Source organism: Rhyacophila brunnea, unplaced genomic scaffold (genome assembly GCF_057557595.1).
Source record: "Rhyacophila brunnea isolate RB1 unplaced genomic scaffold, BYU_Rbru_1.0 scaffold_19, whole genome shotgun sequence".
Classification (NCBI taxonomy): domain Eukaryota; kingdom Metazoa; phylum Arthropoda; class Insecta; order Trichoptera; family Rhyacophilidae; genus Rhyacophila; species Rhyacophila brunnea.
The window spans coordinates 20,170,776-20,231,723 of NW_028232848.1; the positions used below are offsets into that span (position 1 = coordinate 20,170,776).

Here is a 60,948-nt window from a genome sequence, read left to right on the forward strand (position 1 = left end):
AAACAAGGAATCCCTGGACGCTATATAAATATTTTCAATAATATATACAGTAGCGCAACAGCATCTGTAAATCTCCATAAACCATCGCGCAGATTTCCTATCAGCAAAGGAGTCCGACAAGGTGATACAATCTCACCTAAACTATTTACAGCTACCCTTGAAGACTTATTCAGGCAACTTGACTGGAATGACAAAGGGATCCCCATAAATGGAGAATACCTGAGTCATCTGCGCTTTGCCGATGACATAGTAATTTTCTCGCAAGACTCAGAAGACCTCCAAAGCAGAATGCAGGAACTCGCTGAAGTAAGCAACAAAATAGGTTTGAAAATAAATGTAACAAAGACGAAAGTCATGTTCAACTGCTTTGCAGGCCAAAAAGAGATCCTCATCAATGGCACTCAGCTCGAACAGGTGAAAAGCTACATCTATCTGGGACAACAAGTATCTATAGATGGATGTATATTTGATGAAATTGTTCGCAGAGTAAAGCTAGGCTGGAGTGCTTTTGGCCGCCTGAATAATGTCTTCAAAAGTGACCTTCCACTGTGCCTAAAGCGCAAAGTGTTCAACCAGTGTGTGCTTCCCGTGATGACATATGCGTGTGAAACATGGACCCTAAGTAAAAGAGAGATCCAGAAACTTAGAGTAGCACAACGTGGTATGGAGAGGTGCATGCTGGGCATAACGCGAAAGGACAAAAAGAGGAATGAGTGGATAAGGAAGCAGACAAGGGTTTGCGATGTAATAGAGTTTATTAAAAGCCTTAAATGGAGATGGGCTGGACACATAGCTCGAAGAAGAGACAATCGTTGGACAAATCTAGTCATCCAGTGGTATCCAAGAAGTACAAAACGTCCACAAGGTAGACCTAGAGGCCGCTGGATCGATGAAATGATAAAGTTCTGCGGAAGTACGTGGCAACGCAATGCACAGGACCGAGAGAAGTGGAAGCAACTTGAAGAGGCCTTCATCCAGCAGTGGATAGATTCAGGCTGATGATGATGATGATATTTATTTTATTGTGAAGAATTTTTTTATTAACCAGGATTTCCTATTTAATAACAACAAAGAATCTGATTCTATCAAATAGTTTGAACTATAACTAGAAACATATTTTATATTACATCACTTGACAGCAATCTCAGAACGCTTTTTTTGTGATTCAGGGATTGAATTGGTAGCTATAGAACGATTAATAATCTTAACCTTGGCGCTTTGAAGCCTGGCGGTCTGTTCTTTTATTATTTGCTATTTTTATTATTGTTAATTTAAATATTTTTAACTAGGGTAGGTTCTTGTACATACACCTTTTAAACGCTACTACTAATTAACTAAATAATTAACGCTAAATACTAATTGAAAACATTTTTTTCTCAGTGCAGCCTTGGAAAATCTTGTGTACTTCATATTTGTTGCGTTCGCCTAACGCACAGAACAGATAATAAATAGAATACCGATAGGCAATATTCAATACGCCGCATGGTGAAGCAGGCTTTTGCATGTGTGTGTCCTACGAAAATGAAGCACGCATTATGCACGTGCAATAGTGTGTGTAATACACCAACATTAAATGAGCGTAAATGCATAAACGGAGAGCAGTTTTTAGTATTCGACGTAAAACGTATTCTTAACACGTGTGTAAGTTTAACCCGGATTCTTCCTTACTCGAGTCGGTTACCTGCTATCTCCTTACCCGTTGTGTATTTCAGTTCCTATTATTTCTGAGTTCCCTGGCCTAACGTTTACATACTTATATACAATTTTTGCGATGTTACCTGATTTATTATCTCAATAATAACGGTTCTCCATTCATTCATAACAAATTAACGTATCAAAATTTATCTTGACAATATAAACACATAATTTTCTGGAATTGACTAATTCTGTGAATCTAAAATTATGTTGAAATACTCGAGAGTTTCGACAGATGCGAACGATAATAATGTGAATTTTAATAAAATGATGCTGTAACTCGAAATGACGTACACTTACAATGTGTTTTGATGTTATCATCTTAGTAGCCCCTTTTAGGTAAATTTTCATAATAAGTTAATTGTCCGTTTATTTATTTAGACATAGAGTTAGTGTTTTATCATTTCTTGCTAATTAGAAACTATATTTCCATGTCACAGTAGGTCGTATTAAAACTTCTTTATAGATTTGATCTGTGGTATGTTGCTTAAGTTTTAAAAATTTTTTTGAAGTTATACTTATTTTGGCGTGTTTGGGAAATCAGATCAGAGTGTATTTTTGGCGTGTGACATGTAACACATGATTTATTTTTCCACACGAACCACCGATTGTTCGGTTATCAGCCGACCGCACTACCTTTACGCCACAGTATGATATTGCAATCGTGACGATTATATATAATATTATAGCTTAGAATTGTTCCGTTGCCTAGGCAGCGAATTTATTATTATCGGCCATTTGCAATTCCTTGCATAAACAAACGATTAAACGTCAGAGTGTACAACAGTTGGTACCTACTTTAAAAATAAAAACAACGAGAAACCATTATATAATTTAGTAATATAAGTTAAAGTGTATATAAATAAATCAACGGCGTTCCAATAAGCGGTCCTTTTTCTTGAGTGTGCAATTTAACAAGATAGCTCCAAAGAATCTAGTTTATCACAAGTTTTGTGTTTGTTTTGTTACGCCAAAGAAGTATAACTTCTAACGCGCGTACATAAGTACACACACCGATTTTTTTAAATGTATAATTACGCTTAATTTAACTATATGGCTACATTGTGTACCCTTAGATGATTGTACCGCATTTAAAATATAACAATTTTCATGGTTAAAACTCATCGCTCAGTGGAAGGATGACAACGCTATCAGATATCACGCCTGCCCGCGTAAATTGACACTACTGTACGTTGTACGTCTTCTGACAGGGTGTACGTTAAGGTTCTAGTGGCTGCAAGGCTGTGGGGGTGAAACGAGGGTCGCCTCGGGCGCCGGCCAATACGACGTCGGGACGCCGGCGCCCTGACCTCTGACCCAACCCCCACGAACACTTTCACAATTTTCCCTAACGCACACTTATAACGCGTAAGTAGATATATGGAAGTGACTGGAGACGACAGATTTAAATTATATATTATATTTTACTCCCTGTCTGAATTAAATATGTTTTATTTGTGAACAAGTAAGTTAAAATAGTGAAGTTTGCAAAAAATTAATTGGCAATTCAAAATTAATTGTAGTGAATTTAAACAGACTAGCCCATTTTCCTATATTTTTACACTTTACATTGACATTTAATATACTTAGGCGAATATATTAGTTGCAACTTATTTATGGAAAAGCCCAACTGATATTATTGTATTATTTTAATCTGCACGGTACAATTTATAATGAGAATTGTAAACATCATATTTATAATATTATTATTAAACATTATCACATTTGGCATTATTTGCAATCGTTGCAAAATTATTATTTTGTGCCTAATCAACAGGCTTACGCAATACTATTTATACAGACTATTTAAAAAGAAATTGGTCGGTGTACTTACTTTTCTCGTTTGCCAAATACATTATTAGAAAATTGAATTTGAATATTATATACCTAACAGAAGAATTCTGAATTACTATAAAGTATATAGGTAGGTACTCGTTATTATCAACTGTAATTATTATAACACATTTGATATAAATTAATGTTAAATTATCTATTTAAATTTAATTAGTAAATCACTCACTCTCAAGAAAATAACCTTTGTATCATAAAATATAATATATAATAAATTTTGGACTCGCTGGCATTCGGAGAGAGAACGTCAAGCTGGGAACACGTCAATTTGTTTCGTGATAGCGACGGGGGTATTAATTCTTAAATCGTATAAAAATGACTAAAAATGTTACCCATTTACTTGAAAAAGAAACCATGTCAATGAATATATTATCATTATTACTAATAGAACAATAAACAGAACATTAAATGGACGCATGTTGGATTTATATGACATATTATATTTCGTTCGGCATGCGTCATTTGCACCCGCGACCCGCGACCCGCAATCCGCGCATCGCCTAGTCACGATTTTTTTAGACCATGCCTCAACTGAGGTAATTGGAAAACCTTGTATGGTTGTTACATATTTCTAGCTAAACCACTAGGTATATTAGCTATGGTTTTCTTTCTTCACCCATGTATAAAAAAAAATACCGAATGAATGGTTAATAATCGTTCTTTACAATCGGAAATTATTATAATATAAATAATCATAGTTTTGTGATTAATCTGAAAAGATGCAATATGTTTTGGAAATTCCTGTTTTTATCTACTATGCAAGCCTGTTTATAACTAATAATTTATTGTAAACATAAATATTATTACGAGATTTAAAAAATAATCTAATGAATGTCTACACTTTCCATGAAAGTTTATTTATGTAGTCATTATTACTGATCTACTTACAAAGTTGATAGTTTCATACCTAATAATTATTATTCATATACATTATAATGACTATGAATGTGTTTGTATGATGTAGAATAGACCCTCGTTGAATCAAGACTTTTGCCATGTCTAGTATTAACCATAATATTAGGTATTCAGTGGGTTTTGAGGTTCGAATACATTATCATCACATTACGTACTGCCATGTGCTATCACGTGCCGTTACAGTAAGCTGCCGCTACGAGGGGAAACTGTGTTAATGTCGTTTTTCTTGGTATTTAAAATGTTATCAGACTGTTGCTCCCATCCCGTAGCACATTTTGAACTTTTAAACGATCATTGTCAGTTAGCAAAATCTGCCGAAATGGCCAGAGCAACAATGTGGTCACCTCACACGTATCACGCTACATCGCCAACCGGATGACCCAATGAATGTTTTTTTTATGTTCTGTATGCCTACACATTTTCGACTCACGTCGTGTTCTTTGTTTTTTTTCCTCTATGTATTTTCTATTCAAATTATTATCGTCTGGTGTTTACATCTATTATCTATGGTCTGCTGGTTGGGTTCTGTTCAAAATATTATCTATAGATTCAATATCGTAAGTAATTTTAACGTACACACACGTAGAAACTGTTGAAATTACCATTCATAATGAATAATAATTCAAAATACTAAATTAGAGTTGGCACTTTCCATAATTGACTTTATAGAGATAGCGATCATTCAAAATATTCTGCAGAATGCCGAAACCATAGACATAATTAGTCGCCGTACCAGCACATGACAGCTTGTGACGTGATCATAATGTATTTTTTTTCCGACCATGTTCGATCCTAATAGGATCATATGGGCCTCCACAGGGTAGAGGTTTGTATTAACAGATTTTGTTTTTTACGAGAAATGGATGTCAGCCACTTGCTCAACCTATTAGGTCCATACCCTGACTCACACAAATTGTAAAACAATATGTGTACTTGCCAGACCCAGGATTCGAACCTGAGACCCACGGCGTGATAGTCCAACGCTTAAGCCGCACCGAACCTTCGCGGCGCTGATTTAAACTGTATTAAGGGGGGACATGCTCGTCGAAGGTCAAAATTGAGTTTTTATTGTATTTTCAAACCATGATCCTGGACACTCCTTAAACGTTGTAGATAATCTATTTATATAATTTTGAAGCCTTATTATCCTTTATAGTTATTTTAAACATTTGATGACTGCATAAAGTATTTTTGTTACATAAAATAGTATTCTTTTAAACCTCTCGCTCTAATGTTTTAGAATATAGTCATATTTCGGTACATAACTGTGCAGTGGTGTTAAGATTTTTTACATTTATTAATTTTTAAACGCATTTATAAAACCATTAGTATAATTTATTACGAGATAATTTTTGTAAAATATTCACGATAAAAAATTATATTGATAATCTCTGTGATCCCAAATTTGACAAGAATTAGGCATTTTATTATTCAAAAAATCGGCAAGATTAACACATTTGAAGATGATTCTAAAGATACTTATTATAAGCTATGTCTTTGACCATTCAAGTGTGATAAAGATCTTATGAATAATGATTGCTTTATAATAATTATTGGCCTAAGAATAAGGTAGTGTTTTTTTGAAATACGCCATTTCTTTTGGCATTCCCCAGTAGTTAAGCTACAACATACGGCCGTAGCCATAAATTGACAAACTATAATTGAAATAGGGAGGAAAATGATATTGACGCGCGTGTTTGAACATGTACCGTTTAAAAAAAAAAAAAAAAAATTCGGTTAGGTACATGTTCAAACACGCGCGTTAATATAATTTTACTCCCTACTTTAATTGAGGTTTGTCAATTTATGGCTACGGCCGTATGTTGTAGCTTAACTACTGGGGAATGCCAAAAGAAATGGCGTATTTCAAAAAAACACTAACCTATTCTTAGGTCAATAATTATTATAAAGCAATCATTATTCATAAGGTGTTTATCACACTTAAATGGTCAAAGACAAAGCTTATAATAAGTATCTTTAGAATCATCTTCAAATGTGTTAATCTTGCCGATTTTTTGAATAATAAAATGCCTAATTCTTATCAAATTTGGGATCACAGAGATTATCAATATAATTTTTTATCGTGAATATTTTACAAAAATTATTTCATAATAAATTATACTAATAGTTTTATAAATGCGTTTAAAAATTAATAAATGTAAAAAATCTTAACACCACTGCACAGTTATGTACCGAAATATGTCTATATTCTAAAACATTAGAGCGAGAGGTTTAAAAGAATACTATTTTATGTAACAAAAATACTTTATGCAGTCATCAAATGTTTAAAATAAATATAAAGGATAATAAGGCTTCAAAATTATATAAATAGATTATCTACAACGTTTAAGGAGTGTCCAGGATTATGGTTTGAAAATAAAATAAAAACTCAATTTTGACCTTCGACGAGCATGTCCCCCCTTAATATAAATTCATTTTATTTTTATTTTCTATAAAATAAATTTAATTCTATTGCACTGAAATCGTTTGAGCAAACGCATTTCATTACCATTTGCATAATAAGAAAACGGGCATACCTACATTTATTATGTTGCCAGTCCGTAGGTACATACATAGATTTTAACTAATAACTGGTAAGTATTAACTAGTAACTAATGTTATTTTTTATATATTGTTATATCAATATAAAGTTTTTATAATTATTATTTATTACAAGAAATTTCAATAGTAAAATAATACTAAGTAGGTACGTATTAATAAATGGCAATGTTAATATTTTCCGCATAATTATTATAATAATAAATAATTAATGGAATTGATAATAATACAATTGAATAAAAGTATAAGAAAAAAATGTAAGTACCTCATAATTTTTCATTAGCAAAAAAAACTTTGAAAAGACAGTATTATCTCTATGACGTTTTTTTTTTATCATAAGTGGGTAGGTACCGCATTTTATTTGTGGAATATATTATTTTTTAATCACTTTTATGGCACTTAGAAGAAACTGAATAATACTTTTTCTTTAAACTTCCACTATCATCCTTATCATGAGAGCACATTATGTTCACGTGCATGTTTTAAAAAATAAATAATTTGATAATATCATAATAATATTATTGTAATATGGATGAAAAAACAATCACATATTATGACCTTCAACTAAAAGTACTGACACATATGACAAGTATGTAAAGTTGTTTAAAACTGGTATGGTGTGACGTCACATATTTTAACCCGGGCTATAACCGGATTCACCCTTTTAGATAGCATTATTGTAGGTATTAAGGCGGTTGTTGAAGTAGATATATTAAATACTTGGTGCCAACTGATTAAAACAATAAGGCAATCCAGAATCGAATTAAAACATCATGATTTTTCAACCAATATGTAATCAAAATTGAAAAAAAGTGAAACAATCACAAACACCCAGGCTTTAAGAAAATCACATAAATATATTGTGACCTAATTGGGACTCGAACCCAGATCCCCCGCATGAAAGGCCAGAACCTTACGCACTGGACTACGAGGGACGCTTATACCTAAAGACTGGGGTATCGGGTTTGAATTCCGGGTCTGGACCCAGAACATGGATCTAATAGGTTGACCAAATGGCTAACAACAATTTGTCGTATAAACAAAAATCTATTAGAAAACCCTTTCGTGATGCAGCCAAGATCGACATCGGATAACTATTTCCTGCCACGGCTAACGAACGAGTAGGTACTAAGGTACCTAATGGTTTCATTAAAAATTTGCGTACTTATTCAGTTTTGAAAAATATTTCAATAACTCCAATGTTGCTTAACAGTGTTGTCCACTATCTAAAATCAAACTGAGAACGGATTAGAATAGAATCTCTGGATGCAGCTAAGTTTTTAACCGAGTACCTACTTACCTGTGCTTAGACCAGTTTTCAAGTTCGAAAGCCAATAAGTTTCACTACGCAAGATACCGAACCGCATTTGTCATAATTCTCTGTGTATTGCGGTAAGTTGCAGCAACTGAGAATCATGTGGAAAATGTTGGCAATTTGCATTATCCGCTGTCTTACAGACAAGAACCGTGTTTTATTTAGACATGAATTTTATCTCAGCATTATACCACCCAAAGAGGTTGGACGGTCTTTAAGGCTATACTTCAGCTGAGGCATGGTCTAAAAAGATCGTGAATAGGCGATGCGCGGATTGTGAAAATGACGCGAGCCAAACAATTTGTCATAAAAATTCAACATGCGTCCATTTAATGTTATGTTTATTGTTATATTATTAATAATAATAGTATATTCATTGACATGTTTTCTTTTTAAGTACGTGTAACGTTTTTTAGTATTTTTTACACGATTTAAAAATATATTCCTCCGATGCCATCACAAAACAAATTGACGTGCTCACACCTTGACTGTTGGTCTCCGATTGGCGACGAGTGCAAAATTTCGTCCCACCTACTGTTCAAAATTATTTGCCGTTTCACTTATATGTATGCTCTTAATATACGACCGTAATATATTTCCGATTCAACATTTCACGGTGAAGTGTGATACGGCGAACTGCATATGTACAAATTTCCGGACACGCTGCAACCCACCTCGATTTTCACCAAATATTTCTATAAATTATTATAACGTAGCTACCTACCTCGATAGGTATGCAAAATTCAATTAGCCAGGCAAAATAGTTTGCTATCTGTCAAAAACAATACAATATTTTTTAATGAATTTATTATCGAGAATTCGTAAATAAGTATGTTATGTTTTAATAACTTTTTTGACCTTAAGAGTGTTAATATGTCTATTATTTTAAGGATCAAATAATATTAATTATTATGGTTAATCGATTCGATTGCAAAATAATAATTAAACTTCATCTTTGTATGTCATTAACTTTAAATTATCTTATTTCACACGCTCCCAAGATGCCATCTTCATAAACAGGGGCGGTTCAGGCATTTGGGTAGCGACATTTTCTTGTGACAATTATTTCGCTACATTAATAATGTATGTTAGATGGTATAAAGGTACATAAATGACATTTTAACAAAACTAGTAGGTATTATTGTGTTAATATGTATATCATTGACTATACTCTTAGATTATAGAAAAATAACTATACTAAACGCTTCAAAATCAATCTCTATGCTTTATTCTAATAATCTAATCTGATATAAAAATTTAACAATTTAGCAGATTACCCATTCGTCCAATTTTGTTTCAGAAGATGAAATGAGGATGCAATGAACGTCAGAGACACCATCCAATAGATTCAAACGCAAGCTGATGTTATTTTGTTGATAAGTTTGAAGACCTTTTCTGGAATTAACATTTTTTACAGAATTTTCTTAAAATTAGGTATGTTTGAAATTTGTACAATCAATATCATAATGATAAATATTATCTTGTTGTGAGGGGACAGTTACTTTATTGAATTGTCATCAGTTCTGCGTAGTTTTGGTTTCGCTTACGTCGACGTACCTACTTATAACATCGCTTAGGTATATTTACATTCAATCTTTAAACTAACACACATTTAGCTACAAGAAGTTAGAAGTATTGTGATGATATAATATATCCATTTACATACCTATTTCCAGAGTTAATGTTTAACCATGGTAAACTGATATCACACCCACGGTGGCCGCGCGGCTTAAGCGTTGGACTATCACGCCGTGGGTCTCAGGTTTGAATCCTGGGTCTGGCAAGTACACATATTGTTTGTTGTGCATACAATTTGTGTGTGAGTCAGGGTATGGACTAATAGGTTGAGCAAGTGGTTGACATCCATTTTTCGTTAATACAAACCTCTACTCTGTGGAGGTCCATATTATGATCCTATTAGGATCGGACATGGTCGAACAAAAAAAAACTGATGTTATCATTTCTAAATATAGTACATTTTTAAATAAGTACTTATGTAGGTAGGTATCTATAGGTATGTAATTTGATTCACTTATATCTTACTCATACAATCAATGTGGTTACGGGCTAGATCTAAATATCCCCATAAAAACTCGCGTTGGGCAGTAAATCAAAGATGTGTTTATTGTCTTTACTATATTTTTTTACTCACTGTTGGTATGGCGCCCGTCTTCGAAGCCGCAAAAACCTCTGTTAATACGAACTTAATAGTTTGTAGGTCCATATGCTCCGTTTAGGAGTGAAAACGGGTTTCTACAATAACAATTATAAATGAAATTTAACAAGACGTGCTTGGATTGCATACTTCCTGAATGTCGTATTTATTATTTATAGGACAGATTTGAATTATCTTAAAACTTAAATGTAAACCATACTTTATATTATTACATAGGATACAGTAGTATATTTTAATTTTATCTACACATTTTACTAAAATAATACCTACATACTTAATAAAAATGGTCAATTCATATCCTCGATTCGCCCCTGCGCTTAGGGATCAGAAAAAGGCCGCGATTCAATCTTTTGACCCGCAGGGGTGCTACGAGTCAATCTTGGGTTCGAAATAGTTGTTGTAAAATGATTTATTAATTTATTCCTGGGTGCAGTTGTAAATGTTATAAGTGTATCAGTGCTGTTAACCCATTAAATTGCTGCCGTTGAAAGGCCAGGACTTGATTGTGGTTTACATCCGACCCGACAATACGGAAAACATTATTACGATAATAGACTTTAACTCAGTTCCAGTAAATATTTATTTACTTTTACTACATAATAACACTTTTTATAAAATAGATAATACAATGTAACCATTTTTTTATTTTTTTTATTAAGGCTTTGACTGCTACCCGCTGTCACGTTGTCTCTTCTCTGAGCGAGGATCTGTTGTTCAGTTCCTCTCTCCAATCGATTTTACGGAGTTCTTCCGTTCTCCCCAATCCCAGGGCACATTTCAGTTGCTCTACGTTCTCAAAAACACAAGCTGTGTGTTGCTCAAATATTGGGCATTGCACCGCTATTTATACAATGTTCTCCTGAATATCGCAGAGTTACGAATCGCTTCTCCCCACGAGGACATCAAATCGTTTACTTTTTGATATTATGTATTACATTGTGTCAGTTCTTCGTTGTTAAGTCCCGAATTGATATTGAAACCATGGTTAATCATTCTACCACCCCTTCGTGCGCAATATGTAGTGAACTTTCACTAAATAAACTGGCTTCTGACAGTCTTATAACAAAGACTTTATTCCAATTTCCGAGATTACCTGTTAGGAAAAACTGTTCTGCCGATTAGCCGTTTCTGAGAAGACCACACGGCACCTCCGCCACAACGGCTTCAGGTAAAGGAGAAATCCATCAACGCGCGAAAAGGGTGAAGAGATTTTTATTTGTAGGTCTAACACTCTAATAAGTCTAATTCATTATTAATAAATTCATTTTTATTTCTAGTGTACAATAAAATTAATTAACGCCCGTAATGGACGAAAACGCCCACGGTGGCCGCGCGGCTCAAGCGTTGGACAATCATACCGTGGGTCCCAGGTTCAAATCCTGGGTCTGGCAAGTACACATATTGTTTTTCAATTTGTGTGTGAGTCAGGGTATGGACCTAATAGGTTGAGTAAATGGCTGACATCCATTTCTCGTAAATACAAAATCTGTTAATACAAACCTCTACTCTGTGGAGGCCCATATGATCCTATTAGGATCGAACATGGTCGGAAAAAATGGACGAAAAGTGGTTTCCGGCGTATCTTGAGTTCGAATCCTGGGTCTGACAATGCACATGTCGTTTTTCAATGTATGTTTTGGACTTAAAGCATGGACCTAATAGGTTAATTAAGTTGTTAACATCAGTCTCTCATAAAAAAAACTGTAAAGAGACCTCTTCAAGGCTGTAAAGATCCACATTGGATTTAAAGTAGGTATCTACAGCCAATGAAATAATAATATATTATACAATTAAAACAAAATGATTTTATCTTACAGCCATTTAATAGTCACCTAGTGTTATCTAACTCATTTTTTGATAACACAGGATGTTTCTGTCAGCAACAACTTATTATCTTTATTAGTTAGTAGGTAGGTATATTGTATCTAAGTTTGTCACAATATAATTATAATATTAAGACTTTGAACTCTAAATACGTTAATGCTTAATAACTAAGAGATAGCTAAGGGTGAGGTATAAAGCGTCAATTACATTGAGCTTCTTTACAAGCTGTTTGTTGGCGTATTTATAATCTGCCTGTAAAGTCACCCAGTGTAATCATCGAACAAGCTAACATGTTCGATGATTACACTGGGCGACTTTACAGGCAGATTATGAATTCTCCAACAAACAACTCGTAAAGAAGCTCAATGTAATTGAAGCTTAAGAATGTAAAACGTTAGCTTCTAAACTCCTATAATCCTCTTTATTTTACGCCCCACTATGGAAACAGCCTCAGCGAAGTATGTAGTGCCAAATTATCCACCTCTGAAGCTGTGGGTGCGGGGTCCAATCTCGCGTCTGGAAAAATCCTTGCTCATTCATTGCTCGAAATGGAAAATTTTATGAACCGGAGCATTCGATAAATTTCCGAAAATATTAACATATTTATCTAATTTTATGCATATTTTATAAAATTAAGTGTTTGATTTTGTGTAATCGAGTAGAATCACTTGGTATATACATAAATAGCCAGCGCTCGAAATGGAAAAGTTTACGAACCGGAGCGCTCGACAGTTTTCTGAAGATATTTACATAGCAAAGTTATCAAATTTCATGTGTATTTTAAAAAAAAATGTGTTAGATTTTCTATTATTTGGCCTATCTAGCTCATATGGTCAAATTATTTTTTCCACGAGACGAAGCGATAATTTTACCGATTTCACGAACAGGAACGGCGCTCCGGTGCGTTTCTGTCCATTTCGAGCCCTGGAAATAGCGACCTATACTTAGTAATAACGAAAATATCTTTCCATTAAAAAATTCAGCTCACTGGTTGGAAACAAAATGTCTTAGACTATAGATACGTATTATCTAATTAACATAAAATGTCGAGTTCGCGATGTCTAGTTAACTTCCGATTCCCTTCGACGTCTATGGTGACCAGAAACGGCACGTGCACGGATGATATAAAATATTGTATAAAAAATGGGATGTCATTTTGGCGCTGCCAGGGGCGGCATTTTTTCTAGGGACGTTACTGATTTAATGGACCGGAACTGCGCTCCGGTCTATTTCGAGCCCTACTAATGATCTATGCCCAGATTGTTGTTGAATTTGTCTATCTAAGATGGCTCTAAGTGTAGAGTCAATAATCATGAAATTAAATCAAAACGTACCTTGTCGTTTAATAAATATTATATTCAAGCATTGAGCTGTTGCATAAATGGTGTCAATTTTTGTATGTTGTGTGGTGTCCTAAATACTATGTATTTCTATTATAGGTTTTTAGTTTATGTAAGTAATAATTTATAAACATAATACTATTAATAATTCGTAATATTTATTTAACTGCAGTCATCTTCTGTTACACTGCGTGCATGCATGAACAATCATCTTCGTCTACCATGTTGAAATTTTGCTGATAACGTAAATTGAGAACGGAATTCTAAAGAAAAATAAACCACTGAGAGATTAAGATAACCTCTGTGACCTATGTTGTCAATATTTATGAATATTTTGCTTGTCCCATAAATTCTATCTCTCAATCTACATACTGTCAAGATGTTGGCTGCAATCTTACTTCATAATGAATGCTGGCTGTGTCACTCAGCTGTTTTGAATGAATCGGTTGTTAAAACATGAACCTGTAAGCGTACTGGTAGTTAACATGGATTAGTTAAGGGTATATTATTATACTGAATAGCAATAAGATATATTTGTAAAAATGCCTTGAAATGAACGCTGGGATTGAGTGTATTTTGGAGGTATAAATAAAATTCTCAAGAGTGACCTCTCACTATCCCTGGACCACAAAGTGTTTGACCAATGTGTTTTTCCAGTGCAAAACATGCACCCTAATTTCAAAGAGGTTCAAACCTAAAGTAAACTTTACATGTTCAATAATATTACTGAAAGTAAGTGGTATTCATTGAAATGACATCCATGTTTTTACACAATCAGTGTTATAGGTACTGAGATATCCTGGGTCCTGTAGCTAGCTCGGGATGTTGGTAGGACCCAGGATTCACAAAAATTAATTAAATTGCTATCTGTTTCATGGTAGGATTAAATGAAACTCGTTTTATTTTGGTCGATTTATATTCTTAGATTACTCATGTTAGTTACACTTCCAAACGTTTTATGCTCGTCATTTTAGTTTCGTTATTAATAATTATCATCGTTCGCAACTTTTTTTTTAAATTTTTAATTTATGACCTTTCACTCCGTATCCCATTTTTCACTTCCATGCTCAATTATGTATTTTTTTCCTCCCGAGTCGTGAGGGCCGATGTTCACTCTTTAAATGGCGACCCTAGACCAGTGTTGCCAAGTCAAAATTTGAAATTTCAGTAGAATGTGGAAAAAAAATTCAGTAGATTCGACAAAATATCAGTAGATTTCTGTTTTAGGAAAAAAATTTTGCCGCGGGCCGCAGGTTCCCAAATTTTCAAAGACAACTCGTTTTTTTCCCGGATGGTGGATTGTGGAATGAAGAAATATCAGTAGATTTCATAAAATATCAGTAGATTCAGTATATTGCCAAAAATATCAAAAAATATCAGTAGATCTACTGAAATTTCAGTAGACATGGCAACACTGCCCTAGACTGACTTTTTTATATCGAGCAGTGTTGCCATCCTTACCTTACATACTCCTTATTATTTTTATTATTAAATTCCTTTGGCTTTCGTCTTTTTTATTATTATAATTAGATACAATTCTTACGTGGTAAGTACATGTTGAACATTTTGACAGTTAATCAAGAAATTTTGGACGTATTTACGCCCATTGTTGACTAGGTCAGGTGACATGGTTGCACCTAATAATTGCATACGACTATCGGGAGAGGCCCAATAATCATGGGTGTAACAGTACCTACTGACATATTAGAAAAAAGCATGGTTTTAACATGTTTTTCTAAATTACAATTATTGTAAGATTACAACGATATATTATAATGTGTTGTAAAGGTTACTCATCCAATTTTAATCATATATTTTTCAATTTTACTGATATTTTGTTATAATGTATTCATTCATTTCATCCGGTAGCAGTGTGTAGCACCATGACAGCTCTATAGTTCAAATTGGCTCTAATTTTAGCACTATCTATTTAAAATAGACTAATAATAAACCGTAGAAAGTCGACAAAAAACATTTTATTTCATATTATCTATGGTAAGTAATACCATTTTTTTATGACCATGTCCGATCCTAAAAAGATCATATGGGCCTCCACAGAGTGGAGTTTTGTATTGACCAAAGATATATCGTTCAACCTCATTGGTATTAACAGATCTCTGTATTTATTACAAGAGATAGATATTAGCCACTTGCTAAACCTATTAGGATCATACTTGGACTCCAAACACACATTGAAAATCAATATAAATGTATTTGCCAGGATTCGAACCTTGGACCCACAACATTATAAGTTGACATTATATAATAAAAAACGTAAATGGATATAGAGGCAGGTGTTTACACCCGTGATTATACGGCCTCTCCCGATAGTCTAAATTACTGTCACAGTCCACATCGCTGGACTGGATAATATTGACGATGAATAAGTACAGAAGCGTGCTATGGAAAAAAAACCAAGAAAAAAAGTCCTGGGTTACCCAGACCCACTACATCACTCAATATTTTACAGATGTGCATTTCCAATTATGATGTTGACAAATTGCCCAGTCTAAAGGCCTATTACACCAGCAGACTCGCAAACCCAACCGGAACGAATTGTCCACTTCAAATAGCAATTACGCAGAACGATTCACCTGCAAACTTAATCGTGTTGGTGCTTAATTTGATTGGTTCATAATATACACTCAGTTGCTAGTGTGAACAATTTTATTACAAGTAAAGCCACAAATGAAATTTAGACAAAAGTAGTAATGAGTTGCTGATTGTATTTATCTACTAGGGTATTATTATTGTTTTAATGAATCAAGTCAGGCAACCTTTATGTAAACTTCAAATTTGTGTTGTTATGTCAAAGGCAAGACAGGACACGCTCGTGCGGCCACTCATGGAAGCTCAAGTTTAATTAACACATTTGCAGACATGACGTCTATAAACGTCGTATTTTGTGAGATGTGATATGACAGGATGTCCATTAACGTCCTGTATCTACTGTGGAACGGCATACGACATGACGTTTATAGAAGTCGTATTTTGGATGAAAACAATATGTTCCCTGCTAATCAGTTATTGTAAAATTAGAATGACAACACTATTGCACACTCATGATGTAAGAAAATCTTGCTTATAAAGAAAGTCAACTTACTTTAGATGATAGTATTTGAGGTTCATTTCAATGTTTCTTTCGTAATATCAATCTTGAAACCCTGATTTATATTAAATATTTTGAATTATTTACTATCGCCATCGTGAAACTAAACTATTTCTCATAGTTACCATATTTGATTCATAATTTTATCAATTGAAGTTTTTCTATTTATCTATTTCATAACAAATGCTTGTTTTCACTTCGATGTCTTGGAAAAACTAAACGTATTGAGTAATTTATTTATCTGCAATTCACAATTATAAATATTGATCGGAAAAATAACATGCGACTTTGAGACCCATTATTTGCGGGATTCAAATTCATAAACCACATAACATAAAGTGAGCTTAATCCTCTACTCCAAATTGGCTAGTATAGTATTATGATTGTTAACCAATTGCAATTAATAACAAAACAATATTTAATAAGTTAACATTTTACTTTTTAGTTTTACCTTTCAAACCAATGTTTAGATCCAACAGAGAAACTTTGACTGGACACAGAATGCCATTTGACAATAAAAGGTATTAGACGTGTTGACAGAATATAGGGTGGAGCATCTTAACCGGCGAGTGTAAGTGTAGTAGGGTTAGGTGGACTGCTTCGTATCAAAGTCAAATTTAATGAGAAGAATTTGAGGTGATGTCCACTGCGGTGTTTTGAAGAGAAGCAATACGATTTCAGACACGCTAAGTAATCAAGTACCAGAGCGGCCTCGTAGACTCTGGCTTCTCATCTGACTTCGGGTTCGATTCCCATTGAGGTCACAATACATTAATTATGTGATTTTTTTAATGTCCGGTTGCCTCATTACTTTTATACTAATATCATTGGCTCCCGTGGGCCTGTTTTAATGCTAAAAAAAGGTACCTTCAAAACGATGTATTCAGAAAATTGGTGATTGTAATATAGAAATGATGTTATTTAGTAAAATTAATTACAATGTTACTTAAAGTTTCTATTTTTTTTTAGCATTTTATTATGTCATGTAGTCGTTACACAATCATAACACTCATAAATTATTCAAGAATGATTGTTATTTTGAATAATGGCCAGTATAAAAATATATAATACAAGTTAAAAATATTTCTTAGATCCAACGAAGAGAATTTATAATTATCACTTCTAACAAATGGAAAGGTTATCTGTCAAACGACCTTACAGTTGATACCGCATAATGTTATGTACGTTTTGTTGAAGATGTTTTGTATTCTTAAAATACGTATTATAATAATATAATATGTAAATGTATTTAAAAGAAAAAATATATTCAGATAAGATATGAAATAATAATAATTATAATATGTATTACAAACATTAATTTAAATACAGTAAAGTATTTGGTGCTCCAAATATTGTTTAAAAAGGAACTAAATTCTCAATCTTTCAATCATGCTAAACAATGTCAGTCAAACGTATTTGTTTTCATTGAACTACGTGTAGATAGTATCTGTTAGTTTTTAAAATTCAGTTAAACCCTGCCTGATTCAAGCCATAGTAGATAATAGTCAAAAAATATTCGTTTATAGATAAAATATTTTTCACCGATTATGGTTTGGCATAGGCAGATATATTATGTATTCTTAATTCAATGAAAACAAATAAGTATGACAGAAAAGGTGTGCATTATTTTGTCCATAAATATAACAGACGTATATAATAATATATACGTATATAATATATTATATAGATTCGTAAGTTCCATACAAGAGGATGCCCCTTATAATTGGCGCCATCTATTGATGTGACTATGAATTTTGACTATGTGAGCCAGAACCCAAAAAAGTATTCATTTATTATAAAAACGAAATTGTGACGAAAATAAATAAAAGTCGACATTTCAAGTCAGATACAATTTATTGAAATGATAATATTATTGACATTATGAATATGTAACATCATAAATTCAGTGACGTCCCTAGACAAAATGCCGCCACTAAGCAGCGCCAAAATACCACTAAATCTAATTTAAATGCCATACCTACTTCAACAGACAATATTACGTGTCCATGGTTTCAGATACATTTAAATATACACCTGACAACTTTCAAAACTCGCGAATGACTGGCAAACATATTTGGATAAATTAATTAGGTCAGTATGTACATACCTATAATTCAAATATAATTCGCAAATATGTACGTGTCATTGCCAGTCATCAACAATGTGACGTTCAAGGACAACGGAAGTAAACTAGACATCGCGAACCCGATAAAAAAATCAGGCCTGTTAAACCTTTTATGTTAATTAATAAATTTTGTTTCCAATCAGTGAGCTCAATCTTTTAATAGAAAGATATTTTCGTTATTACTAAGTTAAGATACCTATTTCTATATACACCTAATGATTCTCCTCGATTTGCCGCCCTTCGAGTAATTGCCGCACCCAAGCGATGCTTAATCTGCCTACCCCCACGGGACGTCACTGCATAAATTTATGGGGACATAATCGTAACGCACTCCCTCGATTGGTGGTAATTATTTGTCAGCACTTCCTGTCAGATTGATGACTTTATTAATTTCCTATGTGTAGCCTGAAGATTTCATTATACATTTTCATCGCTTGCTGTTATTCTGCGCAGCCAAAAACCCAACAATCGACATCATAATATTAATGTAGATTCTGAAACAATAATTTAAACATGTAATGTCAAAAAATAAAATGGCAATGGTCGCCACTTTCACTTTTGTAAGAATGCGCAAATATAATAAGTATAGCCACTTTATATATGTAATTTACTAAAACGTAAACTTCTTTGTACATTTATGTTTGCGTTAATAGATTTTCAAATGTGAAAATTACAATACGTACTATCGTTATTTCGATGCCACGACTGCAAAGAATTTTAAAGGGACAAGCGTATATAAACATATAATAAAAGTAGACTTACCCATTATTTATTTTATTATTATCAGCTGTACGAATTGCAAAACCTTTTTATCAGTATGGTTTAAAAACGCCGAAGATCAATATTATTCTGATGTTATTACATAATATTTTATTTTATTTTCATCAATGTCAACTCGAAAAATATTGCATTGTTGTTTTGTTTTGAAAATATCATGTAGAATTGACATTAAATTTGAAAATAATATCATGACATCAGTGACAAATAGTATCGCAGCTCGAGTGTTGATTGGCTGGACCATGGGTGAGCTCTGATTGGTCATTGAACTGGCCTTGTACGATACTGTCATCTATTATCATGACTGAGTATTTCTGATGTATTAAGTGGTCACGATCACTGTATGGAAGATACATCCCCCTGATTTTGTCAGATCGCCCATAGCATACATAAATTATTATGGTTTAGTTAGGCAGGGTTTAATAGAATTTTAAAAACTAACCAGCACCATATACAAATTGTATTCTTAGTTCAATGAAGACGAATAAGTATGACTGAGAAATTTTAGTGTGCATTATTTATGTCGAATCTTAACAATCTACCTCCACCCCTCACCACTGCAATTGATATTAGAGTCGTTTTTTGCGATCCATCCAAAGAAGATGATGATAAAAATTAGTAAAACTGCAGAGCTTATGGGTGATGGTATGGAAAACAAAAGACCACTGAATATAAAATATATTTTAATAGATTTAAATGACACATTCTTATTATAAGGAGGTATGTATGTAGGATTTTTTCCAACTTTTAATTATTTTTCACATTACAGAAAATGTTTAATAATATGTATTTTATTTTCATACCCTGGTTTATTTTTCAAATAACATTATGGTAAGTAATTACACAATATTAAAATAAACAAAATATACTTATATCACAACAGACTTGTTTGTTTATACTGTTTCTGCTTATTAACAGCCGATTAAGATCATAATATTTTGAAATGAATGGGAATAATTCATCAATCAACAATATCATCATTTATCCTGTCACACTGCTGCATATTTGTGCTCCAAGAAATCAAATACGGATTTGATAGCGCTATGTGATGTCATTTCATGTTTCGCAACACCTGAAAAAGAAGTTATTCAACCATTAAAATATAATGTGGATAAGTAAAACGAATTCACATACACAAACATAAAAGTTATATTATATCGTTAAATCATATAATTTTGACTTGACTAGCTTAAACGATCAAAAAAATTTGTACTTGATAGAAATAATACTGAAATTTCATGAAATCATTTTTGAAATTTCATTTCAAAAAAAATAAAATGAATTCAATAATTCTACTTAAAAAATGCATTAGCATCGTGTTCTGATATATCCTAAAAGTTTCAAATGTCTAGATAGTCGGGAAGTTAGTTAAAAATCGATTGCAAGATTTGTACTGGATAAACAACCACCGGACAAATAAGAATACGAGCTAATAAAAACGTTGTAAAAATTGTGAGTAAGTAATTTTTTATTAATTCCAAATAAAATACGTATAGAAGGGACATCTGTTGACTCCATTGGAAAGTTACTACATAATATATACTCCATTCCAAAAATGCATTACAACAGATTTACTAAATTTATGAGACACTGAAGCTATGGTATAAAAATAATTATCTCACCGGCTGATACTCTTGGGATTTCGTATTCTGGAGATTTTTGTGGCGCATCCAAAGGATCATGGCTGGAAACCCAATTTTGGCCAACCTTAAATTGGAAAAAAAACCAATATTAAATATATATTTACCAATTATGTGGTTTATGAATTTGAAATGAACACAACATAAACTGCACTGGGTTTAAAATTTGAGCTATTAAAAAATGCAAATGTTTAATTATCGTAAGATAATAATATTCGCCACACCCATTAATATAGAATTTAACATTGGTCCATATCAGAGGCCGTTGGTCAAAATAATATAATACACTGACAGCAGAGCCCTTTAAACTGCAGACAAAATATGGAGAAGTAAAAATTCCAGATCAATAAATATTTATATAAAATGCACTCTCTTTAGCTTCGATAATAAATACGAATAATAATAAATATGAATCAGTGGCGAAGACTCCATACTAGGAGATTATTTAAAGCCTACCTTCTTAAAAAAATTAATTGCATATTGACCGTGTTCAAATAATAACTTGATTATTTTATATTCCATAAAATACTTTAATTTGCCAATGACATCTGTCATATATGTAGGAATATATTAAAAATATATACAAATTACAGAACCATCTGTCAAAGGTTTAAAAAAAATATGCCACAGCACGCCACCTGTCTTTAACGTATTTATTGGATTATTCGGCGAGGAATGCTGATATTTTTTTTTTTTTGTATGACCTCAGCATGTCTACCACAATGTATGTCCGATGGCGAAGCCTGAAACCTTTGGGAATAATATTATTGTTTCTGACTACTGTTTTGTCCAAAATAATTAGTAAGATAGTTTAAAAAAATTATTTCTACAGCATTCAATCACATATCGTCTATTCAATTCTTAACTATCCTAAATGCCAAACCATAAAATGTTCAGGAAAGCGAAATTTAGAAATTACGAACCTATGCTTAATTTGATTTTAATTCTGTAATATTGAAATATTAAAAAAACATTTTTTGTGTTTCAAATTACAATTAATTTTGGTGAATTTTTTCGAATGTCAAATTTATGAAAAATTCAATACATTGGCATATAATGTCACTTAGGATACTTAAGAAGTGGCATGAAAATAATTGTTTCTTAAATTCAATATAATCCTATGCATTTAGGTTTATACAGAATTGTTGGAAATTTCATAGTGAATCGATTGATGTAAAAAAACGCATTTCGAAAAATTGGCGTTTAGGATAGTTTAGAATTGAATAGACGATATTATAAATACACTTTAAAAATACAGTAGCAGTAATATCGTAATATCTTCTTATTTTTCGTCAGTATACATGACTCTTTTTCTCTGATCTCCAAAGCCTACCTCTTTCCAAAGTCACCCCTTAGCCCCTGATACGAATTTATATTTAAATATTGGGGTACATAATATGCATAATCTGACAAAGTAAACGCAACAAAATAAATGTTATTATGAATATTCTAATGGATAATTCCAGCATAGGTATATAATAAACAACATAATATACATTTGGGTCCTATCGATGAAATCAGTCGTCTTAAACCAAACCCGTGTATCTGAGCCTTTCGCTTATTGTGCAAGACTTTAGTTCAAGTGTCAGATTCATTCTCTGACGTGCAGTCATTATTAACAACAATTACAAATTCAGTTACATTGCAAATTCTAATAACAAGCTATATGTAGTGACATGAAAGGGTTTATGTATGAGGGTTAGTTTTAACTTTAATTAAAACCACGGATTCAGGGCAATTATTGTCTATTAGGTATATTTTCCTTTTCACACGAGAATATAGGACTAATGTTGATTGAAATAACAAAAACCTAGGTGAAAATTTATGCAATAATAATTGTCAATGTCATTATTAAGGATGAAACAGTTTTACAGTTTATGCACTGGTTAATATTAATTAAAGCCTACATTTGGATTACAAATTATCAATAAAATTAGGCTGGTAGATACATGCACTTTGGCATGAAAGGTGGCATATTTTCGTTTAAAGGCAGTTTCTTAGAATTTTTTATTTTGTTGTTATACCTGTGAGTGTCTCTTTTCAAAGTTATAAATATTATTACAAGTTAAATATTTATCTCCCTAACTCTGTCGATTATAGGATTTTTTACGGGGGGTTTAGGCATTTATAAAGTTTAGGCATTGGTTGCCAGTAGTTACTCTAATCAGTTGACATGTACCAAAGTGAGTTTACACTTAACACAACACATGCATTATCAATAATTGTTTTGTGTGATTTATTTGTTAAAAGTTCGAATATTTCATTGCAAATTTGATTGATCATTTTAAATGTGGGATAATTAAATTTTGTGTGACTCTTAATTTCCTAAAGACGGAAAATGGATTGAATGGATAAGCAAACAAGAGTATGCAACGTAATATTAAGTATGCTAAAACCCTTAAATGGAGATGGACCAGACATATAGCTCGTAGACAGAGTGGTCACCGGACAAATACGATATTCCGAGAGATGTAAGATGACTGAAAAGTCTCTCCGAGGTATACTGGATTGCCGAAACATTAAGGCTCAGCGGAATTATGTGGCAGCAGAGAATTAGAAACTGAGAAGAATGGAGAGAGTTAGCGGAGACCTTCGTCCAGCAGTGGATTGAAACAGGCTGATGATGAATTAAATTTTAGTTATGTGCAATATATTTACAAAATGTAAAAACTATTTTTACTTACTTATGTGGGTTTCGACACTAATGATGTTATCTGTCAATTTTTGGTGGAAAAACATTATAAAAATAAATATCGTATAATACTGATTCAACTAGGAATTATTGGGAGGAATAGGCATCAGTTGACAATTGGAAATATGCTGTTTTATGACAAGTCGTAACTCATAAAAAGTATACTTCCGGTTGTTTTACAGAAGTAAAACATTAATATACTTGATTACCAATACATACTAACTACGTCTTTTAATCCTATTACCAGATATTTTCTTCTTTGCATTACGATATGAGAATTTTTCAAACTTTCATTTTGCTCTCCTGAAAAATGACCAAAAGTAAGTTACTGCTTTGTTCGTTGTGGGTGTCGAGATGTCATTGGCAAATAGTATGATTTTTGTATAATATAAAATAATCAAGTTATTTAAATACGTTAATTGATTAAATTTTGTGTTTGTTAATTGCAACCCTTAAATAATTACCTTTTTTAAAAATACTTCTACATCTGACGAGGTGCCATCACGTTGAAAACTGTGAACTGAATCTGTCATAGCAATAGCTTTAACTTTCTGGCTGAATTCTGGAAACTTCTGTGCTAACCCGACAGTGATGACACCGCCGTAGCTGTGGGCGACTATTCCTATGAATTTGGCAGGTGATTTTGCAATGTAGGCATTCCATACAGATTCTCCATGTTCCTCAGGGGTAGAGCTCTGTGAGATGAGATACTTTCTTCCGTTGACAACACGCTGGTTATCATTTGTGTTTGTGACTATGACGCCGTATCCAAGAGATTTTGCTTTGTCAATATATGCCAGCTGCGTTCCCGTTTCTAAATTGTCATTCATTATAAGGCTGAAAATAGCAAAGACAAAACAATGAATATTTTGATGTTTTTAAATATTGTATGTCCGTCCAGTTGTTACCGGAATTGAATTATTATATAACGCCTATCAACGTCATACCTTCACACTGTAAAAATATTGTCCATCAAACAGCACTCGAAATGGGTTATTTTACAAACTGAAACAGTTGATAATTTTTCAAAAATATTTAACCCTTTCGCTGCGAGCCATTTTCGCGGGAATTTATTTTCAGTCAACTGATCTGTTAAAACGGTCACTACAGCTAAAACAGATCGATTCCAAAATTAAAAAATAGATTACTAGATGAACTATATATCAGTTATTCCAAATGCACCAAGAAATAAACTATATTCGTTACATTCTCACTAAAATAAATCGAAGAAAGTGAAGACGCTAAAAATTATCCAAGCTTTGACCGCGCGTTCAAAATGGCGGCCGTCCAGTCTTCACATACATGGTTTCTACACATACTACCGAGCAATTTGACGCGTTTGTATTTGTTATACACAGGGCTGTGTTGAATACATGCTGCCGTGTAGTTGGTTACGGTCTATGACCGATATATTACTAAATCACTTGTGGAATAATCAGTGGGTTATCGCTTATCGCATTTAGTAAGTCGTAAACTCAAATTTTATTACCGTTTCAAATTCTGAACCTATATTTATTTTCGTCACCATAAAATAATGTTGTCATCCACTTATTCATTAGGATGTTTTGGAGAATAAAACACTAAAAATAATTACCGCACTGCTAAAATACTATTATAATATAATTTATGAGGCGCCATCGGCTTTTTAATTGTACAAAGGGCCTGTCGAATAATCGCCAGGCATGTGAACAGAGCTAACACAGTTTCGTGGCACATAAAAAATATAAATTATTACCCATTATAATATTGTAAATATCAAACATGGAACAATGAACAAAGCCAAACAACTGGAGAGCTGTGCATCGATAAAATATTTTCCAGCATTATTTCTTCGATAATATTATGTGGTAGTGACATTTTGGCGGGTGAAATAATTATTTCACATATATTTATAATGACAAAAAATACTAAAAACAAATCTTCAATATGTTTCTTTCGAGATCACAAATCACTAAGAAAAAATACATAACACTAACGTAATCATAATAATTAATTAAAAGGTAAATAAAAATATTATCGATGCACACTTTTCGATGCATGACCAATGTTTTGTTTTGATAACCCTGTTGACGCATCTAGTACACCCGTCTTCGCAATGGCGCGCGATTCAAACAACTGAATAACGAGTGTTCTTTTCAAAAATATATTTCCTTGTGTTTTACTTGACATTTTTATGATCTGTTGCCTGATATGTCTACCTAAAGGTTTGAACTAATTTTTAAAGCATATTATCCACAAGTGTCTCTTCTAGTTTGGTCAAAAATACGAGATAAAGTCTATGGCATGTTTACATGCCATACGCAGTCTAAGGGTTAAGTGTGCTCGAATTTTTGTTTTATACCTACCTTGGACGGACAAATGCAACAACAGTCTTTAATCTTCCGACATGCATCTCTATAGAAACTTTGTGTGAACAAAATTTTACAGCGCCACAGGTGAATAAATTTCTCGAATTTTGTAAGTTTTTGAAAGTTTTGCTCGAATGCACGAAACCATCACATGCACAATTCTTCGACTCATTTCTCAGAAGGCGAAGGTCAAGTGCATCAAGTGCTGAATGTGAATGAGGATTTAGTTTGATGAACGCGATTAAATCAAAATCAAGAAATAGAATGGAAGTAGAACATTTAGAATGTTTATTACGAATAAAGTCAGACATTTCATCTGGGGAAAATGTTGACTTAAATGTGGTTTATAAAATATTGGGTCGATAGCTATTCTCTTCTATTTTTCCCTTCTACATATTCCGGTGGTTTTCATTACGTATTTTGTAAGTGTTTTATTTAGACAATGCTGTACAGCCGTCTATTTCCGATACAACCACTCACAGTGAACTATAATGCAGCTAACTGCATATGTACAAATTTGCAAACACGGGTACCTTATAGATAATGTTTTTTAATTTATATTTTTCATTAATTTTAAACATACTGATTTAAGAAAATTATTTCCTTACGATCGAGCCCATTGTCCAGCTCTGACAACTCCGGAACCGTGTATAATAATTAAGAGCTTGTCCGGATTCGTCAAGGCGTCTGTTGTAGCAAAGCAAAATGATTTCAATTCGTCAGTAGAAGTGTTGGGTACTGGCATCTTTATCAGTTTTGATTCTGTCTCCAGCAGACCGTAGACATGGTCGGTTATCGCTTCTCCAATGGCTTCGTAATGTTTTTGGTTCTCTGAATGCTTGTCGCTTATTTGAAATGCAAACGGCTCATCTGTCAGCTCTTTGGATTTCTTATCCAGCTGACGTAATTGTCCCTCTGTTATCATGTAAGAAACAAAAAAAATATATGAAAGTAGGTGTCCGATCCTCCGACAAAACTACATACCTTGTATGTAAAAATGACATAAGATGAATGAGACAATTGAAGTATGCAAAATCTGAAATGACACCTTATACATATATTTGGTAGCCATGCAAAATAAATCGCTCAAATGAGAACACAAGCCACCAAGAGATGCCACCAGGTTAGGTATTGCATTTTTAGAATTTATGATCAGCTGACATTCGTATAAGCATGAAGACATTTTACAAATATCTAGAGAAACATAAAATATAATATTAATTCTCTTACTATCACGGCAATTTGATAGGTTTTGTTAAAATAATAATTCCTCACTGAATAGGTACTATGAAATATTTTTAATTTTGAAGAAAACATATTTAAAAATCCTAGAGTAATTATATATAAACATAATATAAATTGTTGGTTTCTTTCAACTTTGGAAGAATATTTTCAAATTATAGGCAAAAATAAAGATGCATGTTTTACTAAATATAATAAAATAAACATTTATTAGCATAATGAAAAAAAATATCAGCTTTATCAGCACTGCATCATCGTTTTTTTTTTTTTAGAATTATTAATAAGTCCTTGCTTTTTCGTACAAGGTGGTTGTTAGTAATTTTGAACAATCACAAACACCCAGGCTGTCCGGGTCCAGTCATGACCGGGAATCGAACCCAGAACTCTCGGGTGGAAGGCCAGCGCCTTACCCACTTCACCACGAGAGCCGCCGCATCATCAATGTTATGATCAATAATAATTGAGAATGCATCACACAATGCCCGTTAGAGCCGTTTCACACGGGACACCTGTGTCCAGCCACTGGTCTGCTGAGCGACTTGCATCGATATATAAAGGAATAAAAAGGATTTCAAGTTATACACATTTATATTTTTTATAAAAATCGATGTTTTTTAAAATAGATATAAAAAATAGTAACACTATGAATTAGTCAAATATCTCTTAGGTGATGCTTAGAAAACTTAATAAACTATAATAGGGTGCGGTCCGATACAACAAATTCACATTTTATTACATTTTTTACAATTGTAAGTTTGTCTTTGACTTAAAATAAAAAATATTTTTCTTTTTAATGTTTTCAGATCCTACATATTTATTCATTAATATAGTTGGAATTGTAAATTATCAAAAAAATGTCTCAAATTGCAAGCTTCGTATTTTTCCGCTAGGTGCCTCTTTAAAAAAGGCTCAGTGAAGACTTCGCCTTAATAATAATAGTTTGTTCCAACCGATAAAAATGATTGCATAGACTAATATACTTTAGCCGGCTCGCACATCACAATTCGCCTTGTGTGCCTAACGGCCATAAATCAAAAGTTGACAAAATTTCGACGAATGTTGCATCGTACATCCTCGCACATCTGCCCAGCGGCAAACGTCAAACACGAAAAAAGAGAAGTCTCTCGTCTGCCATTTTTATTGTGTTGATTGTATGAACAAACGTCAAACGCGGCGGCGTGAGCGAGCAATGACATTGTAGACAGAGACAAAGACAGAAATGACCGATGGCCGCCAGCTGTGCGCTTGCGCGGAGGCGACATTCCCGAGATCGACATGCACGCTTTGGCCATTGCAACTAGACGAATGTCGCAGGGTCGCAGAGTTGCAGTTGCATCGGCCAATCTGCGAAGGTCCATTTGATAACGTTTGTTTCTTGGTTTACGATGACGTCACATCGACGAATTCGTCGTAAGACGCATGCGGCGAGTTCTGATGTGCGAGCCCTCTTATATGCGATAATGGTAACTCTAAAATGCCGTGCGCCCCATTGAATGTTTTTTACTTTTCATACTATCAAAATAATAATGGATATTGGTTTTATCTATTGGCCCATGTCATTTAAATAATGATTATTTATTTTTACTACTGATTTTTGAATATTATTTCTTGCTGTACCAATATTTTACATTCAACATTAAAACTGGCGGGCTTATACCGATACTTTGAAATAAATACCATTCATTTAAAATTCTGACAGTTATTTAAAAACTTTTCAAAATTGTCTATTAATACTTGCTTCAAAAATGCACGCCTATTTTATTACTACAGTTGACATGTTTTGAAATATAAGCACCCATTATTTATAAAATATGGCATCACCATTTAAGTTAAAACTGTATGACAAAAAAAGTCCATCAGCTGAAATACCCCTCATGGTATTTTTAGTAAAGTACGCAAAGCCGATATATCGGATCTGTGGTATTCTATGGATAAATCTTATGAAAATTGCAGCTGCTCCTAGTTATAAGACTGTCAGAAATCAATTCCATCTTAATCTCCAAAAGGGGGCCAATTTATTATCTGGTCGATCTAGTTATAGTCAAATCTTCATAGCATGTCTACTTATCGAAACGAATGTTATATCGCTTGTTCACGATGAGAGCATCTATAAATAATAAAATACTATAAGTGCTTGCAAATAATAAAGAATCATATTTTTTACATAAATGATATGTCAAACAATCCGTGGAAGGAAAGCAAGAATGATATTCGTGTTCTCGAAGTGACAAGCTATGTTGTGGTTACTATTGTAGGTACCTACACAATTTTATTGAAGAAGGAGGTACTTACGTGAATTAAACCCATAACCAAATTCATCGATTGTTTTTGGTGCCGACGACATGACTCTGAAGCAGAGAGGGACACCAAATAACTGAAAAGAAATAATTATTCAGTCCATATTTTATAGAAGAGGTATTATGATAGATGGTGCGCCAACAAAATATTTAATTTACGGGAGAAAACATAACATAAAATGTGCTACAAACATTGGCATCATGAGTCATGGATAAATTTCGCTCTACCATTAAACTCACCGAAGATAAAGATAGAAAAGTAGATTGGTACCGCTTCCGTTTGATTGCAATAGCTTTAGAATTTATTATTTTTGGAAATGATTCTGACTGAAAAGTCTACAGGAGTTTTATAATTTAATTAAACACAGAATTACCGATAAAAACCGAGACTTAAGCATTTATTTTGAGTGAATGTGGAATTCCACCGAGAAACAAGATGTTCGCTGACGACTTTGGTTGTTTGAAGTTTCAAGTTTGACAGTCGGCTGAACTGAACGCTGAAAACAAAAATACTATTGCCACTTGAAAAGAAAACCATCGACACAATCGTGAAATGAAATTACTTTGTGTGCCTTATGTGAATTAATGAATAATTCTACTACAAAACTCTGATTCACAACGGCCAATAACTACTAGACGTTAGCGCGTTAAAATAAAGCCGATTGGGCCAATTACAAACCTAATCTCTGGTATTTTTTAAAACATCTCATTGTTTTTAGAAAATTTTATTAGATTCATTAATTTGCAACGTGTATAGTAAGAGTAGTTGATATATTATTTAAAATTATTATCTTTTATTACTGACAATGACGTAGGTACTGTCGATACGAAATTTTGATACAATTCATGTAGGTACTTACCTATTTCTTAATGAAAGGAGTTTTACCTACCAATAAAACTCTTATTATTCATGTTGACTTTGAAGTCCTTGAGATAGGGTTTGCTCTTCCTTCTTCGCGTGAGGTATTATTCTACTAATTTAATTTCCTTTTTCTTGTCGTTGGTCATTCCTCCCTTTTTATTTACTGGTCATACCCGCGCGTCCCTTTTTTATGTAGGAAGTTTGGGACTCCTTTGTCTTCATTATGATATGGCTCAAGGAACAGGAACAAGGGTGAAGTTATCACCTGGTGTTGGGTGTGCCAAATTCCTGTATGTGACAATGATTCATTGACGAGGGATAGACCATCGTGACGTTCAATGTATATGGAGAAGTTAATGGGTTCTTTTCCCCCTCTGATTGTGGTGTGTCCATCGTTCTCTTGTAGTTGTCGTGAAATGTCGACTCACTACGCCAGTTACCTCTCTTTAAGATATCATCTATTGGGTATAGGTATTTACAGTTTAAGGAAGCCTCTTGAAGATATAAATAATTCCGAAATATCCCCACCTTCCTCTCTCCTTGGGTTTAACATGCAGACCAGTTTCCGTAACCAGAATACTGGGTCGATGCTCTGACACGTGGAAGTACTTAGCCTCTATTCCGATTGACGATGCTTGGCGGTATCTGTCTTTGCGCCAAGTATTGGCCATATAAGTGACGTCCCTAGACAAAATGCCACCCCTAGGCAGCGTCAAAATGCCGCCCCATTTTTTTATATCTAAGAAATGTGTTGTATCGATGCATTAATAACAAAATATATACCACTAAAACATACAAAATTAAATTTAGATATTAAAAGCGAATAAACATAATATTAGTTAGACACTTACCCAAATCACCAGAGTCTGAGATTCTATTTGTTGATATGTCTGACAAATTTGGTTTGCAGAGTACTATTTAGTAATAATACGCAGATGTACTATTTTCACACTATTTTTCTATACTATTATTGTACAACATGTAAACAATATCATTTGCCTTATCATTCATTTAATATGAACATACTTTTAATCACAAATACACTATTAATTAATTGTCTCAACACTCAACCGTTACAATAAACAAACTTTCCTGGCCTTTTTTTAGCAAAGTCCGTAACTATGTCATCCAAATCTAATTTATATGCCATTTCTGCTTCAATAGACAATATTGCAAGTCCATTTAGCCTTTCTTCGGTCATCCTAGATCGGAGATAATTTTTAATAATTTTCAGTTTTGAAAAACTCCTCTCTGCGCTAGCCATCGTTATTGGCATTGTCAATATTATCCTAATTGAAGTGACCGTATTTGGATAGATTTCTTTCAAATTATTATCTTAAATAAATTTTAATACGTCATGTGGCGAAGACTTTTCAGTCACAAGTCTACACAGTAATTTTAACTCCTCACAAAGCTCCACTGCATCGACATCAGATGTGCCGTTTGCAGTGAGTTTAATTTCTAAATTTTGACAATCTTCCAATAAATTTTCAGGAGTGAATATTCCTGATATGATATCCATGATATTTTAATTCCTCAAATCGATCTTCAATTGAATTTATAGCCTTATCTACAACCTGATTGAAAAACTCGACTTCAAATTTTTTTTCAGGGTTATGTAGAGGCGTTTCATCACAACTCTCATACTCGAAATGTTTCGGTACTCTTCGTCTTCTGCAATCTGTTTCTTTGGGAAATTCTGCAGGTATTTCGAGGGCTTCTGCTAATTGGTGTGCGATTATTTTCATTTGTACTAAGCCATTTTTTCTATTATTACGCAAAAATTTTAAAACAGCTTCAATGGAATCAAGCGCGCTGGTTATATTAAATTCTATCATTTGCAACTGTTTACTTAGTGGATTTATAGAACTCAAAATATCATACCAAACTATGAGACAATTTATAAATTTAAAGTTGCATATATTTTTTGATAATGCGATGGCATCATTTTTGGTCTGCAAACTATTTTCAGTGTGTGAATTGGCATGTTTCTCTTCAATATATAATAAGGCATCGTAAATTTCTACCAATTGGTATCTGATAGGCCTGATTGCTTCGATTCGGGACTCCCATCGCGTATCAGAAACTGCCTTTAGGGCTTGCGCAGACAGAGAGCGGTCGGAGTTCTGCGTTCAACCGACCGTTGACCGCTAACGTTCAGGGACAGCAGACAGGTGGCGGTCAACAATAAGCGTTCCATTTGTTTACAAACGTTGTACTGACACAAGCGCTGCATAATGCGAAACCGCTATATTCCGACTGCGAGTGGAAGTGAGAAAGCACCGCTGTTGCGTACTCACTCCCCCGTGTGGTTTCGCTCTATGTTGTGTGACTGCTCAAATTCCTATGACGGGACTGGACGGGAGGTACGGCGTTCTTTGTAATTCCGGGCATAGAACTCCAGAACTCCAGCGTTCCAATTGACCGGCGCGGTCTGACCGCCGGCTGTGTACCCATACAGTATGAAGTCCATACAGTACAAAGAACGCCGAACTCCGAACGCGGAACGCAGACCGCCTGACCGCGCTCTGTCTGCGCAAGCCCTTAATGTTAATGATGGTAAAAATTTTAAAAGTATATTCCATCTATCAGTAGATGCCGAGAAAAAAACATAAATCTTTTGGATTAACCCAAAAAATGATATCGCATCTAATTTGCATTTTGCAGCATCATTTACCACTAAATTTAGCGTATGTGAGTTACAAGGTACATAAAATGGGTCTAGGACGATTTGGCACCGCGAACTGGCCTCCGCCGATTGGCCTCCGGTAATTGGCCGCCGGTACAATCGGACGCCGGCCCAATTGGACGCCGACCCAATTCGACGCCGACCCAATTGGCCTCCGGGAGATTGGACGCCGCAGAGTTGAATTAAATGCGCAAAGGAATAGACGTACGTTACGATTTGTTGGAGTAAATAAGCAAGTCAGTTTAATATGCTTCTATCTTCTCAGTAGTTGTACCATATACATTTCGCGCTTGACACATCGTCGCTATAGGATTTGTTTCCCGAATAGACCAAATTTCAATTTTACAGGAGACGAAAAACAAATTTCACTGTCGTATATTTTAATATCAGTAGATGTAACAATCATTCTTTCTATACTGTATGATTGCAACATTATCTAAGAATAGATTCCAAGAATAATATACTGGTATAAATCATTAAATGCACAGAAAATGCGTTTTATTTACAAGTACTCACTGTGGATATTCGGGAAATTTTTAGCGCTCTCTTAGAATAATGGATTTTCGGGACAAAACATGGACGTTCGGGATTTAAGACCGTAGCGTATTGCTGCACGGCCCACAGATTACTGAGTGGTCAAAAAGTACGCGCCTCAAATGTTATATTTATTTACACGATAATTGTTAATAATTACCTCTACTATTTAAATACTTAATGATCGTAATTATCCAAGTTCGTATGTAATAATAACACGCGGCAATCGCTTTTTTCGGTTTTTTTTCGGATTAAGTAATAAAATAGTTTTTAAGTAATTAACTATTTTTTTATTGAACGAATATTTCAAAAGATTTAAGAATGTACCATTCTAATAATTGAACATACTTACATATTTTTTTTAAATCACTTCTGAGAAAATATATTATAAGGTATCTACTACTTCAATTACTAACCGACCTCACGGTCATTTCTCCAATATTTTATGATGGTACTTACTCGTACTTGCTAACAATTTTATAATAATACTTTTTCCAAAAAAAAAAAATCTATATATATATATATATCAGTATATTATTATATAAATATATTTCTATAATTGACAATTAAACTAATTACAAACCACCAAATAAATATTATATATTTACTATTGTAAGGAACAACAACACAAAATAATAGCATGTATAAATTAATTACCATTGGTTGCTAATATTAGGTAGGTACCAATATCCTAAGTATATAATATCCACCAAATAAATAGTTACTAACATACATATTAAATTAAAATATTAATTATCAGCGCATTCAAAAATAAATAATAGCATCGCCTTTATTTTCATAGAAATACCTAGATTAAAAGTAAAAAAAAGACAAACAATGTTTGATTAATAATAATTTGAAATAATAATTATTTTTTACGTCGTAGTAGTTGCCGGGTCATACTGTAGAATTCATATAACCGTTGGGATTTTGTGTCATTTATCAAAACAAAATGCAGTTATTTAGGTTGAAATACTCACTTCCACAACTCTATTGTAAGTTCAGGGCGAACTGGTGGTGTATCAGCTATGAATGATATCTTCAAATTTGATGAATTCACTATTAAAACAATAGTAACGTTAAAAACAATATCAATAAGACGAAATTTGAAAGAAGTCTCCAGACGGCGGAAAAATATGAAAGTGGGCGTGATTGTTTTAGAGCTAGACAGCGTGAATGTGGGAGCGAGATGCACGGCGTGAGCGCGGTTTGATTGGCTAAAGTCATATTCGGGAAATAAACACTCAGCCAGAGATATATTTCGACCGAAATTAACTTGGATATTCAGGTACGAATAGTTGGACATTCGGGAGAAAACCACGGAGTAATTGTAACTTAACATGGCGTATTCGGGTTTTTTAAAAAAATATCTCTGTTCCTAGATAAAAATATATTGTTTTTATAAATGATTTCGGTAGAGTTCGATAAAAGAAATTGAACTGCATTAAAATGTCGATTTCGACAAAAATGGATATTCGGGAAACAAATCCTATAGCGACGACATTTTTAATATAGATTGAGAATAATTATTATGCCTTATGATGTTTATTAAAAGAAATATGTGGCCAAAAATGTGGATCATCAAAATTATTGTCTTCTTTGTCTAAATAATCAAAATTATCGTCGTCTGAATTATTATCGTTGGCATCGTAATTTACATTCTCTTCTAGCGTTGTAGCATCTGATTCTTGAATTATTGGTTCTTTAGTTTTAGACGATAGGTATTCTGCGCTGACTTTCTGATTTTGCTTTTCACTCTTGATAAAATAATTGTTAAGTGTACCTGTATTATTTGTAGCATTTGCCTCCTTTCGTTCTTTTATCTTTTTATACGCTGCTCCTGAAAGTCGTTGTCTTGCACTCATGTTGATGATTTAAATAAACCACAAATCCACACTATTATCAGCAAAAGATATGTTTACAAAAAACAAATTAAAATAAGGTATTGTTATTCACAGCACAATAATTACTAACAAATAGTAGTAAACAGATGATATTATAATCTAGGTAGGTATCTACTAGTGTAATTTTTTATTACAATTAGCTGGTACTTAACGTAAATACCTATTATATGCACGAATACTAGATTATGTCAAATATCAATTTTACAATAGGTACATCCAGCAACTTTTAAATCTCGCGGGTGACTGGCAAAAATGTTTGGATAAATTAAAAAATACGGATGTATATACCTATAAATCTCCACCATAATTTTTATTGTTTCGTTACCTACGTTGACATATTGGTATAAAATATTATTTTGTTTCAATAACTTCTTGGCTCATTGGCGCCATATAATTGGCTTTTGCGCAGCCACTGTTATGAAAGGAACTCTTTAATCTGAGTAAATGACATTATATTATGCATAATGTGTCTAGGTGGCAAAAGACTCGTAAAAATATTTTTTATTGGCATTTGTATTACGAACCCGAGCAATTAAAAATAATAGAAAAAATCACTGGCTGAGAGTGGTGACATCATACTAAAATCGCCGCGAATACCTACTCACTACTGGGTAATAAATAATATAATTAAAAAACATCCGGAGCCGTGAAGTACTACAAATATTCGGTGCTCCGGCGCCGTTCCTGCTCCGGGTAAAACCCCATTACTGCTCTGCTCCTGCCCCGAGCTCCGCTCCAACGCTCTGGTTATAATGTAACTAAGATTAGGTACCTAGCTAATTCTATATAATACCAAATGATCCTCCTCGGTTTGCCGCCCTTCGAGTATCTGCCGCCCCCAAGCGACGCTCAATCTGCCTACCCCCACGGGACGTCACTGGGCCATATAATTGGTGACTGGCAAAAAACTTACAAGCTGGTTTGTAAGTTTTTAGAGTCGAAGGCCGCCATCTGGAAGTAAGGAGTGCCCTTTCTTCCACCATTCAATTTGATGCCTCGTATTTCACCCCACCCGAAATTATCCATAGTTAAAGGGACAGGTCCTGGGTCCTTGGAGGTGGACGGTTGGTCTCCGTACCTACTAGTGTCGTATGTATGTGAGGTATTGTATAAGAAGGTACTATCGCCCTTTTCGTAAGTCCACTCCCCAAAAGCATTGTTTCCAGCTCGGTGCCACTATTAAGTACTTCCCAAGTACTCAAGTACTTTTTGCTGAGTTCAGGTGCGCTAGGACTCGTGGAAGTAAGTTTGGTGGGGGAAATATCCACGCCAGTCTGAAGTCCTATACTCGGCTGAAGGCGTCGTTAAACAGCGCGCCACTGTCTGTAACGTCTCGTGAGACATGTGTTGCAACGACATGTGCTGTTTCGCTTGCGAATAAATCCACCTCGGGAACTTCCCATCTTTGAAACAGGGGGATGGTTACGGTGTTGATGAGGTGCTATTCGGGAATGAGTTGTCTGCGGGAGAGATGATCTGCCACGCAGTTGTAATTTCTGCGGAAGTATTGTGCAGTAAACGTGTAAACCTCGACTGGTAAATACTAGTATCTGTAGGCATAGTAGGTTTAGGAGGGTGACAGATTTTGTGCCGCCCTCGTTGTTGATGTATGCCACCACTGTTTTGTTGTCTGTCTGCAGAAGCAGATCTGATCCTCTGATTGCTTGTACCCGAGATTGAATTTCAAACATTTCCTTCCTGTTGGAATGCCATGCCATGCTAACTGGTCTTGTTTCCACGTATCTGATAGATGGTGTTCATTCAGTTAGGCTCCCCAGCCTGTGTCGCTGCGTCTGTCGTCAAGAAGTGATTGAATGTCATTCTGTGTGTCAACTCTGAGGATCCTATCACCTGGAGCCACCACATGATGTCCTGTTAAGTAAGTTAGGTTAGGTTGTGGTGTCCTGCGGTGGGATGGTCGCCTATTGGCGAGAATGGGACCTCGACAATATTGATGACTGGAGCTTTGTAGCCGTCGGCAATGCAACCTTCCTCGTGGAGGTAGGATGCAACGTTAAGTCGCCCCAGAAGGGATTGAACATGTGCCTGTCTGAGGGACCAACTGCCTTTTTGTACCTGCGTTGTGTCAACTCTGAGGATCCTATCGCCTAGAGCCACCATATGATGTCCTGTTGGGCCTGTGGTGGGATTGTCATCAATTGGCGAGGGTGGGACCTCGGCCATATTGATGACTGGAGCGTTGTAGTGGTCGGCAATGCAACCTTCCTCGTGGAGGTAGGATGCGAAGTTGAATCGCCCCAGAAGGGATTGGATATGTGCCTGTCTGAGGGATCAACTGCCTTTTTGTACCTGCGTTAGCAGATGGTGACGGAGTGCTACACACTTCTCCGGCGACAGAGACCTCCGCTTGTTGTGTGTGTCCCACGTGATGTCCATGAATCTTCATTATTGAATTGGGATCAGACAGGATCTTTTTATATTTATTAATCACCCGAAAGACTGTAGGAAGGTTATCCTGTATTTCACCTGAACAGAGACTGTTTCTCGGATTGGTTGGCTACTAAGAAGTCATCTAGGTAAATGAATATTCTCAACCATTTTTTCGTAGGCGTTCGGCGACTCAATTGGTCAGGGATGCAAACATAATCAGAGCGGCTGACAGCACGAACGGGAGACACATGAATTGTAGGAGCTCCCCTCGGTAGGCTAGTCGAACGAATCGACGATGTGTACCTCCAGGTACTCATGGCTTCTCAAAAGAGTAAGACGGCTGGAACCACGTAATGGCGAATTAGTTTGAATGGCATTGGCTGTAGGAACGCATTCAAACGCTTTTGGTTGAAAACAGGGCATAGGGTCCCATCTTGTTTCTTGATCAGAAACAGGGTTGAGAGAAAACTGAGGGTTGGGCCCGCTTCTTCTAGAACCCCTGAGTTTTCAGGTTTGTTCAGTTTGTTCAGTTTGAGAAGTCCTCGATCTCAAGAGTAAAATCTGCTGATTGTTGCGTTTGAAATTCTTTCCGTAAAAGTAAAAAAGGACTTACCAATGGTGGTGTCCACACAAAAGGTATGCGGGCTACGACTATTATTTTTACCAATGTTGGGGAGGGGGGTACACTACGCTATCCAGACTCCCCGAAAGTCTCTTAGGCGGCCCCCAATGTTGTTGGTCGTCCAGATGCGGTCACCTCCGCTTAGAGTACGGATCTCTGGTGGAGCTCGTACCTTCGATGGAGAACTCCCTTCCCACAGAGCGTCGCTCCTTGGGACTACCCCAGCCATAATGTGAGTTCGAGGGCCTTCCGGGACTCTGAGCATGAAGGAATCCTTGATAGTGCCTCCCGAGTGAAGGTATCCTTCACTGAGGACGAAATCACCTGGCGCTGAGCTTGTATAATCTTGGCGCGCTACCCGCTAACGATCTGAGTCATGTCCTCGCAAATTTTATTATGCGTTGTCCCCAAAACCCTCTTCGATTTTTTGGTTCGGGCCCATCGCTGTTATGATGTTTTAAGGATTGGTTGCCCAATCCGCTAATCCTTGCATACCCTTCCAGAAGCTGTCCATCGCATTCTGGAGGGCCGCGATGGTCCTCTCCGTCAGCTGGTTAGTTGATGACGAGTGGTCTTACCGACGCATCTCGTCATTTAGATCTAACCCTACGACCGTACGAATTGTTTTTGGGCGTTGTGCCACTCCTTGCCTTGCCGTTCCCCCTGCTGAAATAAGGTACGTAACGAGGATACCTTAAACATCAGCATCTTAATCGACGCTCGTACGTTGAACATTTCTTCCTGTAACAGTTCTGCTTCGCCGTGTCCATTACTTTTAGAATATCCTCCTCACGGTTATTCAGATGTTGCGCCATAATCACTGATCATTTAATGTTCTGTTGTGTACATTAATAAGACATCACACCTATTTAATTTACAATGCTATTTGATTATAGCATCATACAAACTTTAAGCTTTTAAAGTAAACAATATAATATAATATAAACATTTATGCACCCACTTGACTGTGTCAACTTAAGAAATGTTCAAAGGGATCTCACAGCATTCAGGTCACCATCTAAAAGCAGTAAATTAAGTAAAATAACGTCTTGAACCGGATGCACACCTGTAGAATAAATAAGATGATATATGTATCTTTTTATACAAATAGCACTTTACCCTCTTTTGAAATACTGACACGAGTTAAGAAATACATTTAAGTGATAATTATTAATATTATTTACGAGCTCATGCAATCTGTTCTCACCCTTTTGGAGTTAACACCTGCGATTCATACCCCATTTTTAACTATGTTGATTTAAACAAATGCATCATTATGAAATTGCTCTCACGCTTTTGCAAGCGTAGAAATAAACCAGAAAAAGCACTTAACTGGTAATTACTGATATTATTTACGAGCTTATGTTTTATACTCGAAGTAAAACAATCTATTATCTACATTAATTGCACAAATGTGCATCTTCTTGGATTAGTTTAGACACTTATGAACACCTGCATAGTCAAATAATGTTATAAATGTTATTTCTTGTTAATGTAAAACATATATCATAACGAACACGTGCAGTCTGTTCAAGTCAAAAACCCATTAAAGAGAATAGTATAAAACCTCAGGGAATGTCACTCCTGTTGTCTTTCGTTTCCAACCATTGTACAGTACGTAACCTCTGTCTGTCAAACACTTTGTACTAAAATTATTACTGAAATAAATAGTAACGTTTTACTTTACGTAAAACACTATTTGCTCCACCGTGTTCACAATCAATTACAAACGCCCACCGCTCAAGCATCCTAGAAGGTAAATCTCTTGACAAATTACCTTCAAAGACGTACAGTCTATAAATGTACAAGAAAACTGTGAAGAATTACATCAAGGAGTTTCACAGAGTGTCCCAATTCTGGTAAGAAACTTAAGGAAGGTTAATATCATCAAACCATACAGGACCTGCCAACCCAGATCTCCTACTTCCTTAAGCTACTCATCACTAGGACATAACAGTTCGTCCAAGATAATTTTTTTGATAGTTAGAAATGAAATTTCAAACGATACATCTAAACAATAAGATAGTCAAATCCAGAATGAAGACAAAGAAGTCCCAAGCCCCCTACATAAAAAAGGGACGCACGGGTATGACAGTAAATAAAAAAGGAGGAATGGCCAACGACAAGAAGAAGGAAATTAAATTAGTAGAATAACACCTCACGCGAAAAAGGAAGAGCAAACCTTATCTCGAGGACTTCAAAGTCAAATTCGAATAATAAATAATATATATTTTCAAAGATATTGAAGCTTAAGGGCACCGTCCAATATCTTTGTATATTTTATTACTTACCTATATAATTTTAATAAAATGTTTAATTTAATAGAATGTAGCATAGGTTCATAAAATAGTTGTGTTTTTTGATTAAAATTCTCGGCATTTATTTTTGATAAAATAGTAGTACCCGCTAGTAGGTATAATTTATTATAGTTAATGTTAGTGAGAAAACCATTGGAATGGAAAAAAACACAATATTTTAACTTTTTAATATACCTACCTAAAAATTTTGCTGCCAAATATTTTAAGTTATTTTCATGACGATTTTAATAAATGGCGACACTCTATTGCAATTGTCATTTTTGTGGACAGAAACTATTATCTATGGGCAGAAAGTCGAATGTCATTGGAAGTGTTTTATGTATATATTATTATCTATCGTAGTATTCGTAGTGTTTATTCCGTATACCTACATTGCAGTCTGTCATTAATTTTAGTTGGACTTTCAAAAGGATAGAATGTCTAACCACATATTTTTAGGAATAAAGACTGAAACAGGGCCTATCAAACGATGTCAGCTGCCAAACTATGATTTACAAAATACTGTGAAACATCTCAAAGACGAGGCGTCTAAACAAAGCAATCTCCCCTCTGATAAATTGGGTGAGAGTGGTTCTAGTCATTTATTTCCGTTGTAAATTACGGACCACAATTATATAAAGAAAGGTCATTACGGTCTTGCAACTATTTGTGAATTTGGGTCTTTTTACTGGTTCTCCGCCGTCGCTCGCTGCCATCTGTCAGTGAGCGCAGTGTTGCCAACCGAACTATAATTATAGTACATAGTACTTATGATAAAATTATCACAATTAGCACATTAGCTATTCCGGCGGTCATTTGCGTAAGAAAGTTAACCTAAAAGCAGCTAAAAGTTAACGGCGGGTCGATTGGGCGTGCTACTGCGAGAACAAGAGAAAATATGTAAATTTTACATAAGGTGAGTTAGGGTAAGTGCGGCATAGAAATCGATGACATGAACTTTAAGTGGATGGTGATTCTTAACGGATTGTAATATCTCTTTGAAATTTTTGTTGACTTCTAAACAATTTATCCCTTTTTCAATCACTGTAATCATTACATTAAAATATTTAATGGTTAATCATAATTCAAACGTTTTAATGTAACAAGGCGAATAGACGCTCTTACCCCCCCGGTTGGGGTAAGAGCGTCTAGTTGCATTATCTCTCAAAATATTGTCAATAAACGAAATATGACAACATAAGTATTATCGAATGTTTGAAGTACAATATTTTGATAGTTCATGCATGTAAATTTCATTAAGAAATATAATTTATTAAATGAAATCAAAAAAGTTGGGTAAGTGCGGCATACTTAGTATTAGGGATGTGACTGGTAAAATAAAAAGAACAAATATTTTTTTTGATATTTTATTTGATATTTAACATAAAATCCTTATAAGTTCATTATTCTTTAATTGTAATACGAAAACACTTCGTATAAAATTTACCAAAATCGATAAAAAATAGTTTTGAAAAATCACATGTCAAAGATTTGAATAAGTTACATACAACGTAAAATCGTTAACAGTTACTTACTCATTAATTGTAATTGGAACACATAAAATTTACCATAATCGATAAAAATAGTTTTGAAAAATCTTGGGTTTGGGTTTTATCAGTCCATTCATCCCATACATACTTCCCCTTAAATACGATCAGGGGTGAAATTTTATCCTCTTTCGCATTGCATCCTAATATTACTCTCGTATTCTCTTTTCCTGCGGAACTGATCGTCCTTGTGGAAGGAAATCCAATTTCACCCAGAACTTTGGTTCTACTTGGGTCTTTTGAAAAACTAGTTTCATCAATATTATATATATTTTCTGGTCTATTTTGAAGGCACAGCTTTGTAAGTATGCCTTCAAGTAGATCATAGTATTCGTTGATAATAAAAGGATCACAAATTTTCTTCCTTGCATATTCGACGGCTTGAGGTTTTTTTCGGGAATTCCATTTTTGAATGGTGTTTTCAAATTATTTTTTTACAACATATTGCGAAACTAGTTCAATAACTTCTTTTTCGTTAAAGCAAATCCATATTTCTCCATAACGTGTAAATTCTTTGCAATTTTTCCTTCAATTTCATATGATAGAGCTGATGTTCGTCCCATAGTTTTTGACTTTGCACCTCGCCTCCCAATTATGTGAGACATAATGGTCATCCTCGGTATTTTATTTTATTTGCAAGCTTGGTAACCATTTAGACGACCACTTTTTACTACTTCAACTGCTTCAAAGAGTTCGTCCTTTGCATTAAGAAGCATCCCCCTTTGTCTTCCGAACATAATTTCCTGGGAATTTGGAATCTGAAACAAATTATTCTCCAATTTGACTAAAATATTGATAAAAGTGAATTTGTCAATATAAAATATAGTGACTATATGCGAAATTAAATTCATTTATTACATGTCGAGGAAATCAATGTGATAAAAAATATCTCCGCCCCACAAAATAAATATATAAAAAAATTGTATATACCCACTGAAATCGGTTATGTATACTATTACTTTTATGGTATTTTTTTAATGGTATGGTTACTGGTATAGGCAAGAATTTGAAATAAATAATAAGTACTAAATAAAATGAGGCGTAGAGTTACAAAACCCGCTCTGGGCCATTTAAAAAAAAAGTTTTGAAATTGTATCATTCGTTAATATGAATGACAATGAATTTTAATTCAATTACCTATGTTTATTAATATATCGTACTTGTAGAAATTCCGTTATTTTTATAATACGTTTTTACAATAAATTTAAAAAATCCCACTATTACCTATTTGTATAGAAAAAGTAGACTTTTAGTTGTCGGATTTGGTTTTCTGAATTTAATACTATAAAATAACTAATATACCTAAGTAGATTATAAATAATATTGCTTAAAAATATTATCATTTTATTTTTACATTTAATAAATAGGTTGGTAGGTATGGTAGGTTTCCCACATTCATGGAATTTGAGTGACATGTAATGGGGTGATTAATTATTTAAAGGCAGGTACTTAATTCCGCTGGGTTTTTTCATTTATGCTATTGATATTATTAAATGTGTTATTGTTATTCTAAATAAATAATAATGCTTTGTATCAACACATAGCATTTTATTTCCAAGACAAGTACATACCTACCACTATTTTTTTTTAAATATTACATACCAATACAACAGCTAAATATGTAGGTGCAATGCGAAAATTATACAGCTGCCAGTAGGTAAGAATGGCTACAAAATATTTTCTAGATAAAGTAAATTCTAAAATATATTACATACTTAATTAAAATAAATACACTTAAATCGTCATAATATCCCCAAAACAGTTTTTCGTGATTTACTCAAAACTCAAAAAAGTCTCTGGAGCGGGTTTAGTAACTCTACGCCTCAAATTAGAAGTTGTGAAAAAATGCTACACATTAGTTACAAAAATTAATATTTTATGATTGCATGGCACATCACTAGCTAAAACTTTTCCATACAAAAATATAACAGTGCATGGGGGAAGAGCGTCGGACGCTCTTACCCCAATGATATTTTTTGGCGGGGGAAGTGTGTCTAGTCTAATAAAACATAATCATTGGCAATAATCGCAAATATTAAATTTAGACAACAAAATATCATTTAAGATAAAGGTACTTACCAAAAATCACTTGTTTAGGACGAAAGATTGTCGAGATACAGATCGATTAAAAAAACGTGTCGATCTCGGCCGTTGACTTCAAATAACTGACAATATTTGAAATGTCATACTGACCTTAAACAATGCTATTATACTGCCATCTTTGGATGGTGTGTGTGTATTTACATGTGTAATAGATACCCACAGATGTCACAACTTATATTTAAAACACTAAAAAGTTATTGACTATGGACGCTCTTACACCGTAGACGCACTTACCCTAACTCACCTTATTGAAAATTGAGATGCAAAGTTTCAAACCACAATTTGTGGTTCGATTTTACGGATTCTATGGTTCGAATCATAGATAATGTTCGTTTCGCGGCTGTCAAATAACTAGTCGTAATATTGTTTTATCATTTATTATCCATCTACTGCAATGGCATTCATTCTTGCGATCACTTTGCACGCTGACGAAGTAAGAAGACGGCGTGTAAGAGATACACGCGCTAAATATAGAGCAAAGGAGACTTCGCGATAGCCAAGATCATTTTGATGTTACGGAAACGTTCTTCCGACAATTGTAGACTGTCGAAAGAAATGGTGATTGAGATAGTGACCAAATTGGACTCCGTGTTGATGAGAGGCATACCCAAAGGAATTCCTGTCCAAATTCAGGTAATTAAAGTCACAAATTACTTCGACATTTAGTAGCTATACCTAACCATACTTTATGACAGCGCAAGATAACATCATGGGTAAGATACATTTACTCAGTTTGACAACAGCACATGTAAATACCTACCTACTTCATCTTTACGCATTCACCACGACAGATTAACAAGATTTGAATATTATGATATTGAAATAACTTGTTTCCTTTACTTGAATTTTAGGTTTTGGCTACTTTGCGTTTTTACGCAGAGGGAGGCTACCAAAAAGGGGTTGGCCAAGACTTCTTCTGCGCAATGAGCCAGCCATCAGTGAGCAGATGCATTGGAAATGTATCCGATGCTATAATGTCAGTGCTTGGCAGTACTTGAAGTTTCCGAACAGTGCTGACTCTCGTGACAGAATTCAAAGAAGGTACTTACCAACCAATGCATTATTTTTAGTGTCGTGTTGATACCCTCTGACCAATTTATACAATTTTACATGTAACTAGAGTACCGACACATTCACATGATGAGTAAAAAAGCAAATAATGATTGAACTGCAATATTATGTGTCGGTAATATTTTGTTTTTATTTCAGATTCCAAGAAAAGGCACGTGCAATCCGAAATGGATAGAAATACTCAGAGTTGGCGGGAAACAACAAGAAGGCCAGGATCATCCCTCGTCATTTGCAGCTCGCCATCCGCAACGAGGAGCTGAACAAGCTGCTCTCCGGCGTGACCATCGCCCAGGGAGGAGTGCTGCCCAACATCCAGCCGGTGCTCTTGCCCAAGAAGACTGAGAAGGCGTAAAAAAAAATCGTATCTTCTATGATTACATGCAATAATCCATCTATCATCGTACAAAAGGCCCTTTTCAGGGCCGCCATTTTTATTCAAATCCGACTGGTAGCGAACGTGTCGAGCTCGTTATTGTTGCTTAGAAAATTGATTGAAATAATTATTCATCGACAGTATGTAGTATTAAAATTGTCTATTATTGTTATTATTATTATAGGTATTAATTAGCAATGAATGCGCACAGAGAGAACATGTAGACAGAATCTTTCAAAAATATCTGTGGAAATTTTACTATAAATGTGCAATTGGCAATAAATCATTAATTTTACTATGTTGTTTGATACCTTCATTACGAATAACTCAAACAATTCATTAACATTCGAACTCATTAACATGACATTTATTATTTAACGAATCAATGGTCAAAATGGAAATGGAACGATTGCATAACGAAAGAGTTTTAACTTAAAGTTTAGTGTGCACTATTTATGGCGGATCTTAACAGCCTACCTCCACCCCTCGCCACTGGCACTGCCAGTAACAAACATTTTCGTTTGGTTTTACATTTACCTGTATTCGTATACATCAAAGAATCAAAATTTTGCATAGTTATGAGTGGGTATTTAATGAAACAACAATGTATAACGTTTCAAATTTATTTAATCGAAAACATATTCAAAAAAGAGATTGTGATCATTGAAATCTTAGTTCTGCATTCAGCTGACGAACGTGAAGCAGATGATGCACTCGGTCGCCGCTTTCGTCTTCTCTCTCGGTCATCTTCGTTATTCTCTGTTTCCTTTTGGTTCTCTTGGTATTGACTGATCTAAAAACATTTCAGGCGAATTGAGTTATGCGGTTGAGAAACCCACTGTTCAATGAATGTGGTAGAGAGACTCAACGGTGTACTTAAAACAAAATTTAGATGCCTACGAGCGAACAAAAAGCAACAAAAATAAAAAAAAATATATGCATGTTGTATTCTGCACAACATGACACAACAATTTAGGTAATTTAAGTTTCAAGTAAATGAAAACAGTAGGTACTTAAATAGATGTGACATTGGATTGAATATGCCATGTATTGTGCTAACAAATCTCTTTTTTTTTCAGGATACCGAATCTAACTTGTAGATGACCCTGTCCCATCTGAATTTGTATATACTGACACTTGGAATGCCAATAGGATAAGGCAGGCGTATTCTGCTCAACAGAGAATTGTCAACAGATATTTTGGTGTCAATAATTTATTAAATAAATATGGCGTAATAAATAAATAACCTTTTATCCAATATATTATCGACAAATGACTGAAATATGCCAAATTTATCATAATGCACATACTATTATGTACTTATTCTATTTTATACTTTTATATATAATAATTATATTGTATTATATTAACATTAATAAAAATTGTTAGTAATGCTTTTATACTTGGATTATTTTTTTTACAACACACCATATACATAATTTCTTCTGATACAATACTCTCTTTTGATATCGTAGTAAGGGTGGCCCTCGACTTCAAAATAATTCGTTATTTCGTACATTTCTTACAATGTAGATTCTTGTTGATATTGCAAAAACTGTGCTCTACCACGCAGTTGCTACTCTCTCCTCTGTTCCCTGTCACCTTCTCAAATACGTAAAAGGGTGGTATTCGACTATTTATATATATAACCAGTTTCTAAAGAAAACACCCGTTAACTTTATTACACCCATTGATAAATAAATAATATTTTAATGTTTTCTTTAAACTGCACTTTCTGAGGAACTAATTACGTGTGAAAGTCGAGGGCCACATGTATTAAGTATAGATATGGCAGGCGTATGTATGTATGTTAGTTAGCCGGTTTAACCGGATATGAAAGTTAGCTGCGCTAAAGTGATAATTTCTGACAATGTCCGTGAATAACAAATGTGTTAACTTGGACCAATGGTAACATCGCAAATGTGCTAAAGTGATAATTGTTAAGAATAGGCCCGCTGAAATATAACTTCTAAAATTACACTTAAATCATCATAATATGCCCAAAACAGTTTTTCGTGATTTACTCAAAACTCAAAAAGTCTCTAGAGCGGGTTTAGTAACTCTATGCCTCATATAGAATGTTATATTCTCAAATCTTGTGAATTATTCGATGAATAAAAGAAATAGTTTATTACATATGAGTCGCTTAGAATCATAACTCACATTTTGCATTTTTGTCATTTTTGAGTTAAGTATGCCAAGTGATTCTAAATGCATTAATCTACATACAGAAAATAGTTGGTTATCAAAAGTCACTTTAAACTATGTGAAAATCGTTGACAAAGTTCACTGTTGGAATCAAAACTCACATAATTCAAAGAATAATGTGAGTTTTGACTCCAAGGCCTTTCTAACCAATCAGAGAGCTCTATTCCCCAAAGTGTCATGGCGGATTTCGCATCTCAAAAAGAAGTTGCTGTTCACTTGTGTAGTCATTGTGTTTGATAATTTCGGCGTTATTTGTTAAAAGTTGACTAAAAATAATATAGAATTATTAAATATGGATATAAGTGTATCTCCAGTAGCAGATGGAGTCGTAAGGAAGAGAAGAAAGTGCCTGAAACTGGAAGAAAAATAATACCAAAATTGACAGGTCAGTACCAAAATGTGATATTGAATTTCCTTTGATAATAACTTGTGTTTTGTCATCACTTATACCTTCTGTATAAAATATAAAATTTAATAATTATTCTTAGCAGTCTCAGTATCTTAATTAAGCCTTTTAAAGAATTCGTCATTAGCTGTTGCCAACCAATTTGCTCTGGATCTATAGGCTCTATTGTTTGACATGACAAGAGTCACATGAGTTTGTAAAAATTGTTTTAAACTAGTATACACATTTGAACAATGTTATAATATTATGTTAAAATAAGTTGGTATGTATTATTAGTTATTTTATTACTTTGCACAATGACACTGTCAAATAAATTCAGCTCAATGCTTTAATGATATATTAACTTTATAACCATGAATACCTATAAAAGATTCCATTGAGTTATCAAAATAAACTTTACAATGAGTGAGACTTATTTTTAGTCTAGAGCTAGTTATATATTAGTAGGTATCTACGTATTCCTTTTGTTCCACAATAAAGGGCAAATACTTCCAAGGGTTTATTAAGTTGGTTTGTTTTATTTTGGTTTCAGATACAAGGCAAGTGGAATGCCTATAATATCCCTTATGTACACATCAGAAAGGAGCTAATCTTTGCAAACCGTTGTGAATCAGAAGAATGCAAGAATTTGATAATAAAAAAATGTCATATCAATTAAATTCAGTGTCTGGAGTCACATTAGGATGAAGATCCAATATTATTTAGAATAAAATTTATAATTACTGCTAATAATTATGTAATAACAAAATAAAATATGACAGAATGTCCTACAATAATTAGTTTTATTCGAAAATCCAATCATTCCTACCAAATTTGTATAAAAAGTATGATGCATCTACTATATACATGTATTAATATTTATGTAGCTTGGAATCAAAACTCACATTATTCCTACACCTTGGGGTCATAACTCACATATTCACAAAGTTGGTGTCAAAACTCACATTATAAATTTTTTAAATGCTTCCCGTAACCTTAGGAGTATTATATATATACAAAAAATAATGTCAATCGACTCACTCACTCATTAATATTCAAGTATGTTCAATACTTTTCTTCTAATTACTAAAAATAGTGCTCTGGTGGTTTTTTGCGATTATCTCAAAACTCGATTTTTGGAATATGTGAGTTATGATTCTAAGCTACTCATATTAATTGGGTGATAGCATGAACGGAATTATGGATTTCCCTACTAAAAGTTCAAGGTCACTCGTGGATCTACGTGCTGCGGGTGTGGAATGGGGGGAGACGCAAGAGTTGGCGATGGATCGAGGGAAGTGGCGCGAACTTGTGCTTGCCCTATGCCCCAATGCTGGGTCGTGACAGGGTGAAAGAAGAAGAAGAAGAAGCATGAATTAACCAGTTCAAATCATGGGATTTAAATTCGCTTAAAATATAGCGATATCAATGTGGACACTCCTATACACAGAGTCTCTGTGTCATAAGAACTAATGTAAATTTTGTTAGTTGCATATTACATCAGCAAGCACTGTAGCAGAGTATAATTGAAAAAGTATAATGGACTTAAATCTACATTTAAATTTAACAATAATTATAACTTATCGGATCTTTAGGTCACAATGATGACATGTCCATAAAACCCAATTAAACAGAGCAACGTTTTGAAAATGGCAACTCTTACCATAAATCAAGGGATCTGACCGCATGACCTTTTATAACTTTCGTTTTAGACCAAACCCAACCTAACCTAATCTATACCAACCTAATCAAATCTTAGTGTGTGATAATGATGCATCGAAATGTATGAAAATATCAAACTTTAAATTAACAATTATTATGACAGAAAAAGGTATTTAATATAATGAGATACATGGGATAAACTGTTTCCGCCAAAACATTGTCATGCGATCATCTATAATAACTATAACCTAATATAATAATTCTTTTAGTTATTATTTTTCCCCATTTATCACAAACAAAAATTTTAGAAAAAGTAATCGCGGTTCCATTCTATTAAAAATAACCCAACTCCATAAACAATTTATTTTCTGTATATTATCCCTCTCCATTTCATTTTAACACCCTCGATTTGTACTTCACAACAGATGGATTATTTGTTCGCATGAGACTTAATGTATTTTTTTTCTTTTTGCAGAAATTATTTATCATGGTCATATATTGGAAGATGAAAAATCATTAAAAGAATCCGGCGTCAAAGTTGGCGAGACTGTAAATGTTTTCAAAAAATATGTTGCGCCGGTACCAGAACCTGTCCCACCGATAACTAAAGCAGAAACTCAAGAGTTTTGGGCCCTTTGTCGGTCCCTAGGTCTAAACTTCACCACTTCCGGGACTTATTTCTCATACACCATGAATGTAAGTTAAACCATACGTCTGGGTGGTGGGATTTCGCAAATTATAAAGCTGACTGCAGCTTGAAGATGACTTCAGGTAGATCGATATAACATTCAGATGTAATGACCTTAACCAATAGATAGTAATTTATTATGTATTATTCAAATTAAAAAAAATATTTAATTGTTATTTGCGTGCATTTTATCAATCTTTTCTTGGGTCACAAAACCAAAACTAATACACATGTCACAGTTTAAAAAGGTTTTGTATCCCTAATCTAGCTAAATGTTTTTTTCTATACTACCTCACACTAATCACCTACGCATCGGAAACCTGGACATTAACTCTGCGAAATGAACGAGCCCTGAACATCTTTGAAAGATAAATTCTCCGCCGTATATATGGACCGATCAGGGATGGCACCAATTGGAGGAGAAGATATAATGATGAGCTCTACGGGCTGTACGAAGATTGCAGCGCAGTTCAATCAATTAAGAGTGGGAGACTGCGATGGCTAGGTCATGTGCATCGTATGAATGACAATGAACCGGCAAAGAGAGTGATGTCCAGCAATCAAATAGGACGTAGAAGAAGAGGGAGGCCAAAGATTCGCTGGTTAGATGGAGCTGCCAGTGACTGCCGTATTCTGGGGGTACCAAATTGGAAAGCGGCCACACTGGATAGGGACAGGTGGAGGGAGCTGTTGGAGGAGGCCAGGACCCACACCGGGTTGTCGCGCCCCTGATGATGATGATGACCTCACAATAATATTTTATAGTGCATATAACATAAAATTAGAGGAAACACATTGGTCCTGTTTCATATTTGACATGAGGGCATCTATTCTATACACAAGACTGCTTTTGGCCGATATGGAAGCTACGAGGGTGGGTCAATAAGTCCTTAGAAAATCCGACAAGTGGCGCGACTAGTACTGTAAGCGGTTTGTTTTCATGCAGCGGCACTACCGATTCAGTATGCTGCGAAGTTTCAATCAGATTGGTCGGGTTGTTGTGTGTTTTTCGTACATTTAAAAAAAAAATTTGCTTGTGGAAAATGGAAAAATGGAAAATGGAGAAAATTGAGTTTAGAGCTGTTATTTAACATTTTAATATAAAAGGGTTAACAGCAAAGGAAATAAAAAATGAGTTGGATTTAGTTCACGGCATATCTGCTCCTTCACTTGCAACTATTTATAACTGGTTAAATGAATTTAAACGTGGTCGTACATCAACAAAGGATGAACCACGCTCAGGACGTCCTGTAGAGGTGACTACACCAGAAATGATCAATAAAATCCACGATATGGTGTTAAGTGACCGAAGATTAAAGTTGAGTGAGATAATTGAGGTTACAGGGATCTCAAAAGGTAGCGTCATTTCTATTTTACATGACAAATTGGGCATGAAAAATATTTCTGCAAGATGGGTGCCGCGTTTGCTCACAATCGACAATAAACGCAATAGGGTGGTGGCCTCTAAAGCCCTGTTGTCGCTCATGCAACGCAATCCGGATGAATTTTTTCGTCGCTTTGTGACTGTAGATGAAACATGGATACACCACTATACTCCCGAGACGAAAGAACAGTCAAAGCAGTGGATTGCGAAAGGCGAACCATGTCCAAAGAAGGCGAAAACCGTAAAATCAGCTGGTAAGGTTATGGCTACTGTATTTTGGGATGCACGTGAAATTATTTTCGTTGACTATTTGGAAAAAGGAAAAACAATAACAGGGGATTATTATGCATCTTTATTGGACCAGCTAAAAAACGAAATTGAAGAAAAATGGCCTCATTTAAACAGGAAAAAAATCCTCTTTCATCAGGACAATGCCCGTGTTCACACATGTTTACGATCAATGGCTAAAATTGAAGAATTGAAGTTCGAATTGGTCGACTACCCACCGTATTCGCCAGATTTAGCCCCCAGTGACTTTTTCCTTTTCCCAAACTTAAAAAAATGGCTAAGTGGACAACGTTTTTTTTCAAATGAAGAAGTCATCGATCGGACAAATGCTTATTTTGAGGACCTTCCGAAAACTTATTTTTCTGACGGTTTAAAAAAAATTGAGAAACGTCTAACCAAGTGTATTGAGCTCCAAGGAGATTAGGTTGAGAAATAAAAAAAAAATACAAAAATAAAAACTGTTTTAATGCTTTTTTCTAAGGAATTATTGACCCACCCTCGTATCTAGGGTTGGTTTGTATCGAAGTATTAGCACTTATTGTAACAATTACAATAAGTTAGCCGTCTAAACAGTCAAAACTATCTATCTCGCTCTATAATTTACCACAGCCAAAAGAAGTGCTGTTAGAACACAGCACTTTTTACAACAATTACAACTGACTGGTATTACTACTAACTACAGGTTTTATATGGCATTTTTCCATATTTCAATTGGATCTTTCTTAGCATCAAACAATGACTTAAAACTCTCATCCCACAACTTCGACAATGCAGTCTTTCGCAATTTCTACATCACTGAATGGCTTCCCTTTTACCCGAGTATATAAGCTACTTTATATGTTGCTTCAGTTGCATTCACTCCGTCGATACTACACGGGATTTTATTATATTATAAATTTATATGTAAAAACGCACTAAAATGATGATAAAATGATATAAAAATAATCTAACATTTTTTTATACCTAATGAATAAAAAGTTGTATAAAAATAAAAGGATTTATTTTGTAAAATTTGGATTCAGTCAAAAGGCCGCACTTGAGACCCTAAAAGGCCGCAGGTTCGTCAGCAATGCGAGTCTATTCTATACACAAGGCTACTTTCGGTCCGCTACGGCAGCTAAATAGGGTAGGAAAGTATCGAATTTTTAACACTTATTGTAACAATTACAATAAGTTAGCCGTCTGAACTTTAAAAACTGTCTATCTCGGTCTAAAATTTATCACAGCAAAGAGAGGTGCTGTTAAAACATAGCATTATAACTAAATTATTGTAATAGTTACAATAAGTGTTAATAATTCGATACTTTTCTACCCTATTTAGCTGCCGTAGCGGACTGAAAGCAGCTTTGTGTATAGAATAGACCCGCAGGTCTAAACTGTCAAAAAGTGCTATGTTTCAACACCCCCTCTCTTGGCTGTGTTAACTTTTAGAGCGAGATAGACAGTTTTGATGGCTAAATTATTGTAACAATTATAATACCTAGATACATAAATATGATAAAGTGACAATATTTATCACTTTAGCAGTCGATAGCCGCCTTGTGTATAGAATAGACCATAGAGGTATTAAATTAAAAGAGGGGCAAGGAATCGGCTTTCTCATACAGCTGAATGAAGCAGGCCAACAATAGCCAATAACTTACGAAAAATAGCGACGCGATAAAAAAAAATTCAGGGCATCACAGAGGATTTACTTTGGTCATTATAATGTACCCATATAATATAATGTTAACATTCAAATTTTGCCACAAATTGATTACCAGCCCGCCCCACCATACTAACCGGCTTCACCATACTTTTATTTAACCTGTCGCCCCTAGGAATAGACCCACAGATGAATATAATTAGTGGGTAATAAATATGGCACTAAGTGCTACAAAATCAAACTATAATTATTAATACCTCTAGGAAACAGCCATCGATGCATACGAATCATAGTGATCGTGCATCAGCATATTGAATTTAGATTTCCTGGAATCACTATTATTTTCGAACTGTCTACGGTTTACCCTGTTAATTGACTGACCACTGGCCTTTTCTAAAGATTTAATGCCATATGTATAGCCATACTTGTGTAAATAAATCCACTTATTCTCATAAGTAAAACTATGCATAGCCCTTAGTGAGTATTGGCAATAAATTATTAATGTATTTATAATTATCCTATTGTAGTTTTTATCAGCCATGGACAATTCTCTGGGAGCGATACCGGCCATCGCCAATAATCCCGTAGCGATGAATATTCTCCGACAACCGGAGTTGCTTTTCCGCCTGCTAGAACCCGAAACATTCGAGACGGTCGCTGCTAAACATCCCATTGTCATCAGAGCTGTCAACAAGATATTCAGTTCTCTCGATCAGTCGGGGGTACTGTCTCGAGACAGTATGGCTAGTAATGGTGAGAAACATAATTATATTTATTATTCAACTTTATTCACGGCTGGACTGACTAATCAAATTAGGTAGATTTTGTAAACCGTTTAGGAGGATGGAAATGCCTTTGGCAGAGATTGAATTATTAATATGTTTATATTAAATTCATTGTTTGATTACCCCTGCGTTGACATAGAAGATAAGGATCCGTGAGAAAGGCAACAATACTTGTTATAGCACTTTCAATCTTGTGTCGATTAAGCCTTGTGTGCATCTTGGAGTGCTGCAAGATATTCAAAAATTCTTATATCTTGGCTATTTTATATGAGGCAATCTAAATTCAGTGCTCTTATGCACTGTCACAATGATAAATTCATGTACTCTGCTGTCGGGAATAAGGCTAACTATCTAGGGTTGTTAGGCCGTTCTGAAAAAAAATTGCTGGACAATCACTCACGTCGACAGATTTACAAGCTCATACAAAAAACTGTTCCTACTGACTGCGATATTGGATATAGGGGTATTGGGGCACAGGGCAAGCACAAGTTTGCAACATTTTCCTCGGTCCAATGCCGACTCTCTCGCCTCCCGCCATGCCAGACGCGTGTAGATCGCTTTTGTAGCACCGCTGCAGGGTGAGGGAGGGCCGGCCCTTGCAGCAGTTCTACAAGGCGGCATTCGGAACACATCTTTAGCATTACAATAACTCTGTATTGACAAAATAACGATTAATAATTTGAATAGGCATATTATCAATATTAAACAGCCAATTAAACGAATATATCAATATTTTTTTTTATTTCTTAATAATGCAGTAACCATAAAGTAAACAAAAATGATAAAGGAAATCCTCTACCCACTCAATGTTATTCATCGGCGATCATTTTTTTGTGAACTGAAAAACCTTTGTACACCTTGGAACTAGGGATTGCAATACCGGTATTTCAAAACCGGTATCTCAGTATTTTTCGATACCGAAATACCGGTTTTAAAAATCAGACAATACCGATATATTCGATATTGAAAGTGGATATAAAATGTATTAAGTAATATGAAAGATATAGCAAGGCTGTATTTTTTTTGTCCGTGTTGTCAGGTTTATTTTTAGATGTGTCTGAAATTGCGCTCAAATACCTACCTACTGTTTGTTTGTATAATTATTAGAAACCTCGACCCTAGTAGTGAATATTAAAATTATATTATAATAAATAGTAAGTCTACTATAATGGACTAGTTGTGCCCTAATAGTTTGATGTTTATCTTCTCAATAGTAGCTTATAGAATCATAGAGAAATATAATTTTTTTGAACAAAAGCAATAGGCAATAGGCAACAAAGGCAATTTTTGAGCAATATTGTGTTTGGTTTTACTTCTTATGGGATAAAAGTAAAGGGGTAGTTAAGTGTAAAAAGTGTAATAAAACATTAGGTAGAATTACTAGTGGGGTACATCCAAGAACACTTTGTAAAATAAATTTATTGAAAGACCATTCGAAGAATAAATTGCCAATAGTTCAAGGTATTTGTCAACATCAGTATCTCTACCATATCTTTACCTATTATTATATTATTACATACTAATATGTAGGTACTTTTGTATCTAGATATTTTTGTGAGAATATTAATATTTTAAAGAGATTTTATATCTATATTTAATGGTTTCTGTTTTTTTATATTTTTCAAGAAACCGGCATTCAATTGGAAATACCGGTATTGGTATTTTTATTCGGTATTGCAATCTCTACTTGGAACAGTTTATATTATGAACAAAAATATTTGATATTTAAACATTCTTCCGTAGATCGGTCCGATTCATATATAAGTATGGACATGGATGATACTGACGAAGAAATTGAACCGATGGGTTCGGATGAGCAGAGAGATGGGGCGACAGGGACAATGGGAGAGAGAATCAGTGCGGCGATCACTTCGGAGCAGCTGTCGCTGGCTCTTCTCTATGCGCACCGCCCCACTTCGCACCCCTCACCTTACTCCTTCAGCCGTTCGCCCAGATATCTGGCCAACATCGCAAATCGATCCACGTCAGGTATCTACTAATGACATTTAATAAAATAAAACAAAATATATACTTACATAGTTTTAAATCAAAATAATTTAATAGTTCACTAATTATATGAGCAGACTCAACTGGATCGTCGTGAACAATCGTATTACATAACAATTACACATAATGATTTAGTTAACCACAGTTCGAATGTGTCGATGATTGTATTGCTAGTGTTATTAATTAAAAGTAGGTAAATCAAAAAATATTTATTGATCAGCTTGGTGGCTACACTAAATACTCTTCCCTGATATTTTTTTTACTTCAAATGCCACCACAAACTTAGGTAAACTTTAACAAAAATTCGGCCACTGGCATTAGTTAAAACACGGAAGCGCACGCCTACAACCGAACAAGTCACCCCAATCTTTGAGTTGGATCGGGCTCAAAAAGATTTTTCTCTATTTCAATCACAATAATTGTTTAACATTGTAAACAACTGTAAAAATGTATTCTTTGTGTCAGTTGACAATATCCTTCTAAGCGGACGAAACTCCTGAATTTCATTAAACTATGTGGATCGAATGCCTGCTATACGTTTTATTTTATTTTAATTAATACAGTATTGTTTTTCAAAGAATTTAAAGTAAATACCAATAAAGTGATAACTTATTAATATTTCAATCCTAGCATTTATATTTATTTTGAGTGTATTCCAGGATGATTGATTCGGGAGCCGCCTGTCAAATCCGAAACACTACCATATTTTTGTATTTACTATCAAAGGGTATATAAATCCAAAAACCATAATTTTGAAACAAATAAGTACCTATGTAATGAGTTCCAATGACGTTAGCATGAGACAACTCATTACTATGTTGTAAATCGTAAAAATTACTAGATATTGAGATTTGATAAGCCATAAGGGTCTTTCTGCTTTTCATATATTACGTCTGTTTCCTGTTGTTGTTCACCAGATTTCTCTCGGATGATCATCACCCCGGATATGTTCAGCACGGCCCTGTCCCAAGCGCTGGTGTCCTCCAATGCCGGGGAAAGCAGCTCTTCGGCCGCCACCTCTTCCCCTATCCCTGTTCCGGCGGATGTTGAGTCTGCCAGCGGAGCCAGCTCTTCCGGAACTGACACGTCTCTGCTACGGATGAGGGAGATGGGATTGTTGGACGATCGCTTGAATCGGAGAGCCCTGTTCATCAGCAACGGAGATGTCAATTCCGCCATTAATCTTGTGCTCACCGGAGCGATTGAAGATATCACCGAATAAGACAATTTTCAATTACTGCCATCTGTGGCAGGAATTGTTAGTGTTGAATGTGAAAAAAATCAAATGCTAATACTTAATTTTTAACAGTGAATCATGAAATTGTTTTCACTTTTGACTATGAAAGATAGGTACCCCATGGACATTAACACTTTCCATATTTAACCCCACCCCTCCCCCCCTTTTTTCCCTATTTCTATTTTTAAAAAGTGCATATTAGATGTTTGTATAATAATTTAAAATTAATTGTGTCCATATTTTTCGATTCCATGAATTAAGTATGTAATTTTTATTTTGTCATACTAACATTTTGTATCGAGTATTTATTGTCTCAATGAAATTTATTAAATATATATTTTCAAAGTACCTATAATTCACGAACGTCTATTTAATTTCGAATTTCATCCGATTGCGTGGCGCCCAGTTGTCCCGGCGCCGAATCATCCTAGACCCATATTATGATGTAAAAACATATCGTCGCTTAAGAAACAACACCGCGGAAGTCAATTAATTAAAATTTTCAGGGGAAACAAAAAACGTCTCAAAAAATTGAAAATTGATACCTTTTAACTTATTTTTTTTGTGTTTAGTTAAAAAAAAACATTTTTTTCAATTTCGAGACAATAGAACAGTACTAGCTGAGCCAGCTGGCGGTCGCCGGTCTATCTCGCTAGGTCTTGCAGACGGCTTGGCGGTGTTGGATTTTAATATAATTGTATGCATAGATGGCGCCATAGTTTTTCCTTCGGGATGGTTTTTTATACACGTCAGACAGTTTGACATTTCGCTGATTTGTCTGTTTTACGATTTGAAATCTTCACTACCAATATAAATTTGGGCTCATATGCGTAGTCTATTCAGGAGTCTGGCCTTCACAATATCGTCTTACACCACCTTAGGCTGCTATGCCTAGCAGAACAGCTGGCAATCGCCGATTGCTACCACTGACATTTTAATTTTATTACAATATATGTGTAGGTATGTGCAGTTAATTATGATAAATAATTATACATCTCAATCATTCGAATATAAAGCAATATATTATGTGATTATCATAAATAGCGATCCAATATAACGTGATATTAATCTCATTCGGTCCCATTGAGATAATAGAAGGTTAGCAGTGTAAAAAATAAATTTAAACATTATTTTGTTTCATTGTCTATAAAAAATAAATGCTAGCAGCCATTTAAAAAAATCAAAATTTGAATTAAAAATTAACCTTAACGGCCCACATGCTCGCCGTAGGTCAAAATTGAGTTTTTATTGTATTTTCAAACCATGATCCTGGACACTCCTTAAACGTTGTAGATAATCTATTTATATAATTTTGAAGCCTTATTATCCCTCATATTTATTTTAAACATTTGATGACTGCATAAAGTATTTTTGTTACTTAAAATAGTATTCTTTTAAACCTCTCGCTCTAATGTTTTAGAATATAGTCATATTTCGGTACATAACTGTGCAGTGGTGTTAAGATTTTTTACATTTATTAATTTTTAAACGCATTTATAAAACCATTAGTACAATTTATGACGAGATAATTTTTGTAAAATATTCACGATAAAAAATTATATTGATAATCTCTGTGATCCCAAATTTGACAAGAATTAGGCATTTTATTATTCAAAAAATCGGCAAGATTAACACATTTGAAGATGATTCTAAAGATACTTATTATAAGCTATGTCTTTGACCATTCAAGTGTGATAAACATCTTATGAATAATGATTGCTTTATAATAATTATTGACCTAAGAATAAGGTAGTGTTTTTTTGAAATACGCCATTTCTTTTGTCATTCCCCAGTGGTTAAACGACAACATACGGTCGTAGCCATAAATTGACAAACTATAATTGAAGTAGGGAGTAAAATGATATTGACGCGCGTGTTTGAACATGTACCGTTTAAAAAAAAAATAAAAAAAAATTCGGTTAGGTACATGTTCAAACACGCGTTAACATAATTTTACTCCCTACTTTAATTATAGTTTGTCAATTTATGGCTACGGCCATATGTTGTAGCTTAACCACTGGGGAATGCCAAAAGAAATGGCGTATTTCAAAAAAACACTACCTTATTCTTAGGTCAATGATTATTATAAAGCAATCATTATTCGTAGGATGTTTATCACACTTGAATGGTCAAAGACATAGCTTATAATAAGTATCTTTAGAATTATCTTCAAATGTGTTAATCTTGCCGATTTTTTGAATAATAAAATGCCTAATTCTTTTCAAATTTGGGATCACAGAGATTATCAATATAATTTTTTATCGTGAATATTTTACAAAAATTATCTCGTCATAAATTATACTAATGGTTTTATAAATGCGTTTAAAAATTAATAAATGTAAAAAATCGTAACACCACTGT

General features: G+C 34.3%; 2 protein-coding genes and 1 long non-coding RNA gene across 4 annotated transcripts; 2 read left to right on the forward strand and 1 right to left on the reverse strand.

Moving 5' to 3' along the window:
• Nucleotides 1-20,349: 20,349 nt before the first annotated feature.
• On the reverse strand, nucleotides 20,350-30,416 carry LOC147072830 (cotranscriptional regulator ARB2A homolog). Of its 2 annotated transcripts, none has more exons than XM_085945761.1 (6): nucleotides 30,280-30,416; nucleotides 29,901-29,982; nucleotides 26,975-27,281; nucleotides 24,483-24,855; nucleotides 21,309-21,393; nucleotides 20,350-20,758 (listed from the first exon to the last, which is right to left on the reverse strand). In XM_085945761.1, exons 1-6 carry the CDS (start codon nucleotides 30,301-30,303, stop codon nucleotides 20,676-20,678), a joined length of 954 nt encoding a protein of 317 aa, XP_085801887.1. In that variant the 5' UTR covers nucleotides 30,304-30,416; the 3' UTR covers nucleotides 20,350-20,675. The 2 variants fall into 2 exon arrangements, with proteins under 2 accessions (XP_085801887.1, XP_085801888.1); XM_085945762.1 differs by having other exon boundaries at nucleotides 30,146-30,401.
• Nucleotides 30,417-41,509: 11,093 nt separating this feature from the next.
• LOC147072831 (ubiquitin-like protein 7) lies at nucleotides 41,510-59,760 on the forward strand. The gene is made up of 5 exons (XM_085945760.1): nucleotides 41,510-41,786; nucleotides 51,029-51,249; nucleotides 55,086-55,311; nucleotides 57,087-57,332; nucleotides 58,268-59,760. Exons 1-5 carry the CDS (start codon nucleotides 41,642-41,644, stop codon nucleotides 58,570-58,572), a joined length of 1,143 nt encoding a protein of 380 aa, XP_085801886.1. The 5' UTR covers nucleotides 41,510-41,641; the 3' UTR covers nucleotides 58,573-59,760.
• Nucleotides 44,501-49,562, forward strand: LOC147072832 (uncharacterized). Its single transcript, XR_015070504.1, has 4 exons — nucleotides 44,501-45,895; nucleotides 46,064-47,274; nucleotides 47,378-48,891; nucleotides 49,445-49,562. It is a non-coding gene; the product is annotated as an uncharacterized LOC147072832 (long non-coding RNA).
• Nucleotides 59,761-60,948: the final 1,188 nt, after the last annotated feature.

Excerpts from the sequence above, each read along its gene's own strand:
- LOC147072830 (XM_085945761.1), bottom strand. The coding sequence starts at position 30,303 with ATGCTTAAGTCTCGGTTTTTATCG. Across the intron at positions 29,983-30,279 it reads TTAAGTCTCGGTTTTTATCG|TTATTTGGTGTCCCTCTCTG; the intron begins GTAATTCTGTGT and ends ATTTCTTTTCAG. Across the intron at positions 24,856-26,974 it reads GCTGGACAATGGGCTCGATC|CCTTATAATGAATGACAATT; the intron begins GTAAGGAAATAA and ends TGCTATTTTCAG.
- LOC147072831 (XM_085945760.1), top strand. The coding sequence starts at position 41,642 with ATGTCTAACCACATATTTTTAGGAATAAAGACTGAAACAGGGCCTATC. Across the intron at positions 41,787-51,028 it reads TCTCCCCTCTGATAAATTGG|AAATTATTTATCATGGTCAT; the intron begins GTGAGAGTGGTT and ends TTCTTTTTGCAG. Across the intron at positions 51,250-55,085 it reads ATTTCTCATACACCATGAAT|TTTTTATCAGCCATGGACAA; the intron begins GTAAGTTAAACC and ends ATCCTATTGTAG.